This window comes from Cupressus sempervirens, chromosome 9 (assembly GCF_028749045.1).
Source record: "Cupressus sempervirens isolate cs-2001-9-10 chromosome 9, ASM2874904v1, whole genome shotgun sequence".
NCBI classification, from domain to species: domain Eukaryota; kingdom Viridiplantae; phylum Streptophyta; class Pinopsida; order Cupressales; family Cupressaceae; genus Cupressus; species Cupressus sempervirens.
This window is the reverse complement of record NC_143126.1, coordinates 230,699,564-230,771,652: the sequence shown is the minus strand read 5'-3', so window position 1 is coordinate 230,771,652 and position 72,089 is coordinate 230,699,564. Positions and strand designations below refer to the sequence as shown.

The following is a 72,089-nucleotide window of genomic DNA, read 5'->3' as shown; positions in this document are numbered from 1 at the left end:
CCCTATGAGTCCTAGGACCCCTAGAGACATATATCGTCGTTTAATGCGTCAAAGAGGGTCATAGGTTGACCTATGACCCCCTTTGACCCATATTACCCATTCTAATATGTCCCTAGGGGTCCTAGGGCCCTTAGAGACATATATCATCGTTTAATGGGTCAAGAGCGTCATAGGTCACCCTATGACCCCCTTTGACCCATATGTATGATTCGAATATGTCCCTAGGGGTCCTAGGACCCCTAGAGACATATGTCGTCATTTAAAGGGTCAAAGAGGGTCATAGGTTACCCTATGACCCCATTTGACCCATATTACCCATTCGAATATGTCCCTAGGGGTCCTAGGACACCTAGGAACATATGTCATCATTTAATGCATGAAAGGGGGTCATAGGTCACCTTATGACCCCCTTTGACTCATATGAACAATTCAAATATGTCCCTAGGGGTCCTTGGACCCCTAGGAACATATGTTGTCGTTTAATAGGTCAAAGGGGGTCATAGGTCACCCTATGACCCCCTTTGACCCATATGAACGATTGGAATATGTCCCTAGGGTCCTAGGACCCCTAGGGACATATGTCGTTGTTTAATGGGTCATGAGAGGGTCATAGGTCACCCTATGACCCCATTTGACCCATATTACCCATTCGAATATGTCCCTCGGGGTTCGAGGACCCCTAGGGACATATGTCATCGTTTAATGGGTCAAAGAGTGTCATAGGTCACCCTATGACCCCCTTTGACCCCTAGAGACATATGTCGTCGTTTAATGGGTCAAAGGGGGTCATAGGTCACCCTAGGACCCCCTTTGACCCATATTACCCATTCGAATATGTCCCTAGGAGTCCTACGACCCCTAGCGACATATCTTGTCATTTAATGGGTCAGAGAGGGTCATAGGTCACCCTATGACCCCCTTTGACCCATATTACCCATTCGAATATGTCCCTAGGGGTCCTAGGACCCCTAGAGACATATATCATCGTTTAATGGGTCAAAGGGGGTCATAGGTCACCCTATGACCCCCTTTGACCCATATGTATGATTCGAATATGTCCCTAGGGATCCTAAGACCCCTAGAGACATATGTCATCATTTAAAGGGTCAAAGATGATCATAGGTTACCCTATGACTCCATTTGACCCATATTACACATTCGAATATGTCCTTAGGGGTCCAAGGACCCCTAGGGACATATGTCGTTGTTTAATGCATCAAAGGCGGTCATAGGACACCCTATGACCCCCTTTGACTCATATGAACGATTCAAATATGTCCCTAGGGGTCCTAGGACCCCTAGGGACATATGTTGTCATTTAATGGGTCAAAGGGGGTTATAGGTCACCCTATGACCCCCTTTGACCCATATGAACGATTGGAATATATCCCTAAGTTCCTAGGACCCCTAGGGACATATGTCATCATTTAATGGGTCAAAGAGGGTCATAGGTCACCCTATGAACCCATTTGACCCATATTACCCATTCGAATATGTCCCTTAGGGTTTAATGACCACTAGGGACATATGTCATCGTTTAATAGGTCAAAGAGGGTCATAGGTCACCCTATGACCCCCTTTGACCCATATTACCCATTTGAATATGTCCCTAGTGATCCTAGGACCCCTAGAGACATATATTTTCTTTTAATGCGTCAAGAGGGTCATAGGGTTTGACCTATATGAACGATTCCAATATGTCCCTAGGAGTCCTAGGATCCCTAGAGACATATGTCATCGAATAATGGATCAAAGAGGGTCATAGGTTACCCTATGACCCCATTTCACCCATATTACCCATACGAATATGTCCCTAGGGGTCCTAGGACCCTTAGGGACATATGTCGTCGTTTAATGGGTCAAAGAGGGTCATAGGTCACCGTATGACCCCCTTTCACCCATATTACCCATTCGAATATGTCCGTAAGGGTCCGAGGACCCCTAGAGACATATATCATCATTTAATGGGTCAAGAGGGTCATAGGTCACCCTATGACCCCCTTTGACCTATATGAACGATTTGAATATGTCCCTAGGGGTCCTAGGACCCCTAGAGACATATGTCATCGTTTAATGGGTCAAAGAGGTTCATAGGTTACCCTATGACCCCATTTGACCCATATTACACATTCGAATATGTCCCTAGGGGTCTTAGGACCCCTAGGGACATATGTCATCGTTTAATGGGTGAAAGAGGGTCATAGGTCACCCGATGACGCCGTTTGAGTCATATGAATGATTCAAATATGTCCCTAGGGGTCCTAGGACCCCTAGGGACATATGTCATCGTTTAATGGGTCAAAGGGGGTCATAGGTCACCCTATGACCCCCTTTGACCCATATGAACCATTCGAATATGTCCCTAAGGTCCTAGGACCCCTAGGGACATATGTCTTCGTTTAATGGGTCAAAGAGGATCATAGGTCACCCTATGACCCCCTTTGACCCATATTACCCATTCAAATATGTCCCTACGGGTCTTAGGACCCCTTGGGACATATGTCATCGTTTAATGGGTCAAAGATGGTCATAGGTTACCCTATGACCCCCTTTGACCCATATTACCCATTCGAATATGTCCCTAGGGGTCCTAGGATCCCTAGAGACATATATCATCGTTTAATGGGTCAAGAGGGTCATAGGTCACCCTATGACCCCCTTTGACCCATATGAACGATTCGAATATGTCCCTAGGGGTCCTAGGACCCCTAGAGACATATGTCATCATTTAATGGGTCAATGAGGGTCATAGGTTACCCTATGACCCCATTTGACTGATATTACCCATTCGAATATGTCCCTAGGGGTCCTAGGACCCCTAGGGACATATGTCATCGTTTAATGGGTTTAAGGGGGTCCTAGGTCACCCTACGACCCCCTTTGACTCATATGAATGATTCAAATATGTCCCTAGGGGTCTTAGGACCCCTAGGGACATATGTCGTCGTTCACTGAGTCAAAGAGGGTCATAGGTCACCCTATGACCCCCTTTGACCCATATTACCCATTTGAATATGTCCCTTGGGGTTCGAGGACCCCTAGGGACATATGTCATCATTTAATGGGTCAAAGAGGGTCATAGGTCACCTTTGACCCCCTTTGACCCATATTAGCCATTCGAATATGTCCCTAGGGGTCCTAGGACCCCTAGAGACATATATCATCATTTAATGGGTCAAGAGGGTCATAGGTCACCCTATGACCCCCTTTGACCCATATGAACGATTCGAATATGTCCCTAGGGGTCGTAGGACCTCTAGAGACATATGTCATCATTTAATGGGTCAAAGAGGGTCATAGGTTACCCTATGACCCCATTTGACCCATATTACCCATTCGAATATGTCCCTAGGGGTCCTAGGACCCCTAGGGATATATGTCGTCGTTTAATGGGTCAAAGGGGGTCATAGGTCACCCTATGACCCTCTTTGACCCATATGAACAATTCGAATATGTCCCTAGGATCCTACGAACCCTAGGGACATATGTCATCATTTAATGGGTCAAAGAGGTTCATAGGTCACCCTATGACCCTCTTTGACCCATATGAACGATTCGAATATGTCCCTAGGGGTCTGAGGACCCTTAGGGACATATGTCGTCATTTAATGGGTCAAAGAGGGTCCTAGGTTACCCTATGCCCCCATTTGACCCATATTACCCATTCGAATATGTCCCTAGGGGTCCTAGGACCCCTAGGGACATATGTCGTCATTTAATGGGTCAAAGGGGGTCATAGGTCACCCTATGACCCCCTTTGACCCATATGAAAAATTCGAATATGTCCCTAGGGGTCCAAGGACCCATAGAGAAATATGTCGTCGTTTAATGAGTCAGAGAGGGTCATAGGTCACCCCATGACCCCCTTTGACCCATATTACCCATACGAATATGTCGCTAGGGGTCCTAGGACCCCTCGAGACATATATCGTCATTTAATGGGTCAAAGAGGGTCATAGGTCACCCTATGACCCCCTTTGACCCATATGAATGGTTAGAATATGTCCCTAGGGGTACTAGGACCCCTAGGGACATATGTCATCGTTTAATGGGTCAAAGAGGGTCATAGTTCACCCTATGACCCCCTTTGACCCATATTACCCATTCGAATATGTTCCTAGAGGTCCTAGGACCCCTAGGGACATATGTCGTCATTTCATGGGTCAAAGGGGGTCATAGGTCACCCTATGACCCCCTTTGACCCATATGAATGATTTGACTATGTCCCTAGGGGTCGTAGGACCCCTAGGGACATATGTCGTCATTTAATAGGTCAAATGGGGTCATAGGTCACCCTATGACCCCCTTTGACCCATATGAATGATTCGACTATGTCCCTAGGGGTCCTAGGACCCCTAGGGACATATGTCATCATTTAATGGGTCAAAGAGGGTCATAGGTCACCCTATGACCCCCTTTGACCCATAATACCCATTCGAATATGTCCCTAGGGGACCTAGGACCCCTAGAGACATATGTCGTCGTTTAATTGGTCAAAGGGGGTCATAGGTCACCCTATGACCCCCTTTGACCCATTAAAGGACGACATATGTCCCTAGGGGTCCTAGGACCCCTAGAGACATATATCGTCGTTTAATGGGTCAAAGAGGGTTATAGGTCACCCTATGACCCCCTTTGACTCTTATATATTAATAATATACATATTAATAATATACATATCTATTAATAATATACATATCAATATAATAATATATATATATATATATACATATACATATTACATTTTTATATTTAATTAAAATATTACGTTATTATATAAATATATTAATAACATACATATTAATATAATAATATTTATAATATATATTATATTTAATAAAAATATTATGTTGTTATATAAATATTATATTATTATACATATTAATATAATAATATATAATACATATTACATTTAACGAAAATATTACGTTATTGTATATATTAATAACATACATATTAATATAATAAAATATAATACGTATTTTATATATATATAAATTACGTTATTATATTTAGTAAAAATAATAATAATATATATTATATTTATAGATTGTAATAAGATTAACATAAGATATTATTATATATTACTAGATTATATCTTATATGTTTACATTACGTTATTATATATTAAAATATGCCTTTACATATTAATATAAGTGAAATAATTTAAAAATAAAAAACTAGAACGTTTAAATCGAATTTCCCTCCAAAATTTGAAGATTTTTGGAATTTGACTACCGAGCCATATCGGATATCCGATGTCAAATCGGATATCCGATTTGAAATCAGATATCCGATTTTGAATTGGATATCCGATCAGGCTTGGTATTTACCAAGCCTGCCCGGTCAACCCCAAAGACGTGTTTATACAGAGTTTTAGTGATACTCAGACTTCGGGTAGCCGTCTAACAATGTTATTTTGATCGAAATTGAATGAAATTAAATGGGTTTTTTAATATCGCTCTCTAGATTCCATCAATATAATTTCTGTCAAATTTTGAGTTCAATAAGTATTTATTAGTTAATTATCAATGAAGATTATTGTAAAGTGCTGATTGACATACTGAATGAAAAATAGCTATAACTTTCAAACGGTATAACATTTTTTAAATCTAAAAGTTGTGTCACATTCTATACTTCGCCTAGTATAAGAAAAAAAGAAAAAAAGAAAAATTTGATCAAATTTTGTATTAGTTAGGGTGGTCAGACACGGGACTTTGTTTAATCCAAAAAAATTTTGGTAGAAAATTCATATTTAATTATTTATTTGGAATAAAAATATCAAAAAATATGCGTCACATCTGGGCATGAGTCTAGTTTTCATATCTATAATTATATTAAAAAAATATTATGATTTGATTTTGATTAAGGTGGTCAGACATACACCTACTTTTTATTTTTGCCCTGAAATTTTCTTAGTACTGCATTAAAATTCAAACTTTTGACCAATCAATTATTTTTTTCTCCTGATAAGGCCTAGTAGTTTAGAAACTACATTCAATTTTCTACAAATTATTTTCTTAAAAATTTTTGATATAAAGTCCATAACCACTTCAAAATTATGTGTCAAGTTGACATAAACCTGATTTGCTGATTTTTCACTGCCACTTAAGGCCATAGTTTCGTACACCATGATCTTGCACATACCCCTAATTAATATTATACTTATAAACCAAATTGAATTAAACCATGATCATAAACCTTACTATATATCCCAACTTAAGAGTAGAAACCTTGAATTTAACCTTAAAAATCCTTTCCGCAACCATTAAGCAAATTGAACCATTACCCTAGAAGATTGAACCAAGTTAAACATTGGCCTTAAGACTAAACCTAATCACCCTAAATTAGAACTCAATAATATATTGAACACTTTAAAACAAAATTCAAACCTAACTTTTTTGAATTAATGTTGGTTTTTAATCTAAAAGCTCTAACTATAATTCTATATCTAAAACAAAATTTAGCACTTTAAAACTTAATTCAATTTATTAACTCTTGTCCTAATTGAAACCTAAGCATGTAAACCTAATAAAACAATACAAACCAAATTGAACCCTAATCCTAAAACTAATTAAACATTGATATCAAGGTCTCAAAATGATACATCATAAAAAATTAGAAGAGACTTGAATGAATCAAGCATCTAATTAAGTAACCCTCCCTAACCATCAAGAGGTGGAGGTGTCCACATCAGTGCGAGTACGAGCCTAGACTAGACCCTTAGATGGGTATCCTAAATATTTATTACCTTTGCAGAATGGACGGCCACATAAAAAAATATTGCTTTATTCTATAAAAATAAATACCCAACCCCTAGTGATATATATATATATATATATATATATATATATAGTAAGATCTTTTTCCTAATTTTACTATCAATTTTTTTGGTTAGAAGACGATGATAGTTCAAAATGATTTAGAAGATAGGGATAAAATGAGAACCATCATTCCTAGAATGAAGATGCATTATTCCAAGTGATAAACCCATTTCTATCATAAATCAACTCCTCCATCCAAAAAATTAGTAATGAGAAATCCCTACATCAAGTAATCAATGGAGGGCTCATAAAATTGATCAAGTGATCAACAAAGGGCTCATAAAATCCCTAGGTCAAGTAATCAATTGATCCCCAAGGGGAGATAAGAATCTCATTAAAAATTAGAGATAGGACACTCCTAAATGCGTATCATATGAAATAATTATTGCCAAGGTCTTAGCCTGTAGACTAGAAGATATCCTACCCAAGATCGTTAACCCTACACAAAAGTGTTTTGTTAAGGATATTTATGCATATTGGAGAACTTGATAACCTATTGCAAGACTTTGGATTGAGAAACATTTCTAGGATAGAGTGTAGGCATGCTCAAGTAATTGATTACAAAAATGTCTACAAAAGGGTGGAATGGAGTTTCACTATGATGATGTTGCAAGCCCTCCATCCAATATTAAATGTCAAATGGTGTCCTCTCTTATGATTGGTGTCAAGGTTTTGTTACCCCTTGTTTTATCGCCAAGGATTTAGATTCAAGCTCATGGCTTATTCAACAGTTAGTCTTAGAGTTGGTATTTTAATGCTACAACCTGCAAGTTTCTGGCCGTCAGATCTAAGCAGACCAACGGTTGGTGCCATCGCGCTATAAGGGAAATGCACAATATTTATTATAGCGCGATGACACCCTGACGACATGTTGTAGGGGTGGGTCCGGCGTTCTGCGGGTCAGAAAAGGTTCTTAACGCCCTTGGTGCTATGTCACTATCGCAAATCAGTTGAAAAATCTCCATAGCGACATAGCGCCCGGCGGAAATAGTCATGGCGGCAAATTTTAACGACCGGCAGAATTAGGTGTTGCGGCAACAAATCAAGAGGAACCATGTGTGCCAAGTCAGAGTTCCTGTCGGCACGGCTAACACAGTCGAGGCTTACGTTCACCACCGTCGGATCAGCTCGGATCAACGGTAAGCGCCATTGCGCTATGGAGGAGTTGCGCGAGGGTTATGATAGCGACATCACGCCCTGGTGACATGTGTCAGGTGGGGTCGTGTCTCAAAGCAATGCAAGATGTATCAACATGGAGGGAAAAAGCACGAGGTACGATAAGTCCTCACGATCGTCGAATTTGGTCGCATCAACGGATGGCGCCATCTCGCTATAGCGAAGATGTGCGGATTTTATCATAGTGACATGGCGACCATCTGCCACGTGGATCGACAGGACCAGGTCTCACCAAGGATCACCAAGTGTCATCCAAGGTGTGGTGCAGTTACAAATATGGCAATGAGTGGGATGGCTCCGATCGCAGGTTGTAGAGTACAGCAGGTCAGAGGTTTCATGACGGGTAGATAGGTTCATGGCCTGAAGGTTTAAAAAAACACGGCGAGGAACTATGGCACCAATGGAAAAGCCATGCATTTTCTAATGGTGACATAACACCCAAGTAGAAAGTTCACCACGGCAAGAAATGATCAGACAGATGGGTCCCAGCGTGTACTATGCAAGCGTAGTCGGCATGGTGAATTAGATGGGGACACGTGTAAAGGTTAGGGCATGCTGTCAGTGGGCGCTATGGCATTATGGGAATTTGGTCTCAATTTCCACATAGCAACATGGCGCCTAGCTGACACACAGTCGCTCTATGGATCAGGTCTTAGGTTGCCAGCTAGTGTTTCGTCGAACCAATAGGGAAATGACACATGTGTCACGGGCCCAGTGATTCACAAGAGAAAGGGGTTGCAGAATGAAGAGTCTCTATGATCGTTGGATTGAGGCCGATTGATGATAGACGCCATCACACTATGGCAGAGATGTGCGAGGGTTATGTTGGCGACACAACGCCCTGTCGACACAGTCCTGTCGGAGTAGTCTAGGATGTCAGTTGGCGGTTAGTGTAACCGTCACAGTCATGATAGTATTCAAGGTGGCGCAGTTAGTCCAATGAGGGATGGTTAACCATGGGAGGACCTCCAGGTTGCAAAATAAAGAAATGCAATTGGCCCGCGCGGCCTAGTCGATGCATAAGGAGCCCAGTCGACCTTTTGACTTTGACGGATTCATGAACCAGGAAGCGAAGATAATCGATTTTGTTGTGCGATCTGATCTCCACGATCAATCTCGACCTACCAGAGTAAATGTAAAACATAGAATGACACTCCATCCATCCATTGATCCATCTACCAGGTTGGAGCGCAGTTATGGTGTTGTTTTCAGTCTTCTCAGGACATTATTGGCGAAAGAGATAAAATTTTCTGGAGATTTTTTCCATGATTGTCTTCTACGGGACTCAATGGCAGGTAGTTGCAGGGTCATTTCAGCAGTAAAAAGATCTCAGTTATGCCTGAACTAAAAATGCAGATTTTGTACATTTTGTAAGGGTCAACTCTTCTTGATTTCTCTGCTGCTACTTGCAAATTTGCAGTGTAAAAATCCCTTTGTCTCTGAGCTAGATGAACATCCTGTATCATCTCTTTCAGCCATCAACGTGTATGTGTATCGTTTTGCCTCTCGTTGATGCATTGTTGAGATCAGTGGTCTGCATACTATATCTATCTTTGGCCTATTGAATAATATACAAGTGAAATCTTCTGTTCCTGGTGTTATTCAATTGGTCTCCTGATCTATATGTGGCTGTTGGTTGATATAAGTTTGAACGAATGTATGACCTTGAATGTTACCCTAGTTTTGTTGTGCACATTTGGGTAATGAACGAGTCTGAACACTCTATTTTGGTGCATCACCGCCTTAGATTAGACTTGGTAGATTTGCTTTAATGCTCTCTTTCTCCCTTTCCCTTCTGAAAATAGATAGGTGCGCCCTGAGAGTAAGAGGAAGTCAGCCTTCTCTAGAGACTCGACATCGCAGTTCAAGTCCCACAGCTTGGAGGTTGTTTCCATGTTTCACTAGGTTGTCCTCGCGCATAGGCCTTGGACAAGGGTGCAAACCTAAGTGACAACAGTTTTTGGCACGCCCGGTGGGACTCATATCAGAAGATTTTAAGTCTACTGGTGTCAAGAAGAAAGAATTCTAGAGATAAATGTTGAAGAAGTAGTGCTGGCTTCAGTTTTCATGCCTTCAAGAGGCTGATTCTTCAAGTACTTGGTGACTCTGAACATCAAAAAGTCTGGTTCCAGACTAAGTTTGCAGTGATTCATGCCCAGGACTGAAACAACGACGTCTTCTAGAGGTAAATTTCAATATCAAGAGCTTTCTCTTTCAAATCCTAGGAGAAGAAGGACTAGAACTTCATTATCACCAGTTAGGGGTAGAATAATAGTTGATATACCTGTAAGATCTATCTCTACTCCCCCTACTATTCGAACTCAGCCTAGATTGCCATCAACACTCATCAATAGAACACTTCTTTATATGGCACAGCCAAGAGTTCATGCTTTTGCCACCTTTAATGGTGGAAGTCCTATGTTGTTAGCCCAAAGACATGATATACCAGTATCTGCACTAAAAAGTATACCTGATTTTACTGGTGAAACTTCTATTTCCCCTCTAGAACATATCCAAGAGGTAGCGAATGTCTGCAATATTCATGGTATTACAGAAGATGATGTTTTCGTCAGACTTCTAGCCTCATCTTTAAAAGGAAAAGCATTACAGTGGTATAGAGGCTTAGCTCATGGTTCCATAACTGATTGGGATGGACTAGGAGCAAGATTATGCAAACATTTTGAGGATAAGAGTGACCATTTTTCACTACTAGAGTAGCTGACTACAATAAAAAGAGCCCCCCATGAATGTATGACTGATTTTAATTACAGATTCCAAAAGACATGGGATAGGATACCTACTATAGTGAAACCTACCCCTGGTAATGCCTTCTTGCATTACCTTAGAGCTTTCAACAGTGACATTGCCACCACAATCCAAACTATGGGAGGGGATACATTACCGAATGCTTATTAGATAGCTATAAAGGCTGAGAACATCCTAATACAAGGAGGAAAGTTGGCTCCAAGGCCTCCTATGCCTTTCTTTCTCGATGCTCCCAACCACCAACCAGGGATAGCCCCCCTTCCTACAATTTCTACATCACAAGGTCTTACTCCAGTTCCCCAAGCTTCCACATCCTCAAATGGAATAGATGAGCTCAAGGAAATGCTCCAAGGTCTAGTGCTGAATACAGAGAAAAGAGAGAGGACTCTGGATAAAAAATTGCAAGAACAGGAGAAGGGGTTGAAGGACCAAGGGAAGAGATTAGAGGATAGTTTTTCTCTAATACAAAAAATGAGTAACAAGGTGGTGGCCTTAGAAAGGCAGCAAGCCCAAAGTGGCAAGCCTCCCCAATTACAACATCAGGCTCCAAGTGGTGGTAGGCCTCCTAATCTTTGGAATAGTTCTTTTGATCAGAATAGGCAAAATAGTCATGTTGCTGCTTCAAGCTCAAATCAGAGTAGAGCTTTAATTCCTCAAAATAACTTAGCCCAAGATCAAGAATTCTATCCTTCATGTAACTATTCTTATACCTATTTCCTATGTCAGAAGGCAGAATCTTATTTGGCCCTAACTGTCCAAGAGTCCGCAGTAAAGCAATCATACAAGGAAGATCATCCCAATGAGGCCTCATATATTCAGAGGCAGGGTGATTGCTCTTTTATGAATCACCAGATGGAGGAGCATTGTAATGTAAACTAGCATTCCATTGCTCATAACACAAGAAGCAAGAAGAGAGCCATGGAACATACTGCCCCCCTTTCTCCTGAGCAGGCCTCAACTTCGAGTGTTATAACTCATACACAAAAAGCAAATGAGCAGACAAACACTTCACAACAGCAAAGGCAAGGTCCAAGAAAGGAGGATGCAAGTGATCCCTATGTTGCTCCATCTCAACCTCTCGTGGGTATAGCTTCCAAAATTTCTACCAAAATTCCTAATGCACCCTTGAGTGTGGTAGAGCAAATGAAGAAAACCAGTGTAAGCATTTCCATGTGGGATGCAGTTGCCACCATACCAATGCAGAAAAGGATGTTGCAACAAGAATTGGAAAAGATCAAACCCAAAGATCAGTCATCTACCATGGAGAGTGACACTAGTTTAGTACAACCATCAGGCGATGTGGAGACAAATAAAAAGGTTAGACCTCCTCCATTCTATGTTTCTCTGATTATAGGGGGCAAGTTAGTCCATAATTGCATGATAGATTTAGGGGCTAGCAGCTTAGTAATGCCTAGGTGTGTTGCTAATGCTTTAGGAATGAAATATGAACCCATTATTAGGGATGTGTTACAACTAGATGGGAGTACTGTCAAAACCGTAGGCATCCTTAGGAATGTGGAAATGGCCCTACATGCATGCCCTGGTTGTACTGTGATTCAAGACATATCTGTTGCTGAAGTCAAGCCCTATTTTGCCATCTATCTTTCAAGAGACTTCACTGCCCAAATAGGTGGATTCATATCTATTGATTGGTCTTATATGTCATTTAAGACTAGATATGGGGCCAATGCTTCAATTAGAGCAGAACCTCAAGCCCTTCATCACACTGAACCCTATGCTCCCAACTTCATTAATATGAATTGCCCCATTTTGGAGATAGATGAAAATGACATAGTAAATGAGCCTGCCACCTCCATAGTAGAGATTCCTGATTTCTTCTTAGATGAGTGGGCAAATACATGTCAGTTTGAGCCTATGTCAGAAACTCTTGAGATAGGCCTTAGTACATATTGCATAATAGAGAAGGAGGCTCAAGTTCCTGATCTTGTTGGAGCTAGTGATGACATGAGTGGAATATGGAATATGTACTTTGATGGCTCAAGGAATAGAAATGGAGCAAGGGCTGGTGTTATGCTGATCTCTCCTGCACAAATAAGATACTACTTCTCTTTAGGCTCCAATTCAGTTGTACCAATAATGTGGCTGAGTATGAATCCTTGATCCAAGGTCTCCTACTTGCCCAAAAGAGGGGAATTCAAGCCTTGAAAGTATATGGAGACAATGAGTTGGTAGTGAACCAAGTGAGAAATTAGAATATCACCAAAAATGGCTTGCTCAAGTCTTACAAACACAGAGTCTGGGATTTTCTTGAGGGTTTCCAAGCATTTAATATCCAGAGCATTCCTAGGAAAGAAAAAAAATATGCTGATAGACTTGCAGCGGTGGGTGCATCTTATGATGTGCCAGGGAATCTTGAGGAATAGAAGAAGCAACAACTAAGGGTGGTAGTAAGGCCTGTTGTTCCTGATAATAATACTCATTGGCAGGTGTTTGAGTCTAATGAGCAGATTGTGAGTTTCTTGCAGAATGAAGCAGAATTTTCAGAAAGAAATCAGTCAAGACTACAAGATCAGTATGGTGATCATATCATTCACCTCAGTTTCAACAAGTTGCCCAAGGGTCTCATTACCTTGGACAGTGTCTTTAATCCTAATGATCAAACAAGAGGCAAAGGAATAAATCTAGCTGCAGAAAAGGATGATCATGCTCTAGTTACTATTGCTGATGGAAAATGTCTTAACATCTCAAGAATTTAATGATGTGTTTGCTTGGACGTATGATGACTTAAAGGGGTTTGACCCTAGTTTGTTTCAGCATACCATAGATTTAGTTGATAGGGTCAAACTAGTAAGGCAAAAATAGAGGCCAGTGAATCCCAAGATTGAACCCTTAATGAGGAAGGAACTATCCAAGTTGATTGAAGCTAACATAATTTTTCCTATCAAACACTCATCATGGGTGGCTAAACTTGTCCCTATAAGGAAGAAGAATGGGGAAATCGAATTGTGTGTGGACTTTAGGGATCTTAATCAGGCTTCCCTTAAGGATCACCATCCTCTCCCTTCTATGGAGCAAATTCTGTCCAAGGTCAGTGGGTCAAGGAGGTTCTCTTTTCTTGATCGATTTTCTGGTTATAACCAAGTGTTGGTTAAAGAATCTGACAGATATAAGACAACATTTACTACTAAATGGGGCACCTATGCTTATTGCAAGATGCCATTTGGACTGACAAATGCAGGTGCCACATTCCAAAAGGCAATGGAGGTAGCTTTCAAAAGATTAATCGACAAGTTTGTCTTTGTATACCTTGATGATATAACTGTATATTCCAAGAATGTAAAAGATCATCTTGATCATTTCAGACAGGTATTTCTAAGATGTAGAGAGTTTTGGGTTTCCCTCAACCCAGCCAAGTGTGTCTTTGCTACAAGCTAAGGAAAATTACTGGGACACATTGTATCTAAGGATGGGTTGACCATTGATCCAGAAAGAACAAAAGCAATACTTGCCCTTCCTCTCCCTAAACACAAGAAAGGGCTGCAAAGTTTCCTTGGTAGGATAAATTTTGTAAGGAGGTTTATTCCTAATCTTGCCATCACGGTGAAACCCCTCACAGCCATGCTTAAGAAAGATATGGTCTTCTCATGGACCAAGGAGGGGAAGGAGAGTTTTGAAGAAATTAAGGCAGCCAAAGCCTCAGCCCCCACTCTCATGAACCCAAATTTTGAGAGAGATTTCATCCTCTACAATTTAGGTGGTGAGTCAAGTGTTTCTGCTATCTTGACTCAGACAAATGACAAGAATGAGGAGCAGCCCATAGCCTTCTTTAGTGAAGGACTCAAGGAATATGAAGATAAGTATAGCTTTGTTGAGAAGCAAGCTCTTGCAGTCATTAGAGCCTTGAAGAAATTTAGACACCTCTTATCCCACAATAGGATCCATTTGTTGGTGCCCCATGCGAGTGTAAAAGACTTCCTGTTAAGCAAGGACATCAATGAAAAAAGAGCTGGATGGATCACTAGGGTAATGGAATATGATGTTGATATTCAGATTACCAAATTGGTAAGAGGGAGAGGATTATGCAAAGAAATGTTATCAAGTCAGGATTTGGATGAAGGGACTACTATGGTAATTGCAGAGCAGCAGGAGGAAAGGAATGTTAATACCCCAAGGAGCTGGATGGATGACATGAGAAATTTTTTATCAGGGAATGGATACCCTCAAGGATTGGACAAAGCTAAAAGAAGACAATATAGACTGCAATCCATTCCCTATGTTGTGATTGATGATATCCTATTCAGGAGGGATTTTAATGGGACCTTGTTGAGATGTATTGAAGAGGATCAGGTCGAGAGGTTGATTAAAGAACTTCATGATGGCTCTGATGGTGGCCACTTCTCTGCAAGAACAATCACCATGAAGATCATGATGGCTGGATATTATTGGCCATCTCTGTTCCATGATTTTTATAGGTATGTGAGAAAATGTGAGAAATGTGCTTTTTTCTCAGGCAAACAGAGACTTGCAGCTCTTCCTCTTCACCCCATTCAGGTGGATCAGTCCTTCACCTAGTGGGGGTTGGATTTTATAGGCCCCATTAATCCTCCATCTAGTGCAGGTCATAAATGGATCTTGGCTGCTACCGATTATTTCACTAGGTGGACAGAGGCAGTTGCCTTGAAGGATGCTATAGAGCCATCAGTTGTTGAATTCCTTGATGGAATTGTATCTAGGTTTGGAGCTCCTTCTACTATCATCTTAGATAATGCCAAATATTTTGTTGGAACCCAGATTTGTGCATGGGCAATGAGTCACAATATGTATTTGAGCGCATCATCGAATTACTACCCACGGGGCAATGGTTTAGCCGAATCGTCCAACAAAAATCTGATCAGAGTCATAAGGAGAATGATAGAAGACAATCAGAGGGTCTGGCATAAAAAATTAAGGACTGCTCTGTGGGCTGATAGGATAACACCTAAGAGATCTATTGGGAATTCACCTTTTGTGCTGGTATATGGTAGGGAGGCCAGACTTCCAATCTCGTTGGAATTCCCATCCTTGGAGTTGGCTCATCAGCTGGAATTGGTTGATAACAGTTCCATGTTAGTGAGAATGGTAGAGTTGATTGAATTGGAAGAAAAGAGAAACAAAGCTATGCAAACCTTGGAGATACACCAACAATAGATGAAGAAGAGTTTTGATAAGAGGGCAAGGGCCAGAATCTTCAGAGAGGGAGATTTAGTTCTCAAGTGGGACTCAGACAGAGCAAAACTAGGAAGGCACTCCAAATTTGATCCACTATGGAGTGGCCCTTATCTGATCTCTGGTTGCAAATAGGCCAATGCGTTCCAGCTAAGTAGGCCAAATGGTGGAATTCTGCCCATTCCAGTCAATCAGATCCATTTGAAGCCCTGTCTTTGAAAAAGTTGTGAATCCATGTACATAGTTAGTTTAGTTGCTTCCTGTTGTTCCTGTTTTACAATAAGTGCGCGTGCACATGACTCATTTCTTGAAGTCGCCAGTTCCCAAAGTTTTGACAAGTCTCAGGTTGCTGAGGGGGTCCTTTTTTTTTTGTTGTTTTCAAGTCGCAAGACTGAGCCAGAGTTCAAGGGTTCTTTAATGTTTTGATTTCCTCATTAAGGGATAGGGTTTCTTGCAGCTCTCAGTTCCATAACTTTTGGGCCCTCTTTTCTGACTCCATGGCCCAATGGATTATTCTCACGCACTGGTCATGCATTGAGCAGGCTCATGCCCCCTACGAGTCACTAGAAGTGTTACCCCTAGTTTTACTGCCAAGGATTTAGATTCAAACGCACGGCTTATTCAACGGTTAGTCTCAGAGTTGGTATTTTAATGCTACAACCTGCAAGTTTTTGGCTGTCAGATCTAAGCAGACCAACGGTTGGTGCCATCGCGCTATAATGGAAATGCACGATATTTATTATAGCACGATGACGCCCTGATGACATGTTTCAGGGGTGGGTCTGGCATTCCGTGGGTCAGAAAAGGTTCTTAACGCCCTTGGCGCTATGTCGCTATCGCAAATCGGCCGAAAAATCTCCATAGCGACATAGCGCCCGGTAGAAATAGTCACGATGATGAATTTTAACGATCGGAGGAATCAGGTGTTGCGGTAACGAATCAAGAGGAGCCACGTGTGCTAGGTCAGAGTTCCTGTCGGCACGGCTAACACAGTCGGGGCTTACATTCACCATCGTCGGATCAACTCGGATCAACGGTAAGCACCATCGCGCTATGGAGGAGTTGTTTGAGGGTTATGACAGTGACATCGCACCCTAGTGATGCGTGTCAGGTGGGGCCATGTCTCAAAGCAATGCCAAACGTATTGACATGGAGGGCAAAAGCACGAGGTACGATGAGTCCTCATGATCATCAGATTTGGTCGCATCAACGGATGGTGCCATCTCGCTATAGCGAAGATGTGTGGATTTTATCATAGCGACAGGACCAGGTCTCACCAAGGATCGCCAGGTGTTGTCCAAGGTGTGGTGCAGTTACAAATATGGCAATGAGTGGGATGGGTCCGGTCGCAGGTCGCAGAGTATGGCAGGTCAGAGGTTTCGTGGCGGGCAGACAGGTTTACGGCCCAGAGGTTTAAAAAAACACGGTGAGGTGCTATGGTGCCAACGGAAAACTCATGCATTTTCTAATGGTGACATAGCGCCCAAGCGAAAAGTTCACCATGGCAAGAAATGATCAGACGGATGGGTCCCAGCGGGTACTGTGCAAGTGCAGTCGGCGTGGAGAATCAGATGGGGACACATGTAAAGGTCAAGGCATGCTGTTAGTGGGTGCTATAGCATTATGGGAATTTGGTCTTGATTTCCGCATAGCGACATGGCACCTAGCTGACATGCGGTCACTCTATGGATCAGGTCTTAGGTTGCCAGCTAGTGTTTCATCGAACCAATAGGGAAATGCCACATGTGCCGCGGGCCTAGTGATTCACAAGAGAAAGGGGTTACAGAATGACGAGTCTCCATGATCGTTGGATCAAGGCCAATTCACGGTAGATGCCATCGCGCTATGGCGAAGATGTGCGAGGGTTATATTGGCGACACAGTGCCTTGTTGACACGTGCCCTGTCAGCGCAGTCTAGGATGTCGGTTGGTGGTTAGTGTAACCATCACAGTCATGATAGTATTCAAGGTGGCATAGTTAGTCCAATGAGGGATGGTTAACCATGGGAGGACCTCCAGGTGGAAAAATAAAGAAATGCAATTGGCCCGCGTGGCCTAGTCGATGAATAAGGAGCCTAGTCGACCTTTTGACTTCGACGGATTCATGAACTAGGAAGCGAAGATAATCAATTTTGTCATGCGATCTGATCTCCATGATCAATCTCAACCTACTAGAGTAAATGTAAAACACAGAATGACACTCCATCCATCCGTTGATCCATCTACCAGGTCGGAGCGCAGTTATGGCACCGTTTTCAGTCTTCTCAAGACATTATTGGCGAAAGAGATCAAATTTTTTGGAGATTTTTTCCATGATTGTCTTTTATGGGACTCAATGGTAGGTAGTTGCAGGGTCATTTCAGTAGTAAAAAGATCTCAATTATGCCTGAACTATAAAGGTAGATTTTGTACATTTTGTAAGGGTCGACTGTTCTTGATTTCTCTGCTGCTGCTTGCAAATTTGCAGTGTAAAAATCCCTTTGTCTATGAGCTAGATGAACATCCTGTATCATCTCTTTCAGCCATCAATATGTATGTGTATTGTTTTGCCTCTCTTTGATGCATTGTTGAGATCAGTGGTCTGCATACTATATCTATCTTTGGCCTATTGAATAATATACAAGTGAAATCTTCTGTTCCTGGTGTTATTCAGTTGGTCTCCTGATCTGTATGTGGCTGTTGGTTGATATAAGTCTGAACAAATGTATGACCTTGAATGTTACCCTAGTTCCATAGTGCATATTTGGGTAATGAACGAGTCTAAACACTCTGTTTGGGTGCATCACCACCTTAGATTAGACTAGGTAGATTTGATTTAATGCTCTCTTTCTCCCTTTCCCTTCTGAGAATAGATAGGTGTGCCCTGACAGTAAGAGGAAGTCGACCTTCTCCGGAGACTCAACCTCGCAGTTCAAGTCCCACAGCTTGGAGGTTGTTTCCATGTTTCACTAGGTTGTCCTCGTGCATAGGCCTTGGACAAGGGTGCAAACCTAAGAGACAATAGGTTTTAGTAAAGAAATTAATGGGGTTAGATCATAATTTTTAGGACTCTCTAGATCAATTATGAAAGGGTGTCCTCTTGCATCCTCTTTATTTTTTATTGTTGAACATTGATTCATTACATTATCTCCTTAGAGATAACCAGTTGTCTCTAAAAGTTAGAGGATATACTCTCCAAATAATTAATAAGTATCTAATGTACATAGTTTTTTGATAATATATTTGTATTCTTTTTAAGCTAGAAGAGTGCAACACGAGTCATTCAATGATCAAATTGGACCTCTTTTCTTTGTATCTGGTAGTAAGATTTATGTCTCTACATCGATCTTATTGGGGCTAAATATTGAGTCCCCTACCTTGTGTAGTAAATATGGTATTGGATGGAGATTTCATAATTAAGTGGTTAGGTACCTAGGGATTCCATCTGTAGTAAACCCTAACATATAAATGAAATGTGTCTTTATATCAACAAGAAAATCTTTGGAAAACTGCACAACTGGAACTCTAATTATCTCACTTTGGTTGGTAGAATTCAAGTAGTCTTCTTCCTGCTCATTTTATTTAAATCAATTTGGTCTTCCATATAAATCTATTAGGACCATTTCGTGGATAGCCAAGGGATTACTTTGGCAATAAAATGGATAGCCAAAGCTTCATAAGATAATGAATTATGGATTATGATCAAAATTAGGATTATTATACATGGTTAGGGATAGGGTTCACATGTAAATTAGTTCATTACCTGACATGATCTACACTTATAGTTTGCAAGAAGGTTTTCAACTTGGTGCCATACTCTATTTTTGAGATCTTCTGAAATTGCTTTTGTAAGAGATGTTTATCTCAATACTTGTATATGTACATAATATGATAGTGCTTCCCCATACATATATACTCAATATACTTTACACATTATATGAAACTTCTTATATTTTAACCTTTATATCTTTTCCCCCTTTCTAATGTAAATTCCAAAGGTGAATTTTACATGGTTATTCCAAAATGTTACAAGAAGTCAGAACATACCTTTAGAATTAGTGCCATTGTCTTGTCCCATTTTTCTTGTAACATCTTGTTTGTGTGCAATGTAATCTAAACTTCTGCTAATAATTCTATCATCTGATCAATAATGGAGAAATTGTTAGCATGTGCTCTATGACATGAGTGTTTTTGACACCTTTCTAGAGAATATTTTTTATTAGCCAACTACTTTTTGTAGAACTTCATATGACCAGGTTTACAACAATAATGCATGAGTTAAGTTTTAGATTTTGATTCTTTGAAGAATCATGATGTTTTTCGTATCCTTTCTATATAGTAGAATTTTCCCCTCATTCCCAAAAGCCCCAAAATTCCCCTCATCCCTAGGTGACTTAGTTAATGGGGATGCCTATTTTAAGTGTTGAGATTTGTACTTGAGAATTTTTGACACCTTTCCAAGAACAATTTTTTATCAGCCAGTTACTTTTTGTAGAATTTCATATGACCTACTTTACAACAATAATGTCATGTGATAGATTTTAGATTCTTTGAAGAATTGTGAAGTTTGTTCTATCCTTTCTATATATATAGCATAATTGTCTTTGCCTTTGTCCTTGGTATTTAATGTTTTTTCATGTTCGATGTGTCATTGTTGATAGAAAACTACTTATGTTAAAAAGCGGATAATAGTTAGGATTCAAACTACAATCATAAATATTTTTTAATCAATTCATAATTCTATCTCTAAGCTTTCATTAGATAATTGTAACCTTAACTCTCTTCTTAGGACCATAATAAATATCCGATATAGGTAAATATAATTGTAACTAAAACCATAATCCTAAGAAAGTTCCCTAACATTAAAGGATCACAATAATTATAATAATCTTAAGCTTAGCCATCATGAAAACTGTTAACATAACAAAATTGTAAACCATAACCTTGTCATAATCGTAACTTTGTTTCATCCTGAGACATGAACATGTATAAACCATAATGAGTTCATACTTAAAAATTTAGTATTTAATGTTTAATTTGACTTAAGTGATTAACTTTATTTATATATTAATTGATATAATTTTAATAAAGATATGTGCATTTATATAGATCTAGTTGATAAATTTTAGATTTAAATTTTATTAAATAGTAATTTTGTCATACATGTATTATGTTGTGATGTATTTTTGATGTGTTTTATGTTTTATGTTGTTTAAATATATATGCAGATTATATTTGACGGACCCACCGCCACCCCCTCCCCCTCCCATACCCCCACCTCCGACACCTCCATCTCCACCTCCACCTCCACCTCCACCTCCACCCCCACCCACACCTCCACCACCCACCGTAGATGAGCTCTGCGAGACCATGAGGCGTAACCTCCATGACCTCATGAGTGATATAGAGGCTATTCAACGTGAGAGGCACCGCCCTGTCACCTACTACATCTTGTAGATAGCATGCAAGGCATGGTTGACTCTATTCATCATTTTGATGTAGAAATCGATTCATTTAGATCATGGAGGGAAAGCATGCGTGCGTTCTACTCTGATGGCTTATCATATAGAGAGGTTTATAACCTACATATAGGTAAAGGAAATTTTCAACATTATTTTGTAAACCCTAAGACAGGTGAACATTTTAGTGAGAAGAAGCCTCGCATTTCCATTAGGTGGTGTACACATCCGTGCATAGCAGAACATTTTTTGGAGCGGTGGTGGATGGTATTTGACCATCCACCACACGCTAATCATGAGGTGCCCATTTACTTCCTTAGGAATTTATGGGCTGAGTTTGAGTTGGGTTTGAAACCCAACTATCTTGATATGAAAGAATTTCAGGGGGTTGGTATAGGGATGCCTCAGGATAGGCCTGGGGCAAAGCTGAGTGACAAAACAAGAAACCGCAGGTGAGCTAAGCCCCTTGTACCTCTTCCTGCACCTATTGTGCTTGCTCCTCACCATAATCATGCAATTTCATTTGCTTTTACCCATTTCAGTGCCCTTTCATGAAATTTAGTACAGTAGTGGATGCAGGCGGTACATGCTCCTCCACTTGGACATGTTTGTACTAGCTGTGGAGGCATATGCATAGGCCCCCAGAGCGATCCTAGTGCAGCACACGATGGCCATTATGCTGAGGGTGCAGATTTTGATGATGATGTATACGTTGCCCGTGGTGATGGTAGTGATGAGATAGACGTGTCATCATTTGTTGACCTCATGTAGCAGGGAGAGCCTGGAGAGAGTCAAGAGCAGCAGGTAAAATTTTAATTTTAATATAAATATAAAGTGCACATAATTATTTACTTTCTACATATATGTGTAATTGTATTAACTATATTAATTTGTACTTTTCAAATAACAGAGGATGGATGACACTATTACTCCTAGGAGGCAGTATAGTCTTTTTCTGAGACCTACAGATGTTGGCATCCCTTATACGGTATGCACTTTGAATTACACTGTAAAAATGTACATTCAAATTTGAATTTAATAACATGTGATCATATGTTCTTTTTATTTGATTTTGTAGGGATTGTCTGCATCTACACATACTGATGTTAGTACAAGTCCTACTCCAGTTACCATTGAGGCACAGCCTCAAATACATGTGGTATGAACTTTTGACTGAAGACAAATAATTTGTATTATTTTTATGTATGTACATTATTTTTAACTTATAATCTGAAGAATTTTGACTCACATGTATATATATTTTATGTGTTTTGATTTTACGAATAGGAGCATGGATATCATACTCATCCATACAGGCCTCGGTATAGTTTATTTTCAACTCCATCTTATGATTATCGTGCTAACATACATGTAGACACATCTGTTTCATTGGCTACCACTCAGGTATGATATATACATTATATATACATGTTTAATTTATAGTGTATAAAAAATGTAGTGTACAAATTATGTACTTTGTAATTATATTCATGTATATTTAATTTTGACTAAACGTTTATGTATCCATAATTTTAGGATTACGTCAGCACGAGTGTTGCTGAGAGCACAGGACTTAGCCAGATGGAGGTACCTACATCATCATTTGAGGTCAGTATTTCAATTTATGTACATAATGTATAGTTCATTATGCTCTAAAATCAAATTAAAAAAATGTATGTATTTTAAATTACAGGACCTCACCATTGCTGCATTTGGTAGTTTTGATAGTGCGCATCCTCTCGTTACTGAGGGACACCCATCTCATGTGGTATAATTTATTTTATTATGTAGTGAATATTTAATTTATTTGCAAGCTAGATTTTGAGACCCATTTCAATTAAGCAAGTACATGATGAGACGTGTCTCCTATTACACAGGGTGATACATCTACCTCATAGGGTGTCCGAAATGACGAGACGACTCATATTACACATGATGATCCATCTGAGTCCTCTTCACGTGGAGCAAAGAGGAATTTGATCATATAGATTAGGTCTTGTTGGCACCTATAGATTGTGTTTTTATGATGTGTGTGTGTGTGTGTGTGTGTGTGTGTGTGTGTACAAAATTTATGATGTATGTACACTTTGTGTTAGGATAGTTAAAACTGTATGTTAGACCATGTATTTTTTCACTTCATAGATCATGTTATGATGTATGTTAGACCATGTACTATTTTTTTATGATTTCTTATCATGCTTGTGTATGTAGTACATATATTACTATGTTTCACCATGTTTTAAGTATATTCAAACCATTTTCTTTATTCTGACATATTTTATTCATGAACATATGACACATTTTGTAAGTATATATGCAAGATGAACAATAATTTTAACTATCTATAGAGTGTTATTGGATAAATATCACATCAAATTTATGCATTGAGATAATTCATACAAATAAAATTGACCTACTCGATTAAAAAATGTATTGATAACGTACCTAACAATGTATCATAAGTGATCTTAATGTGTTGTTTGGTAATGTAAGACTCATTATCACCTAATAAGACCTATTATGTGGTAGTAAACATATGAATACCTATCATAACGTATAACAGACATAATGACTTATTAGGACTCCCATGTCCCCTTAAGACACACATGTATGGATAACGTACCTAACAATGTATATCATGTAAGTGATCTTAATGTGTTGTTTGGTAATGAAATATATAATCAATACAATGAATACAATGAGTAATGATCTTTAAATTATCATGTGCAAGTCACTTGTTTTTAATATTACAATCAATAGTAATTTGAAACTTCAAACAAACATTAATTTAAACATGCCTGAATGTAAAAGTAATAGAACAAAATAGGAGGTCATTACTTAAATTGACAATTAATTTATAATAATTTATCAAGTGCACATACCTTTAACTTTCAAATAGAAGTAAACTCTCATTTTTGAATTAGTTTGTACAACATATTTCGCAATATATGTAAGACAATGTCAATGATATATTTATAGTTCACTGAACTCATTTGAAACATAAAATTGGTTGAAAGCATCTCTTCAAATGAGGTCCTATAAAATAAAAATGTAAAACAAAAATACACAGGTTAATAAACAAATAAATTAATAGTCAAGGTATCTGAACTATGTAAATATATATGTGTAATTTGTATGTACTTACTATGTGAAATTGCACAAGATGTTGATGTTTGATCCACTTTAACACTTAAATTTGCATAAATTGTAATTGAGACCTGAATAAGACGTATATAAGTTCTCTAAATTGCTATTGACAACACAAACATACATGTAATTAAATTATATAAGTACATATATATAAAAATAATACAATAATGAAAAAACTTACATGTGTTTGATTTAAATGAAGTCATCCCACTGTACCATCTGCATCCTCTCTCTTTTGCAATGCATCTATGATTGTCTCGTGCTCATCCATTGAAATTGTTCATAATACCTTATTGGTGGGTCTCCCTTTGTACCTTTCTAATTTGATATTTGCTATCACAACCAAATGAGAATAGTGTAAAATCTTCTTTTCGGTTTGGTAGTCTTCAAATGCTAGCAAACCATTTCTTCTTGTTAGGTATCTACGTAGCCAGGTGCCAGCTACAACAACAGACCCGATTGGATACTCAAAACCATCATCGTCTACTTGATGACATTTCATTTTTTTCTTAGGTTCCACACATCTAACTAGCCAATACTCAGTCTGTTCATCATTATCACTAGGTGCAATAATAGCATAAACATGTCCTACAAGATAAGATAAAGTATAGAAACACTTTAATCACTCGTGTAAATATGCAAATTATATAAATTGAAGCATGAGATTCCAAAAAAATCTAATTAAATTATGCATACCAGGTTCTATGAGGTTTGAAATACGATCATAGTCTTCTGATGCAAAAGTAACATTCTAGACTTCATTTACTATATCATCTTCAAAATGCATGTCAGTAGGTGCTAATGATCTTTGTTGCCAATCTTCAACCCATTCTTTATTCTCACATTCTTCCCATTCACCTGAAAGACAAAATTGACAATAACAAGCAAGCTCCCTAATCCATATAGTCCAAGTGTTAGAATCTGAACTCCTAAATGAATGCCATTTAGCTGAACCACTAATTGTATCACAATCATATCTTGAAGGGATATTATTTTCTTCAACTAGGTAGAAGAAATTTTTGATTGTAGAGTTTTCACTTGATCCCATGTATAAATATTTGTTACACCATTCGACAATCTCATGTGCATTTTTTAATTTATCTCTTTCCTCAAATTTTAATTGCTCTTTACTAAGGGCTCTCTTCACACATGCACCAGCACCATCATGTTCTCCTTTACCATGTATAGCCTCAAAAAAACTCCACACATGTTGGATGCTAGTTTTCTTATGTGTCCTACTCAACCAATAGAACATTCCAGCATTCTTGAATTGTCCTATACAATTATCTGACCATATCCAATGTTGTGTCATTTGAATTTGTCTCTCTTTTAAATTATCATAAAAGACCTTGAAACAATATTGGACAAACTCAGATGAATGGAGTTTATTATCACTTAAATAAAAATGGTACTCTCTCAATATTTTTTGATCCTCCTCTGTACTATCAATTGCATGCCTATAAACTATATGAACATAAATTGTTACCTACACTGAATTGTAATATTGTGGTTGTACCTCTTCTTGCGGTGCAAGCTTGTAGTTCTCTGCAAAGTCAACAACTGAAAGTATAGTACCAATTGGAAATGTATTCTCATATATGAAAAATTGTCCATCAAGCCATCTAGAATATTGAGAGTATTTAACCTATTTTGGTATGATCACACTCTTAAACTCATCCATAAATGCATGACAACTAACTTTATATGTAACTAGATCACACCTTCTTCCAAACTTCCCATCCTTCAATGGATATTCAATAGTTTTGAATCTTTTTACCTCAACTAATTGTTGTCCAAAAGTATTCAAAGCATTTTCATGCAAACATTCATCTAACAAAGAAAGATTGTCGCACATATCACGTGTACTAGAAAGACATGCATTGAAAAGAAAGTATTGATCATTAGGTGGCTTACAAAAAAAACCTAATATGAAATATTTTATAGTTTGAGGTAGTATTTTTATACCACATTCTTGCAACATTTCTTTACTATGCATGGTACCACGTATAGATTGAAATACATCATAATGGTAACAAAATTGAATATGAGTTTTACAACAACATGTGATTCTTTCCTTGTTAATCCTTACATACCATGGTTTACACTTTTCAAAAGATCTTTGACTAATGGTTATATTTAATACCTTACCATCTACAAATTATTTAAACAATTCAGTTTGAGTCATGTCCAAAAGGTGTTTAGGATGTGGATCACGTATTTTTGACCCAATTCTCAATTTAAGAACATCTCTTGAATTAGGTGATACTCTTGTATTATGATGCCAAAAATTTTCAATCAAACTTTTGATTTCACTAGTAAGTTTCATATCACATCTCGAGAGTCTACCACTAGAAGTCCATAAAATATTTGTTGGATCACATTCAAAGTTAACCCTTCTCTTTATAGCTCTTTCTAAAGTCTTATGATTCACATTAAGATATCCACTTATGTTGGTAATCAATCTTTTGTCAAATGTTGATTTGTTAACTAAAGCTATTGTTATTGCTCGTCGTGCTGCATTCTTATCTTTAGACCGACTTCTCTTTCCGATAACATCAAAGGCACTAGCAACAGTAGATACAACTTGTTTTAAAGACTCATTTTTATTCTTGGGTTTTGCATACATTCCCAACCTTCTCATTACTTTTTGCATTTTAGACATTTTAATTAGTTGCAATGTTAGCTGACATTGAAACCCAAATTTCTTATTATAAAAAAAATGCCTATACAATCTATTAGCATGTGTCCTAATTTGTCTCCATGAAACCAATCCCTCAAGATTATCTAACACATCATTAGGAATATGAAAATTATGTTCAGACACTTTACTATCATCCTGACATGTTTGTTCAATAGTTGGTGTTTCTATGTCTACATTCATGCAATTTTTATTTTTAGACACTTTACTATTTTCACTATTATTTGGGATTTGAATATCATTTTCAAATTTTCTTGGCATTTCTTTTGGGGCAGGCATTTCAATTGGAGTGTTTTGTGCATGATTGTTTGAAAATTGCTTCTCATGAAGAAAATCTAAATCGTTTAAATCGTAATCTACTTCTAAAAAATCACCAATTTCATCATGAGAGAAAATTTGAGGGTTTGGAGACACACCTGTATTGAACGCATAATTAGAATGTGCACCTGAATTTTTTTGTATTGGGTTCTCTTCTTTGACTTCTTCATCCATCGTGGTATCTTCAATGTCTTTCTCCTTTGAAACATTGTTCAAGTCTCTAATTCTCTGTCTTCTCTCTTGTTGACATTGTGCTTCATTCTCTTTATTTGCTGCAATCTCCTCATCTGTCAGAACTCTTGCTTTCTTCTTTCTTCGTTGTTTTGATCCCATGTTTGCACCAGTTTTGAATTTGAATTAGTAGCCTACAAATTGTATAAGAGGACAAGAAAATAGAATAAGCATGACGAAATTCGGTGTTGCAGGTTGAAACTATTGTTCAATCATTTCAATCATTGAAATTGGGTCGGTGGGGCAGCTTTTGGGACCCAATAGGTACATCAGAAATGGGTACCCAATTTCTTAAAAATTGGGCACCCAATTTTTTAAAACTCTGGTACCCATTTACAAATTAGGAACCCAATTTTTAAAAAATCAAGTGCTCAATTTTAAAAAAGTCGGTATAATGGTTTAAAAAAATTGGGCACCCAATTTTTGAATTACAAATCGGGTGCCTGATTCGTGAGACATGAGCGGGAATTTGGCATGGCTCCCAACTTTTGCATGGGGTTTTTCCTTGGGGAAAGGCATGGTATAGGCTTGGTCTCATCAAGCTATGCCTTTGTACTCCTTTTTTTTTCTAAGGCATTTAATCGACAATTTCTGATATTGTCATAATTTTTTTATAGTCATTCCTATTGAATTTTTTGACGAGACAAAAACCCATTATAGCTCTTGCTGTTCTGATTTCAAAAATGTAAATTTTATAGTGTTATTAATTTATTTTCTATTTTTCCATTATTTATTAATCAAAACTATCTCCTAAACCATAAAAAGTGACATTCACTAAAACTTTAATAACTTTTTTATTTTATAATTTTTTAAAAATTAATTTATATGTCATCAATCTACATACAATTCTTTTGATGTTAAAAAAAAATATTGAAAAAAGTGAGATTTTGATCAAATTATGTGCTCCGTACACGAGAGGTTTTAAAATTTACCTTTATAGCCAATTAATAATTAATAATAAAAAAATTATTGAATAAAAAATTAAGAAAAAATATTGCCATCAATATTTGGTGTATTAGGTAACTCCCTTTAAAAGGATTTGCAAAAATTCATTTATTTGTGTCAAATTATGGTGTCTGTACACGAGCATGGTATGGTCCTGAAACAGGCATTTTGAAAAAGTGGTTTTTAAAGATCCATACCAAAAAAATAATCTATCATATGGGTGCACAAATAAATTACATATTCAAAAACTAGATTTTGAATGCTAAAAATTTTATTTCTAGAGTTTTTTAATATTCAATCTCTAAGTACCTCAAATTTTGACATCAATTGACAAAAAATTTCAAAAACAGAAAAAACACTTCCAGTTTTTGCCAAAAGTGAGACCCAACTTCTTGCACTGACCCTAATGTTAGTTGATTTAGATGTAATTCAACGTTAAGGGATCCTTAAAGAATGTAATCTGTTATGTATGTTATATTTACTTTCAGATGGACATTGCTATTGCTTCTGTTATGGTGCATAAGTTATTTGTGGTATTTACTTTCATGTTAAAAAAAAAAATGCTACCAAACTTAGTGAAATTCTAGGTTAATTCTTTGGATCCCTTGGCGGGGCATTACAATCCCCACCAAGGTTTTCCCTCTAATAAAGGGTTTCCCTAGTAAGCATATCTGGTGTTATTGTTTATCCCCCGCCCTCCTAAGTTATATTGGTGGACTTTAATTTCTAACAATTGGTAATAAAATCTTAGGTCCTTGAAGAGAAAGTGTAATAGATTTAGGAGATCAATGGTGAGTCACTTCAAAAAAGAAAGTCCTATGTTTGATGGAGTTAATTTTGACATTTAGAAGATGGAGCTTCTTGGTGATTTATCAAATTTACATATAGAACAAAACATTGAGTTTCTAGATCTAGAATCTTTTTGGTGCATACAAAAGAATAGAAGCACAAGTAAAGACAAATTTGGATCCGAAGAAGAAAAGAAGATCAAAGAAGGTATTGATCTAGTTATGAAAAGAGAAACATAATGTATGATTATTTATTTATTTATTAGACATGTAAAGAATGTGGTCACTTTTCATCCAAATGTCCTAAGATTGTAAGGAAAAATAGAAATAATTTATTGTCTGATGATGATGATGATGAAGAATTTAAAGCAATTATGGATATATTCCTGAATGATAGTGATGATAAAGATAATGAGCTTGAGTTGGTTGAGAGGGAGGAAGCATTAGAAGAAACCACATTAGCAACTATTAGTGATGATTATAATGAAGAGGCTAATCCAAAGATTAATCAAGAAAATATTGAAGTTTTCTTTGAGAATAAAAAAGATTTGAAGAATGATGTACAAATTGTTGAGCAAAGAGGAGAACATATAATTGAACCTAGAGAATAGATAAGAATTGAGATAGAAAATTCTACACCTAACAAGAATTTGGAAAAGAATCAACCTGTAGAGAAAATTATTCAAAGCAAAGACAAAGGAGCGATGACAAGAAATAGAGTAAATGAGGAATTATGTATCATCTCTCAAGTTGAACCTAGGATCACAAATGAGATGTCATTTTCAAATTTTGAGCAAGACACACACACACATACCACTCAATAATAATAATAAAATTAAAATTTTAAACATATTAAGAAACCATATGAAATCATTTACATATTATTGCTAAAAATTGTCAATTACATCTAATCATATTCCAGGAAATATTTAAATTGAAATGCATTCACAACTTTGACATGTCTCTTTTAATATTAAAATCACATCTGGATCTTACAACAAAAAAAGAGTTACATATATGAAGATCTATATGTGATCTTTTACAATATAGAACTTCTACAAATATTCATAACAAATTATCTTGAAATCTCCAATAGAAAATGAAATATTCCAAGCTTTTCTTCAACACAAATCCATATGAAACCTATAGAAAGTAATACTAAAACCATGGAGAGCTCACCTCCCAACCTAGGTCTCTTTGAGACCACCCACCAAGCTTGGAGAAACAAGACCACCCACATGCAACCCATACTACATGTGTATCCCTCCTCCTTCCAGGGAAGAGACTCTACACTCAAGGGAAAGGCCCAACTAACCCCTTCACCCAAAGGCCACTTCTTCCATCCTAAGGGTGAGTGATGTCCTTCCACACCCATAACATCATACTCTCAAAATCAAAGAGAAAGAAAATAAACAATAGAAATTCATTCGCCAACAATACAACATGGACAATGAACAATACACATATGCATTTGTAGCCAAATTTACATAACTTTTATTTAGAAAAAAAAATTCAATACATATTTCCTAAAATATGGCAAAAGCTTCAACCTTTCTCCAAGCTATGGGAAATGAACTAGTAAAATTTATTTTATGACAACTTTTTTGTCACCAATGCTTTAGGAAGAGTGTTCATTGTTTTTTATTTGGAAAATAGGTTTTACAAGGATCCTGAAACCTAAAGTTTTACAGCATTAAACAACATAAAGCATAAAAAGTCAGAAAAAACATAAACAACCTCAAAAGGCCAAAATCAAAAAGGCCCGAAGCCAGGGAAACAAAGGCCAGGAAATGAGCCTAGCAGATAGACTAGTGTCCCTTCTTCTCCATTTCCTACAAGATTTTGGCAGCGTCGCTTTCCTTTTGGATGGCCTCCTCCTCCTAGGTCACGGGGGGGAAATGATGCTGATCCCCCTGGCTTTCCTGGATTCCAATCTCTTTTTGAGGATCCTTCGGCTGGTTTCATTCTCTGTGCTCTGCTTCACATTCCTCACAAGAGCAACATTGGTCAGATAGTCCCCCAGATTAACAATGCTTTCATTCAATGTATGGAGGGTGTCCACAATCTGTTTAGTCACAACTTGGTGGACAGAGTCCAGCCTTTGGACCTTTTGCTCTAGCTGGGTGATTCTGTCCTCCTAATTGTCACTAGGGTCCTTGCTTCTATCTTTTTCCTGGCTGCCCACCTGGTCTTTGCTGCCTCTGGCCTCATGATCCTTTACTTCCCTCTTGTTGTTGGTCTGGTTGGACCTATCCTTCAGAGTCTCAATTTCCTGAAAAAGCCACTTGATGGAGCGAAAGTTGTCAATCAGGCTATTCTTTGCATTGTTGAGGAAGTTGAAACCTATTTCATGGGCATTGTCAGAGAGAACCAAAAGAGTCAGGTCAAGGAGCTCGTCATAGTGGGTGCTACTGTCGAGATCCCCCAACACCTGGATTTTAGCAAGTTCTCTAACAATGCCCATACTAACATTATCCATATTGAAATTTTTCCAAACCCTTACCTTATTTTTCTTGATGGCCTCCCCTCCCTTTTCAACCATAATTTCTATCATCTCTTCTAGGGACAAAATGGGGATCTCTAGGGGGGAGGTGGGCGCAGTGGGGCTGGGGGGCAAATCAGCGTTGTCGCTGAGGTGATCATGGGTAGAGGTTTGGTCCAATTTTCTTTTCTTGGGGTTATCCTAGGTAACCAAGGGGGTCACCTCCTTCTTGACATTGTCTTTTTCCTTATCATCTTCCAACTCACTTTCCTTCTCTGCCACCGAATCCGCTTCCTCCGACTCCTCACTAGACTCCTTAGGATGAGGGGTAGGGGGGTTAGGGGGAGGGCACCTGGGGCTCTTCCTACTAGGGAAGCGGGGAGAGGGTTTGGCTTTTGGGGTTTCAAACTTGACAAATTTCACAACGCGCACTTCCCTTGATTTTGAGCTAGCAATGTCCTCCGAGGAGCCACCCAAAGCCCCAATGGGCCTGACTCTTGTTTGGGTTTTTAGAAACTCAAAGATGAGGAGCAGAAGACCTTCATGAAGGGCGAGATTCTTGATCGAACATTTTTTGTAACTGTCTATATTCTTAGTCATAGAAGTAAAAATGTAGAAAGGAATGGAGATTTTCACTTTATGTCTAAAATGATTAAGCAAAACAAAATGATGGGTTCTGACTCTATCAAACCTGGGCTCCAAAGTGACATACTCTATGATGATCCTCAGAACAAGCCCTCAGAACTTTTTGATGGACTCTATGTCGTAAAAAGTGTCAATCTTCACCAGTTTTCTTTTCTCCTTGTTGTTCTTGATGAACGCGTTGACAACATTGGTGGACATCTTCTTATCCCTAAAGAAGCTAATGCCTTCCTGGGAGAAGCTGGTGACTTTCGCAATGAGACCCTCTATGATTTGGTGGGAGATGCCATCAATTATGACCTTTCCGTTGTGCTAGGTTTCAACCATTACCTTGGTAACCCCCGCGTCGAAATCATGGAGCCTCTCCATGAAGCTGGTAATGCCACCCTTCTGGAGTTTTTTCCAAACCTTCCCTTTTTCTTTCCAGCTCTCTGTTTCTCCCCATGGCTCTCTTCTTATCCTTTCTCCCACCATTGCAAAATTATGCCGCTCTAACCCTAAACCCTGAACAAAATTGTAGAGCTCAAAGATGGAAAAATTGCTAAGGACAAGAGCATTAATGCGCATGTTTTTGGGTTTAACTCTGGCTTTCTTCTACTCATGTAATTTGTACATGATATTATGAAATGGTGGGGGTTCCGCATAACTCCTATTGATTCCCTTTTTAAAACATGATTTAGGATGTGTCATCATCATAAAAATATTTTGAGTTAGTACCTTGGATTTTCTCCTTTCAGATGAGCTCAATAGCCACCGTCAAAAAATGAGTTTTGTTTCACCATGTCATCACCGAGTTTAATGTGATCGCTACGTTTGCGAACCAATCTGCAACCATGTTAGCTTCACGGTAGATATGGCTGACGTGGTAATTTTTAAATTTTCTCAAGTCCATTTTAAGGTGCTCTATTATGCTTTCTATGGTCCATGATGGTTTGGTAACTCCTAAAATACAATTAATTATATTTAGGGAGTCACCTTCAAGCCACAATTGTTCAATCCCTGAGTCTAGGGCCAGCTTAACAATGAGTCTGGTCGCACTGGCTTCAGCCAAATGTTTGGTTTGGTGACCAATAGGGGAGGAGATAGCAGCAATGCCCCCTCCCAAGCTATTTCTTATGATTCCACCGCATCCAGTGAGACCAGGGTTCCCCTTACCCACTCCATCAAAATTGGCCTTATGCCAATTTTCAGGGGGGGAGGACCAAGAAGCCTGTTGTCTTCTTCTAATCCTGTCTTCTTTCCTGGTCTTAATTTTCCCTCCGTCCTTTATGGTTCCATCTCTAGTTGTGGAATAGTTCTCTTTCATGAGGCTGTCAATTTTCTCTGCTATAATACCCTTAGGAGCTTCTTTGTCTCTGAATATCCTGTTGTTGTGCTCCTTCCAGATTCCCCAGCAAAAGTGTGGGATAATCCAGGAACTCAAAATTTGGGATTCTAGGCCTTTGTGGTTGCTTCTCCACTGAATGAAGAAATTTTGGATGCTGGTTAGCAGGCACCAATAGGAGTTCATATTGGAAGTCAGAAGACTCCACACTCTAGATGAAAAGGAGTAGTGAATGAAAATGTGATTAACTGTTTCCAAGACAATTTTACAGAGGCAGCATCTGTTGGGAATAATTTGGCCTCTTTTGGCTAAATTATCTAGGGTAAGGATCTTGTCTTGCAAGAGGAGCCAAAAGAAAATGTTGATTTTGGGCATTAATCCAAGGGTCCAGGCCTTGGTCCAAAAAGGTTTCTCCCCTGTTCCCACTAGGGAAAGATAGTCTGAGGCTATAGTATAATGGCTTCCAGAAGAGTCTCCCCAGAATAAGGCATCGCCTTTCTGGTTTGTTAGTAAATAGTTTTACCTTTCAATAAGAATTATAGAACATACCTCAATACACCCAAAAAGAAAGACAAAATATACTAATAGATGGATAGATTATCATTTTATTGATAATGCTCCTCTGAATTGAGAGGTACAGCTCCCTCACAAATGATATTCAATGAATGTGATACTTGGTTATGTCTTCAACCTGAAGACACGAAGGGTTTTTCAAACATTCATCCATCAATATGGAATAAATGCAATCAATAAATTGCTAAACTAGAAATGAATAAAAAACTAGTAAACAGCCATAGGACTATCTACTATGTTTCCATATTACAGAGAAAATTGAGAAAGCTGTAAACATCTTTATGCAAAATTGTGAATACATAACCAGAAGACTACATATATCACATTAGACATAGTAATAAAGAACTGCATCTAAAACAGAAATAAAAGGACTCCAAAATCCTTTCAGATCAGAAACACAAATGTATATGATTGTAAGATCTAACACACTTATGTCCCTCTTTATTTAAGAGACATGATAAAACAATAATAGTATTGTTCCATCCCTTTATCACAGTCAATTTGCATAAAATGAAACTGCTTCCTCTGTTACAAAATAGAAATCTCTTCTCCCTATAGCAACAGCTATAGAACTCCTCCTCCAAAAAAAGAAGAACCCCTCTCTTATTATTCTCTATACTATTTATCTTCTCTTTGTGTCCATTCTTTTTTAGTTTGAATAACTATTTCTTGAAATTGCTCCCAACCTTTCATATTCCACTGTCCATTATTGAGTAAGAGTGATGTATCAAAAAATAAATAAACATAATGTTTAATAAACATTATGATATTTCTTACATTCGTCCAAAATCCTCTTATGGAAAACTGCCACTACAAAAATGAATGGCATGTGCATGTTGGACAGATGGCGTATGCTGGTTACAGATTGCAATTATAATCCTGTAACTATCATTAATATACTGCCTCACTCAAATAGTCATAAATTTTTATCCGTCAGTAATATTGCAAAACATCTTGGAGGGAATTTAGAGATCTAGGTTTCCTCAAACATAACCAAAATTTAGCTCAATCCAACTATTGGATTAAAATCTGTTGGCCCCGAAACTTGACTATTTTTCTGATTGTAGAACATTTTGCATTTGCTGGTATGTTGACAGACCCGCATATAGTCCATCATAACTTTTGACTTTGACAAAATTTTGAAAATCGCTTCAGTGAAGATTTAGAAAACTTGATTTTATACAACATATCAAAAATTGAGCAAAATCCAATTGTTGGATAAAAAGTTATACTCCCCAGATTGTGACCATTATTTTAATACAGACAAAAATCTGTAGTTACAGGCTGTATTAAAACTGACAACAATATATACACCAATACCTGCACTTGAATCTCATGTTGGAATTTACTTGTAAGTTGCATAAGAGCCTGCCTATTATGTCTCCACCGTAAATATCCATATTCATTTACAAATTTATCAAGCGCCTGGAAAGCCAAAACATATTACTTATAATGAAATAAGGCCTGATTTTGAATTCATATCCTCCATTATCATCAATGCATCTTTCATGGCAGATAACAATGATTTCCTTTGACTTCCATCTCATCTCATTATCCACCATCCTATTTTGGCCTCGGGTCTTAGACTTGGAACCTTGAAACGGGGTTTGAGCTTGATTTTGAATTTGAGCCAAACATTCCAACTGTTGAATCTGGGTCATTGATCTGTGAACTGCATACTTGAAACTATCCATGAGCTTTGAACTTAAGAATGGTGGATTCTTTTCAGGCTTCACCATTTCAAAGACAATTTTGAATCTCCCAATCTTGATTGAATCATAATGATTCTTGAACTTCTAATTTCTAGGGTTGAAACTGAAACTTTGAATTGAGCACTGTATTTTGTACCGATTCCAACATAAACTCGAAGTTGAAGTTGAACTGACCTGAAAGTTCAACCTCATCATATGTGAATAGGAATGCTGACAAATAGGAGAATGACTGACATGTTTTTAACATTTTGTGCTAATGACAGAACTTGAAGTTGAACTTGAATTGGCTAGAAGATTCAACTTCAACTTCAACACTCGAAAGTATGTTATGAACTCACTGAACTTGAAGTTGAACTGACCCGAAGGTTTAAATTCAACTTCAACTTGGGCACTCCCACGACTTGAATGTTTGACATTAAGGCTGAAGAAAAATATAAGAGTAACATGGTTGATGTTAATAGCTTTCAAAGAGGCCATCAAAGGCTCAAGATCCTGCGAGAGAGCTGCCAGATTGTGCTAATCATTCCCATTTCTGTAGTTCCTAACCAGCATGCCATATCTGCCTATTGCCTAATCAGCCCATCTGCGAAAAGAAGGATGGTTAATGAGAGGTTCCAAAAAAAGCTAGCTGTCCTGCTAGAAAAGGATTTTGTCTCCCATTCCAGCTTTCCATTTGGCCCTAGATTTGGCAAGAGGAAGGGTCTTCAGAATACCTTTCCAAATGTAAGAACCCATCGGTAGCTTGGCCCCCTGAAAAATGGATGAGAGAGACAGGCCTCCCAGGTACTTCTCAGCTAAAATATCCCTCCAGACCCCTATGCCATGGAAGATGCACCAAGGGAGTTTAGCTAAGAGGGATTGATTGAGGTGAGAAATTTTCCTGATACCAAGACCTCCCTGGCTTTTGGGCAAGCAAACTTGGTCCCAGGCTACCAGGTGGTATCTCTTGTGGTCATCAGTTCCAGTCCATAGAAAGTCCCTTTGAATCCTCTTCATTCTGTCCATGAACTTATCCAAAATTCCAAAGAGACTAAGGGCATAGGTGGGGAGGTTCTGGAGAATCAAGTTAACAGGGTGCATTTACCTGCTTGACTGAGGGTGGCCCCTTTCCAGCCAACAAGTTTCTTGTTGAAGTTGTCTATAATGAAAGTCCAAAAGGAGTCCGGGGGTTTGGAGCCAAGAGGAAGCAAAAGATAAGTCACCGATAGGGACCCAATGCCATAACCCAGAATTTGAGCAATTTTCCTCTGCCTCTCCGAAGGAGTTTTGAGGAAGAAGACAGAGCTTTTTTCTAAGTTAATAGCTTGGCCAGAACCCCAGGTGTAGGAATTAAGGATGCTTTTGAAGATTCTGGCCTCTTGGACTAAAGCTTCATCCCCCAAAATAGTGTCATCCACAAATTGCTGATGAGTGAAAGAGGATGGAACTGAAGAAGGTCTCAAACCCACTAAACACCTGTCCCTGATCTTCTTCTAAATGAGTCTTCCAAGGCACTCCACCATGATTACAAACAGGACTGGAGAGATTGGTTCTCCTTGCCTTAGACCCCTAGAGGGGGAGAAAAAAGGAGAGGGGTGGCCATTGACCAGAACCGATAAAGAGATAGAAGAAACAAGTTGAGAGATGAGTTTGCAAACCTAATCATCAAGGCCAAAGGCACGAAGAACATCAAAGAGAAACTTCCAGTCAACCCTATCATAAGCTTTTGACAGGTCTAGCTTAAGAAGGAATCCTTCCTTTTTACTTGCCTCAAGGAAGTGGATGACCTCATGAACCGAAACAATTGAATCAAGGATCTGCCTACCAAGGACGAAGCCAGTTTGCTGAGGAGAGATAATTAGAGGGAGAACTCTGAGGAGCCTAGAAGTGAGAACCTTGGCAATGATCTTATAGAAGGAATTGCAGAAGCTAATGGGCCTAAATTTATCTAGGGAATCAGAACCCGAGATTTTAGGGATGAGAACCAGAAAGGTAGCATTAAGTTCTTTAAGAAAATTCTTGGCTCCAAAGAACTCCTGAATTGCTTTAACCACATCCAATTTCACAACATTCCAAAAGATCTGACAGAAAAAATTAGGGAAACCATCCGAGCCAGGAGCTTTATCCCCCGGGAGAGAGAAGAGGGCCTGATGGATTTCCTCTAAGGAGGGGATAGCCTTCAGCATGGGAGTGTTTGTTGTTTCTAAAGGACTATTTAATAGTTTACTAATATTAGATTTATACATGTGTACAATCAAGTTATCTTTGTTTTAAAAAAATAAATTAAAAAGAACTTGTGTTCTCTCTTTATTTTAATTTATTCTTATCATCTTGCATATATTTAACTAGTTGATCTTCCCTTATAATAAAACAAGCCCATGAGTTTAATTTAGGAAGGAATTTTTTAATCACTTGGTAAGTCTTTTTTACATAGTAGATTTATTTTTTCAACCCTATAAAAAAGAAATCATTGTTTGGAGAATTTGCAAGTTTCAAAAATGTTCGGTAAAATTTTTTCAATGTTAAAAACTCTAGACCAAAATGGACAAATCCAACAAATCCAACAAATCTAGATAAAACTATATTTGGTGACTATGTTGTACATAATCTTTTACTTGCACAGTAAAGCATCAACTATGTGGAAATGACAATGGAGAATATGCTCTTCCTAAAGAATTTTTTTTAAAGTTTCTAATTAGAATGTGTGGAAGTCAATCTTGAAGATGACATGTATGAGACAAAAATCTATTTTACATACCTTGTCCTCTCAAGGATTGCTCTACGTCTGCATAAATGGTAAAATTCTTGGGCCGACATCGTTGGAGTTGTATATTCCAAAAGTGTTGTGATACTCCTCCTTAATTTTCTAAATTTTATTAATAATGGCTTGAGATACCTATCACTATTTAAGGTTGTTGATGAAGGTTGCTCCCCTTAATACTATAAACTCTTAACTAGAAAACAAAGAAACAACAACAAATGCAAGAACAAAATATAAACTTCTTATTTGCACTACAAAAGTGGTATTATAGAATTCACAAGTACAATATGTTAAACCACATCAACACCTTCATTACAATAATTTGCAAGACAAGTTACGAACTATCACCCTAGAGCTATCATAGGCAATGTTTGAGCTTTTCTTAAATAGGCAATTTTATGCCACCTAGGAAGGTTCTAGATGGTCAAACTTAATACTTAGGTCTGATAGACCCTAACAATAGATATAGATTGATTAACTACATTTTCCAAAAATTATTTTTGAAATTTCGGTAGCCCAGCTTCAGAAAGCCATAATTCTCGAATTGTTGCTCTGATTGGCTATTATAACCAGTTTTCAAAAATACTAGCTCCTAATCTATAGAATTGAAACTATGTAAGCACCCGTCCTTTGTGTTTTTTGACCTCATTCGAGGACTTTAAGGACTCTAATGATGAGCCTAAAGATTTTCCTACAAATATTTCTGTAGACACCTAAATCTGATTTCATCACTAGGTAATCATATTTAATCATCTCCTAGGACATTATTGATTAAATATTTACTATTGAATTAATTAATCATCATCCCCTAATTTATTTATTTATTTAATTAACTATAGTCCAATTGATAAAATCAAATGATAACTGATGGGGGCACAACCCAAGAAAAAAATGGATGCAACAGAAAGGGAAAATTATATTAACTAAGAAAATAAGCTATTACAAATAGTACAGAGAAAATAAACTTCAGAACATGCCCTAAGGGCTTACAATAGCATAAATCTGGAGATAATTTCTCCTTTTAGCACCTCCTCTCAAACTCCACTCCGAACTGCCTTTTACAATGCCAGAAATCTCCTTAAATAGACCTCGGAGGGTTAAGGACTAGGAGTACATTCTAGAAAGTGCTAGTAGGCATCCACCGACAAAATAGAAGGTTCCAGAAGCTGCGTTAGAAGTCAGTGCAAATCTAGAAGAATCTAGAAACGGTAACCGAACTTCTGGGAGGCATAACTTTTGAACCGTAGCTCCGATTGACGAACCGTTTACATTTTTGAAAATCTCTCGAAGCACTCTATAGCTCTATGGACCAGCTTCGCTCATCCCCCATTTTTTTACCCTTTTAAAGGTCATTTAATGCCCCAAACTTGAATTTGAAGCATTCTTAGGAGGTCTCCAAAACTCGAAAAACTGCAATAACTTTCAAACCGTGGGGCCTGTTGACCTGATTCTTTTTTTGGAATGCTCTAAATTATGATTAAATTCATCTGGCCAATTCACACCTTCTAGTTTACCAAAATGATGGCCCAAATACATACTCCTATTTTTTTGAGATTTTCAAACGCACTGATAGTGGAACTGTGAGAGTTGGAACCTTTATTTGATCCAAATGGGTATCCAAAAATGAAAACACATCAAACAAAAACTAAGTCTAAGTACATTTTTTTTGAGTGACACAAGATTGCCCTTATTCCACTGGATGCTCCTGCATCAGACACCCAAGGTAGATTGAAAAGTGACCCTGTCACTTTATGGATGGTAGAGGAAATTCCAAATGGGAAACCTCAGCTACTAAAATCCAAGTTGAGTCCTCGATCGGCCATCCTTTCCATTTGACCAAATACTCTTCATACTACCTATTTCTGGTACTCCTACCCACACGATGATCTAGAATGTCTTCTATCTCCTCCTTCTTAGAAGTAGGAATTGGACATGGCTCTAACACTAGCTCCTCATCTGCACCATCATCATGATACTCTGTTAAATCTGCAATGTTGAAAATGGGAGAAATATGAATACCATCTGGCAGCTCCACCTCATATGCATTTCCTGAGTCATGTTTCTTCAAAATTTTGCAAGGGCCAAATTTCTTCATTTTCAACTTGTTGTACGTACCAGCTGGAAATCTTTCTTTTCCTAAGTGCACCATGACTAGATCACCTACTTGGAATTGCTTATGTCTTCTCCTTTGATCAACCCTAGCTTTATATTCTTGATTCATCTTGGTAATGTGTGCTTGAACTTCCTCATGTAGACGCTTGATATGTTCAGCAAATTCTTACGCTTCAGCAGTTGTCCTCTCCCCTTGCTCTATCTTCCTCAATTCTTATGTAGTCCTTGGGCTATTCCCATATACAATTTGGAATGGTGATTTTCCAATACTCCTATTTACAAAGTTCTTGTAAGTAAACTCTACTTGTGGTAGAATCAAATCCCATCCCTTGGGCTTATCCCCAACTAAACATCTCAGCAAATTGCCCAGACTTCTGTTTACCACTTCTGTTTGGCCGTCAGTTTGTGGGTGATGCGTGGAACTGAATTTCAAGTCTATTCTCAACTTCTTCCACAATGTCCTCTAGAAATACCCCACAAATTTAGTATCTCTATCAGAAACTATACTCCTTGGAAGACCATGTAGTCTTACCACCTCTTTGAAAAACAAGTCTGCAATATGGACAGCATCATGAGTTTTGTGGCATGGAATGAAATGTGCCATTTTGGAGAACCTATTAACCACCACAAATACTGATTCATTACCCCTTTGTGTCCTTGGCAATCCAAGAACAAAATCCATACTTAAGTCCTCCCATGGCCTTGATGGAATAGGCAATGGCTGATATAGGCCAGTATTGTGACTAAACCCCCTGGCAACTTGACAAACCTATTAACTTTGTACAAAATTCTTCACATCTTGTGTAATTTGAGGCCAAAAATAATGTTCTCTAAGAATGGCAATGATCTTATCCCGACCAAAATGTCCTGCCATCCCTCCACTGTGTTTCTCCTTAATCAAATTTTCCCTCATGGAACTCCTTGGAATGCACAATTGACTACCTTTGAACAACATGCCATCTTGAATCAAATAGTCTAACACTTGGTTCTATCTACAGCAATAGGTTCTTTACAAGCTTTCCATGCTTCAACAAAATCAGGATCCTTGTGGTACAAATTCTTGAGTTCATCAAACCCAACTACTTCAACCTACATTGTTGTAAGCAACAACTGTCTCCTACTTAGTGCATCTGCAACCCTATTAGATTTTCCACTTCTATGCTTCAACACAAATGTATAACTCTGCAAGAATTCTACCCACTTCATATGCCTCTTATTCAATTTACCTTGGCTATTTAGGTACTGTAATGCCTGATGATCAGTATACAAAACAAATTCCTTTGGCAATAAATAATGCCCCTATTTCTTTAAGGCCTGAACTATTGCATAGAACTCTTGTTCATAAATAGAATACTTCTCTTTGCATCATTCAATTTTTCACTAAAATATGCAATAGGCTTACCTTCTTGGCTTAATACAACCCCAATAGTGCTACCACTGGCATCACAATCCACCTGGAACACTTTTCTAAAATCTGAAAGTGCCAACACAGGTTGTTCTGTTACCTTCTTCTTCAGCATTTCAAAACTTCTCATAGCTATTGTAGTCCATTTGAACTCTTTTCTATCCCCTCTTATTGTATCAGTTAGGGGTGCACATATGCCACTGAAATTCTTAATAAACTTCCTATAAAAACTAAGCAGACCATGAAATGATCTTACGTCAGTAGCAGACCTTGGAGTAGGCCATTCCAAGATGGCTTTTACCTTCTTTGGATCCATTTTGAGACCTTCAGGTGATATAACAAACCCCAAATAGACTAACTCCCTTTTTGCAAAGTTACACTTCTTCAGATTAATTAACAGTTTCTCTTCCCTTAGCCTTTCAAGGACACTACAAATATGCAATAAATGTTCTTCCAAAGTCTTGCTGAAAATTAAAATATCATCCAAATAGACAATAACAAATTTTCCCAAGAACTTCTTAAGTACCTCATTCATGAGCCGCATGAAGGTGCTTGGGGCGTTCATCAATCCAAAGGGCATGACTAACCACTAATAAAGACCCTCCTTGGTCTTGAAGGTTGTTTTCCACTCATCTCCTTCTCGAATCCATATCTGGTGATAACCACTCTTTAGATCTATCTCTGTGAAGTACTGAGCTCAACTCAAGCAGTCCATAATATCATCCATCCTTGGCAAAGGAAATCAATACTTGATGGTGATCCTATTTATAGCTCAAGAATCTGTACACATCCTCCACTCTCCATCCTTCTTTGGTGCGAGTACTGCAGGTACTGCACATGGACTCAGGCTCTCTCGAATCAAGCCCTTCCTCAACAACCCCTGATCCTATCTATTTAGCTCCTCTATTTTAGTAGGATTCATCATGTGAGCAGCCTTGTTAGGCAAACTAGCTCCTAGAATTAGATCTATCTGATGACTGATTTACCTTACTGGTGGCAATCCATCTGGAACATTATCAGAGATAATATCTCCAAACTCCCTTAGTAAATCTGAAACTTCAAATGGTATTTCACTACTACCTTCTTGATCTTTCGTTGGAATCAAAGCATAGCACATATGCTGATGTTTCATGCCATCTAAAAACTTCCTTCCATCAACAAGAAAAATCCTAGCACTACTACATACCTTTTCATCTTCCTTTTTCATGGGCTTCAATTTATGGTGAACTCCATCCTTTGTGAGAGAGTATGTGTTTGCATGTCCATCATGCATTGAATTCTTATCAAACTACCATTGTCTACCCAACAATAGATGAAAAACATCCATCGAAATAACATCACAGAGAACTTCATCATGGTAACTCCCAATTTTGAATTTTACTAAACATTGTTCACTTACTAGGACCTTATGATCATCTTTTACCCAAGCAATCCGATAGGGCTGTGGATGTTTCTCCCTCTTGAGCTTCAGCTTAGAGACCATCTCTTCTGATACCAAGTTATCAGTGCTACCACCATCAATGATCACGTCAAAACATTTATCCTCACACTTGCATCTAGTACGAAACAAACTCCTTCGTTGTCCTAGTTCAATCTCACCACTTAGTAGGACTCTTTCATTTACCAAGGTCTCTCCTCTTTCTACATCCTCTAAATGTGATGATTGTGCTTCCTCATCCACATGAGCAACCCTAGCTTGGCCCTCAGCTCTCCTATCTGTCCTTCCTTGTCATTTAGGGCATTCAAAGGCACGATGACCTTCTTCATTGCAATGGAAACAAGTACCATGGAAGCCTCCTCTTCCTTTTCCACATCCTCTACCTCTTCCTCTTTGATTTCCAAAGTCTTGATCATGGGAGCGGTTGAAACCCTCATTCCTCTGGTTCCTACTAGTACCCACATCTTCATTTTTCTTTTGGGTTTCATTGCGGCCTCGAGATGATCTACCGCTTCCCCTTCCTCCTTGACCACGCCCTCTTTTTCTTCCTTCAAACCTTTTATTTAGCTTCTGTTCAACTCGTAAGGCAAACTGGTATGCCTCTTCAATGCTAGTCATTCTTACCAAACTTAATTCCTCCTCGATGCAAGGTCGCAACCCACTAATATAACGAGAAACCTTCTCCTTATTTGCTTCTGCATGTCCTACTCTAATCACGAGTCAGTAAAATTCTTCTGTATATTCTTGGACTGATCTTCCTGCTTGCTTTAACCCATTCATCTTCTTAAATAGATCAAGCTCATAGTCCACAGGAATGAACTGCTTCTTCAATTTGTCCACCATGTGATCCCATCTTGTGATCTTCTCCTTTCCTCTTCTATTTCTTTCCAATTGAACCTCTTGCCACCAGATTTTTGCATGGCCTTTCAGTTTGGCCTTTGCAAACTTAAGCCTATCTAGGTCCCTGATATCCTCATATTCAAAGTATTCTTCCAAGATTCAGAACTTCCCCATCAAGTTCCCCTTCTGGTCCCATTTCTTCTTCTTCATTGTCATCCTCACTGTCGTCACCTACAGCAACATTTGCTCCTCTATGGAGCTCCTCTTGCAATGCTTGTACCTGCCTTTGGAGGGCTCTAACCTCCTCAAGATTAACAGCTCTGGCCCTTCCGCCACGCTCTCTTCATGGAGGCATCTTCTTAACTCAAACCCACAACCACACAGTCCTGGTGCAAACTGCCTCACAGTCGGCGCTCTGTCTACAAACTCAGGAAAACCTGCTCTAATACCACTTGATGGAGGCACAACCCAAGAACAAAATGGACGCAACAGAAAGGGAAAATTATATTAACTAAGAGAATAAGCTATTACAAATAGTACAAAGAAAATAAACTTTAGAACATGCGCTAAGGGCTTACAATAGCATAAATCTGGAGATAATTTCTCCTTTCAGTACCTCCTCTCAAACTCCGCTCCGAACTGCCTTTTACAATGCCAAAAATGTCCTTAAATAGACCTCAGAGGGTTAAGGACTAGGACTACATTCTAGAAAGTTCTGGTAGGCATCCACCGACAAAATAGAAGGTTCCAGAAGCTGCGTTAAAAGTCGATGCAAATCTAGAAGAATCTAGAAACGGTAACCGAACTTTCGGGAGACATAACTTTTGAACCGTAGCTCTGATTGACGAATAGATTACATTTTTGGAAAGCTCTTGAAGCGTTCTATAGCCCTATGGACCATCTTTGCTCGTCCCTCAGTTTTCAACCCTTTTTGAGGTCATTTAGTGCCCCAAACTTGACTTTGAAGCATTCTTAGGAGGTCTCCAAAACTCAAAAAACTACAATAACTTTCAAACCGTGGGGCCTATTGACCTGATTCTTTTTCTAGAATGCTCTAAATCATGATTACATTCATCTGGCCAATTCACACCTTCTAGTTTACCAAAATGATGGCCCAAATACATGCTCCTATTTTTTTGGGATTTTCAAATGCACTGATAGTGGAACTGTGAGAGTTGGAACCTTTATTTGACCCAAATGGGTATCCAAAAATGAAAACACATCAAATAGAAACTAAGTCTAAGTACATTTTTTTTGGGTGACACAGGATTGCCCTTATACCTCTGGATGCTCCTGCATCAATAACTCAAAATAAATTTATCAATTAAATCCCTATTCCTCTATTAAACTAAATAAATCCTCAAATCTATTCAATTTAATTACATACTCCCATTTTATTGAATAAATCATTTAATAAAATACCTAAAATCCTTAAAGCCTTCCTAAACCCTATCTTAACCACTAATCCAACCCATTCATCCATACTAACCTCACTTAGCCACCTAACTAATCCATCCCATCAAAGCTAAGCTACTTGCCCTCCTAACCCCCTTTCTTGGCTAATCCTAATCCCCCTCCTAAGCATGTGCACAACTTTAAGCAAGGGTTAAGACTTGCTAACCCAAGCCAAAGTACACAAACTCAACCACACCTCTCACATCCATGAAATATCTCTTACACCTCTCTTAATGACTCTTACATCCCTCTTAAATACTTAACCTCCCTCATTACTCCTTTGACCAACCCTTATCCTATCCTCTCACAGTCATCCTCCCTGTGACAAGTGTCACCTCACTATTGGTGCTAAATAAGCACAATCCATGTGTTCCCTTTTGAGTTCATCTTGACCCTCCCTCAACATGTCATCATCTTTGCATCCTAGCCATCCATCTCTCTACCCCTTGGCCTATAAATGGAACCCTCTCCCTTCACAAAATCATCCACCTTTTATGCAATGTTATAATGCTATTTTGAGAGCTTGAAAACTACCAAAATACCATTATAATGTTGAAATACCTCCATGACTCCATTTTTGAAACCACTCTTCATGCACACCATCCATCCACTTAAAACTTGAGTGTAATTGTGAGCACACATATCTACCTATCAGGGACAAAGCCATTTCATCATGTGTTATACCATTAGGAGCCTACCATTCTTGGTTTTCTTCCTTCTGTGGTGATAACAATTGGTCCTATCATAAGTTTTTTTCATTTTTAGTATTGAGAATGCTTTTAATAGATTATGTTTCAATTTGCAATACTAGATATTAGGTGATACAATTTCCACCAAAAATCTACAATAACTTCTCCAATAGTTAACCTGGAGCAATGAGAATTTTATGGTAGACTTATAATTCCAAAATGAACTTTCCTATAGAAAATGAGAACATTCTAAGCTTGTATGGAAAACTTGTTAAAAATAGGAAGCTCCTAGAAATAGCAACCCCCTTGTCTACTAGTCCTTATATATATATATATATAATTGGGTGATGCAAGATTAATCTTACACCTAGGATGCTCCTACATCAATTGTTCATGTTCAAGGCCAAGAGATAAGTATCATATTTGTTGTCTGCTAACTATTCACTTTCTATTGGACATTTTCACTAGCAATGACATTAGTTTAGAAATAATTCAATCAAACATGCACACTACTTTTGCATGGAATGCTAAACTAATGCTTGCTTGTATCACCTTTGAATTTGGTGTTCATCCTTTCTAATCAGATAAGGCCAGTGGTTCAAAGATTTTAAAGCAAGATTTACAAAAGATTTATTATGGATTTCCACCTAGCTTGTAAAATGGTTTTATTTGGTGGTATAACTATTGTACTTTTCATTTGTCTTGTAGGTGACCTTTTGAGAGTTATCACATATATATTTCTTTTTTATTTTTCTTGTTTAAACCTAAAAAAATTTGTACTATATGCACTGTAGTCTAATAGGACAATGGGTAGTACCCATGTGTATTCTCATACAACCCATAGTTAAGGGTTACATAAAAAATAACATTAAAAAGATTTTTTTGTGCTTGAAAAGTCTTATGCTTTTAATAACTAATTTGCCAATTTTAAATTAGTGTTTTTTTAATTTAATTTAATTTAATTTAATTTAATTTAAATTTTTTTTATAGATACTCTTTTTAGATTTTTGGAGCACGAGATTTATTTCTTTTTTCACCTCTAGACTATTTCATTAACTTTTAGACTCTCACTTTAACTAGATGCATTTTTCAGTCCATTGGACTAGGCTTTTAAATAGGCATATTATAGGATATTATTTAGGAAGTTCATTTTATTTCTTTGTAATTTTCTTTTGATGAGCTTAATTGAATTTTCTCATACCAAAACCAACATCTTGTAGGTGTCTTTTTCTCTTGTGAATTATATGCATATTGCTATTCTATTTGATTTTGAATTATATGGGTTTTGATGTTAGTGTATGACATATTTCTATGCTCTAATTATATTATATCCATTTTTTCTCCATATAAAATTAATATTTGAAATTGAAAATGATTTAAACATTATCTTTTCTACACTTTATTCATGAACCCTTATAGCCCAAAGTTCCAAACTTGGCTCTAATACCAAAATATCATACCCAAATTTTGAACTACACACACACACACACACACACAATCTACTCAATAATATTCATAAAATTAAATTTTGAAAGACTTTAAGAAACCATATCAAATCATTTACAAATTATTGCTACAATTTTTCAAATACATCTAATCATAATCTAGGAAATATTTAAAGTAAAATGTATTCATAACTTTGACATGTCTCTTCCAAAATTACAATCACATCTAGATCTTACACCAAAACAAGATTTACATATCCGAAGATCTACATGTGATCTTTTATAATATAGAACTTCTACAAATATTCATAACAAATCATCTTAAAATCTCTAATAGAAAATGAAATCTTCCAAGCTTTTCTTCAACACAAATCCATATGATACCTCAGTAAAAGCACAAATTTGTGTCCGAGTTTATGATACCAAAAACTATTTTGGCCAAATCTCATTTCTCTATCAAAACTCATTTTTTTTCAAAAGCTAAAATACCCTTTTGTAGATCTTAGATTTAATATCATCATTATATACATTTCTGAGTGTTTTGATTAGTTATAATATGTTATAATCTCAAAATATTATAAGTCAATATTTCAACATTTTTGAAGATGCTCACTCGAAAAAGGAAAAAAATAGTAAATCATATCAAAAAAATTTAAAAAATATATTTATCTCTAGAGGAGACAATCCTCTTCACGAAGATCTAATTTTTTTCAAGAAGGTATAAATTTGATAGGGAAGTTTTGACGGGAGGAAAAAATTGTTGGATTCTAATAAGATCAAACTTGAGTACTTATAACAAATAAAATATACATAAAAAATAACTATTTCTTTTTTTGTTCACTAGCTATATATGTCATCTATAAGATATTTTCAAATTAGAACAAAAAAATATGATTCTCATATACTTGCTTGACGGGAACTACACCCTATATTTTTTATAGTTAAAAAAGGGACTTCAAAATAAAATAAAACGAATAAATTCTTACTTAAACAAATTATAAAATTTATAGGCATAAAATTCATCCAATTCTACACATTTCGTTAGTTTACATCATCTTCATATTTTAAACACAAATACCATTTTTTTTGTGATTAATGTTGAACTGTCACATTCTAATATGATGTTTCTTTATAAAAGGTGACATAGGTTTGTGCTTTTACCCACCTATAGAAAATAATACTAAAAACCATGGAGATCTCACCTCCCAAGCTAGGTCTCCATGAGACCTCCCATCGAGCTTGGAGAACCAAGACTAACTGAGTAACAATCAAGAACAACCATATAAAAAAATAATTACATGATACAACATTTAATGCCCTTCTTGAGCTTACACAACAAGTTACCATAGAAACCAATATAATGGGTGAAGGTGTTCCTAAAACCTTGAGGAGAAGCCAAATACATAAAACCATATCTACCTTCACAAGGCATACAAAATAATTACCAACTCTCAAAAAATTTCTTGCCTTATCACCCCAAAGTGCATAACAATGCATTGACACATGCAACCCATACTACATGCATATCCCTCTTCCTTCCAGGGAAGAGACATTGCACTCAAGGAAAAGGCCCAACTAACCCCTTCACTTGAAGGTCACTTCTTCTCTCCCAAGGGTGAGTGACATCCTTCCACACCCATAACATCATACTCTCAAAATAAAAGAAAAAGAAAATAAATAAAAGAAATTCACTCACACCCAACAATACAACACAGAAAATGAACAATACACATATGCATCTACAAAAAAACTTACTTAAATTTTATTTAGAAAAATGATATAATACATATTCCTAAAATATGGCAAAAGCTCCAACCTTTCTTCAAGCTATGGGAAATGAACCGATTTGAGAAGAGTCTTATATCCTTCCTTGATCAAATCTCCAAAAATATAAAATCTCTAAAGCTAGAGAGTGGGTGAATGAAACTCCTATTTTCAAAATCCCCTTTAATATAGGAAAAAACTCAACTCCTTTTTCTCCATTTTGAAATGGAAAAATCCCCTTAACTCATCTAAGTTTCCCTATTTGGTTGGAACTCCAACTCACTCAAGATAAGGTGAAAAGTTGGGTAAGATTTCTTCCATTTTTGCATTACTTAAAAAATAGGAATTGAAAAGGGTTAGAAAAGTGATTTAAACTAAAGTCAAAATTAAAGCCCTAATATATAGTACTAAAATGTAGGTAACTTAATTTTACCAAAAGAGCATCCTAGGACTCTAATCAAGCCTTCTAAAGTCGCCTTAAATTTAAAATCTGCATTTAATCTAATAAAAGCCTTCATACGATAATTTTATGCAAGGGGATATAACTTAAACATTTCTAATTGGTAAGAAATAATATTGGATTTTTTTTCCAATATCTAAAACTAACTTGCCACTTATACACATAATAATACAAGTGCTAGGTGACACTATAAAATATAGACTTAACATTAAGAGTGGAAAATCTAATCTAACATAGTTATTCACATTATCTTCACAAAGTAAAATACTAAACAACAAGGCTAAGATCTCTTCATTAGATGCAACCTTGGCATTCTTAGTAGATACAAAGGTATAGGCTTAGTTCTCCATTTTACCATGGTTATATTTCCTGCAAACTCAAACTGCATATTAGTAGTCCAAGATATATAAATCCTAAATAAATTTTTATATTTATCATTGAATAAAAACATATAATATATCTCAGTTGAATTTCAAATAACATTTTTCCATTTCTATAATATTAGCAAAATCGACTGAGCATGATAGGACCATTTACAACATTTCATTATTTTAAAACATATGATCCATCTAATCTTTGCACTCAAACTTGATTTCATACTCAATAAAATAACCAACCATGTACATGAATGTAAAAAATCATCAAGCATCATCAATAAGTTCTAACATCATAAATAATCATCATAAAAATAAAACGTCCCATAATATCAAATAGTCATGAAAACAATCTAAAATAGGTCCAACATATAACAAGGTCTCAAAATATAATGTATCTAAAATATAAATAAACTACTATGATGGGCTCGGTTGAGGCGTCACATGAGGCATGTAGGGATGATCATTAGATTCAAGAAATGAAGGAAGAAATAGATTAGATTGTGAAGAATGAGACATGGGAACTAGTTCATAGGCCTAAAGATAAGAATGTTATAGGAACCAAATGGGTATTCAGAAACAAGATCAATGAACAAGGTGAAGTTGTGAGGAACAAAGCTAGATTAGTATGAAATGGATATTCATAGAAAGAAGGAATAGATTATTGAAGAATTTTATTCCCTTGTAACTAGAATGAAAGTAGTAAGAATATTCTTGGCTTATGCAACAATTAGAAAATTTAAATTGTATCAAATGGATGTCAAGTTAACCTTTCTAAATGAAGATCTTGAAGAAGAGGTATACATTGAGTAGCCAACAAGATTTACTTTGACAAAATAAAAAGACATGGCATGCAGATGGAAGAAAGCATTGTATTTTCTAAAGCAGACACCTAGAACTTGGTACCCAAGCTTGGATAAGTATTTTGCAAAATTGGAATTTTCTAAAGGTATGCCAAATAGTGACTTGTACTTGAAATAAATTGAATATGATTTTATGATCATTGTGATATTTTTTGACGATATAATATTTGGAGTTAATGATGAAGAAATTGATAAGTTTGCTGAAAAGATGAAGAATGCATTTGAGATGCGTTTGATTTTTGAAATAAGTTTTTTCTTAGGTTTATAGATTGTGCAAAATAGTGGTGGTATTTTCATATCTCAAGCTAAGTATTTGAAAGACTTCTCAAAATTATTTGTCATGGAAAGTTGTAAGCCTTTTGGTACACCTATGTTAATTGGTCACAAATTATTTAGCAAAGATGAGACACCTATAGTTGAGAAGAAGTATAAATCAATGATTGAAGGTTTACAATATTCAACTCACACCAGACTAGATATAAAAAATGCAACTAGGATATTAGCTAGATTTCAAGATGATCCTAAGGAATCTCATTATGCAATAGTAAAGAGGATATTTAGATATTTGAAGGGTACACTTGATTATGGGTTATTGTATGATAGATTAAGTGATTTCACTTTGTGTGCTTATACTAATATAGACTGGGTAGGTAGTATGAATGATAGAAAAAAAACTCGTGATGGATCATTTAAAATTCTTGGAGGAAGATTAGTTTTTTTGGTTGAGACAAGATTGTATTTCATAGAGTACAACTAAAGTAGAGAATGTAGTAGCAACAAATAATTGTAATCAAATCATGTAGAGGAATCAAATGCTAAAGGACATTGGGATAGAATTTTGAGAACTTGTTATCATACCTTGTGATAAAAAAACTACAGTGAGTATGTCTAAGAACCTTATATTGCATTCTAAGACTAAGCATATATAAATATTGAGTATCATGTTTTCAGAGAGAAAGTTGTAGAGAAAGAAATTAGATTGGAGTATGTTAGTGTAAAAGATTAGATAGCATATATCTTTATGAAGGCTTTGCCTAAAGATAGATTTGAGTACCTGAGAGGTATGATCCTACCTACTTCTAAGTAGATGATGTAGAGATTACATCAATCTAGTAGTACAGAGAACTATTGTTTAACTAGAGGGTAAGTGCAAGAACTTGGGTCTCACTTTTGGGAAAAAAGTGGAAGTGTTTTTCCTATTTTTGAAATTTCTTGTCAATTGATGTCAAAATTTGACACATTTAGAGATTGACTACTAAAAAATTTTGAAAATAAAAATTGTAGTGTTCAGAATCTAATTTTTGAATATGTAATTTATTTGAGCACCCATATGATATTTTTTTTTTGGGTATGGATCTTTAAAAATCACTTTTTCAAAATGCCTACTTCAGGACCATACCACACTCATTTACAGACACCATAATTTGACAGAAATAAATATTTTTTTGTAAATTCTTTTAAATATAGTTACCTAACACACCAAAGATTGATGATAATATTTTCCCTTAATTTTTTATTATTAATTATTAATTTCCTATAAATATAAATTTTAAAACATTTTGTGTATAGACACCATAATTTGATCAAAATTTCACTTTTTTTCAAAAAAAAAAAAATTAACTTCAAAATAATTGAATGTAGATTGATGACATAAATTAGTTTAGGAAAAATCATAAAATATAAAGCTTATTAAAGTTTTAGTGAACATTGCTATTTTACATTTAAGTACCACCTTTGATTAAAAAATATACAAAAAGAGTAAATAAAATCATAACACTCTAGAATTTATATTTCTAAAATCAGGACAGTGAGAGCTCTGATGGATTTTTATTTTTTTTTTAAAATTGATCAAGAAGACCCTCTAAAAATTATGGGAAGGCATGAATTTGTCAATTCAATGCCTTACCCAAATCTTGAGAGGCCAAGGCATAGGCTTGGTCTCACAAAGCCTATCCCGAACCCAAATCTGAGGCAAGAAAAAAAAATCCCACCTCATGTTGTAAGAAACGGGCACCCATTATTTGAAATTCAAAAAATGGGTACCTATTTTGAAAAACTAAAAGCGCCATTTAAAATCACCCCAAAAATTTAAAAAATTGAATTTTTTAGAAATAGTTAGCCATTTTTTTACTTTTAAAAAATAGTTACCCATTTGTAAAAAAATCAATTTTTTTATTTTTCCAAAAATGGGTACTCAATTTTAAAAAAAATGGGTGCCCATTTTTTAAATTTAGGATCAAGTACCTGAACAGAAAACAAGTGTCCATTTTTAAAAATCATGTACCCATTTCTAAGAGGTCTCATTCTATGGATTTTACTTTTGTGAAATTGTGACCCAACTTTGTGCATTTACCCTAGACTAAACGCTAATGCTTCCTATATGGGGGAGTATCTAAGATGAGAAGATTCATTTAGGACTCTTGGTAATTGGTCTAGAACGATGTCTTTGGATACAACAGATGATTGAAGACTTTAATTAGATCATGATTGACATAATGAAACCTTTTTCAATGATATCAATGAAGGAGAGATTGCATGAAAAAAATCTCCTTAGATGGAAGAGTATGCATTTGAGGAGAGCATGTATAGAAAAAAATTACATCTCCTTAGTACTATAGGAGAGAGGTTGCATAGAGAAGAACCATGTATGGAGAAGATATATTGAGATCTATTGTGTTAAGGTTTCTAAGGGGAGATGCATTGAATGGGGGAGAAGTTGAGAGTTGTTTAGTGTGTGAACAAATGATGTCAATCCTAAAGAAAGAGATGTTGAATAGAGGAGTGTTCTAGTAAGTTTCAAATTTAGTTGATGAAAAGGATTTGAAAATATGAGAATACCAATAGCAACAGAGTGTTGTTTTGGTATTCTTGGAGCTTAGATGTTTTCATCTATGTTGCCATCAATGCCAAAGGGGGCAATTGTTACCATCAATGTTGATGCTATTTTTTTTTTTTTTTTCGGGGGGGGGGGCGAGGGGTGGGGGGGGGTATCCTGAAAATTTCTAGAGCATGTGGATAATGTTAGCATGATTGACATGTTGCATTCATGACTATGTTTGTCATTGATGACAACATAGTATAGTTTTTTTGAAGACTAGAATAGTAACAAATAGAGAATGAGGTCATATGGATAGTTTATAAAACATAAGATCAACTATGGTTAAGGACATTCTATACACAATGTCTAAATGATGTGGTTAAGTGAATCTATAGTAAGTTTAAGATCCCTAGAAGATATTTGCGATTTAGAGAGAGCAATATACATACATAGTAAATTATAAGTAGTTTTTGATGAATAGATTGTATCTCCTAGCATAGTTAAAATAATGATATGAAAAGCTATACAGTGATAGAAGATAGTTTGATGGTGACATCAGTCAATGCACAAGCTCTAGAGTCACACATGTGAGAAGTTGTAAGAATGTGAGCTGACATTGCTTTGTAATTGTGAAATAATAAATTATCTTAGTGTGGTCCTATTATAATTAATTGGGAAAGCCTCAAGGCTAACTCAAGGAATTATTTTGAGAACATGCCATAAAGGATGGCTATTTTCCTTTGGTAAAATGTGAATGGGATGTTGTCAAAGTGAGAAGTGTGTGAACAAGATAAAACTATTTGGTAAATGTGAGTAAGTGATCTAATGGATTATTGGATGAGAAGTTGGTGATCTGGTATCAAGATTAGAAGGAGTAGATGTCTGGTTGATAGGATAGAGGAAGAGGAAGTACAAGTATAGATTATTTCTATTATTCTACAACAAATAATATGAAGACCAGTTGGATAGTGAGTTCAGTGGTCTTGCCCCTAAATTTTTTCAAATAGTTGGTCCATCTACTTTCTACAACTCCTAATAGGGTTGGGAATTTCTAATAGGGATTCAAAGTTTCCTAATCGGAACTGACATGTATTGAATGTTTTGATTGACTCGTAATAGGTTTCATCCTCACACAAGGAATATATATATATATTAGTACATCACTTTATTGGTACCATCCCCACTATGGTTTTTTCTCTAATCAAGGGTTTCCCTAGTTAGCATATCCCATGTTATTGTATATAACTATCTTGTTATGGTTTCTTATTATATTGCTCATATGGTTAAGGATTAATAAGTTTGATAATTGTTATAATAGTTGGATAACTGATTCACCCCCCTCCTAGTTATCTTGGTGGAATTGACCTTCTGACAAAAATGACTTAATATCATGGATCAATTGTACATTTGGATGGATGACAAAGTGAGCTCCCATTTGGTCTTTCTCCTCAGCAATTACATGAAAAAGCTTGAATCATGGTGCTTCATAGACCACATTCTTTAGCAACATCTTAGAACCCTTCTTCTCCTTCACACTATAGCTAGATGCCATTTTTCTTGGTGAATGAGGAATTTTACTGACAAGTATCCTTCCTAAACTGTACTTTTACAAATTCAGTCAACAACACAAGAAATCACTCTTGATCACATAGGGGTTCCAAAATCATTCTACTCAAAGTGATCTCTAAATTCATTATTAGAATATAAACCCTTGATTTCATCTTGTATAAACATTTCAAATTTTAGGGCCTAATAAATGCTTTGTACTTCACAGGTGAGATGTCTTAGAAAGGTCTTTGAACTTGAACTCAACATGAATTGTCTATTGTGAAGCTTAGTTAGTACTAGTTCCTAGCCTAACTTGACTCAGTTAAAACTCATTAAGCTTCGTAGCTCGGCCATAACTAAGATTTAAATTAGTTAAACTTAGTTTCTTCTAGTTGTCCTAGTGCATCTTAGTGTGTAGATTTGGAATTTTCTTTCTTATTTCTCTGGAACTACTATAGGATATTCCTTGAATTCACAGTTCCATCCATCTCCTTGAATTTTTAGTTGGATGTGGATGCAACACCCCACTCATTGGATTGGTTAACAATAGCTTCATTGTCTTGCCTTGCATTCTCCTCTGATTTTGTTACCCATTTTTTATTCATCTGTGTTTTGATCCGTTCATCCTTTGTTTTCATTTTATTTTCTTCACTAGAATTTGTTGTAGCTTGATTCATATAGTTTCTTGCCAAATGACCTATCCCTTTGCATACATAAAATCTCACATTCGTATGTCTTTTCCTTAACTGAGTTCTTATACAATTTACTACAATGTGGCCATATTCTCCAGATAGATGACATATTCCCCATGTGTTGTAGTCCCAACCAATAAATTATCTTTTTCTAGTTCAATTGTGTTGATTATTTGGACTCCATTGATTTGATCTTCACTTAGAAAGTGTGTGACTATGCTTGTGATATTTGAAACATTTTCCTTCAAATTTAAATCTAGTTATGCATTCATTTTCCTTGTGTCCATATTTGCTACAATTAAATAGCAATAACCTTTGAACTTGAGTTTCATAGTCATACTCCAAGGAACATTTGATGTGTGACCTATTTTTCCATAATTGTTACATGTAGGTCTTTTTTTCATCTAAGCCCCTTGCTACTATGATTTTCCTTGATTGGATTAGTATACCCTAAACCATTAGTTCCTTTAGGTCTATTCAAAGTTTATTCATAAAATTGATTCAAACTTTCTTATGATCTCAACCTTCTTTTACTGAGTTCCTTTTTAGCTCTTAGATCATTTTAAAGTCTATCATTGTCTTTTCTTAGATTGGTGAGTTCATGGATTCCAATATCTAGTTGATTTGTCATGTCTACCTAATGTTGAAATAATTGTTGGATTCCTTTGGTCTTTTGTTCCAATCTTGTTGCAAGAAATATTTTATCCTCATCTTCCATTTCTTTATCATTTTTTGCTTTGTTCTTTTGTCCCATGTCTTCACATAGCCTGACTGGGTAACTTTCTTGCTTTCTTCTCAATTTTCTTACCTCTTCTTGTAGAATGGTATTCCTTCCTAGTAGATCTTCTATGGGTGCATCTTCTTCAACTAATCTTCTTTCTCTACAGACATCTTCCATTTTTTATTTTATGTATAAATTTTCATTCATCTACATAGATAACTCATTTATGATTTTTAGAGAGTGAGTGAGTTTTTCTTTGTGTTTCTTAACTTGTTTCATAGCCATATGTAGATCTAGTTTGTCATTCCCAATAGTTTTTTTCTAACTTATATACTTCCAATTACTCAAATATTTACTCTCAAATTCTTAAGCTTTTGATATGAGAACCTTTCTCTGATACAAAATATTGGAAATTTAATGATATATAAGTGATTGAGAGGTGGGAGATGGGGTATATTAGGAACTACTTGAAATTTTTCACTTATAATAATTTTCCTTTACCTAATTAGATTGTCTAATCTACTTGCCATGCATATTCACATAAAGTAATACATAAACCAACACCATAAATCTTTGACATAATATTTAGTAATCCAAAAAACCTACAAGGAGAAGGTAAAACAAGGGTGGTGATGACACTCACAATGCTTCACTACTATACTAAAATAGTGCAATTTTTACGGCTTACAATTGCTCACTTCTAGTGATCTACTCTATTAGGAGTATAAAAGACTGTTAGGTCCACTTTGTGAGAGCATTTTAAAATATAATGAAATATGTACCCTACTAGGAAGTTTTACAAGGGACTACTAAGTTGACCTTGTTAGGAGATTTACCTGAAGCACCTATTATGATGCAAATAGTAGGATGATCCTTGATTGAGAATTGATTTTTATGATATATATCCTTTAGAGATTGTAATCACCTAACTATTATAATCTAAGTCTCTACTCTACCCTCTATATTGCTTGGTAGCCTTCTAATCAAACTATTATATATTCTTCTTTTGTTCCATAGTTTATTGGTGTTATTCTTCTAATGTGTTTCACATATTAGACAAAAAAAATTTACATTTCTTATATATATCTGTAAATCAACATTTTCATTCCAAGTCTACTTCAAAATATTTGATACCTTTAAAATAATCAAATTACATCTTTGGGTCAATTGAATACTAATGCTTGGGTCACATTGTGCATTTAGGTGTTATGTTGATGCTTGAGAAAATCAATAAACTTGATTACTTGGGTAACACTAGATGCTTAGGTTATACTATGGCACTCAGTTAACACATGATGCTCAAGTTATACTCTGACGCTCAAGTGACATTGCATGTCTTGCTTGAACTGAGAACTCAGTGAACACTGGCAGCTTGGTTCATATTGTTAACTCAATTTACATTGAGAACATGTTCCATATCATAGATCTCACTTAACACTAAATATGTTCACTCTATTTTGGCTACATTGAAGCATTCAAACTAGAGGAGAGCTTGGCTATAGTATTAACCGACCTTACTCGATGACTTAAGTGTTTTATTAGTCGTTGACAATATGTCTTGCCATAGGGTCAATAGATAGATGTAAATTTACTGTAATTTTTTACAAAGATCTTCACTAAGCATTTGAGTTTTGTAGGATATAGGAAATAGACCAGTATAAAGAAGCACATCAATTCAAAAGCACAAAATTCTAAGCAAAGATGCAAGATGAAAATCAATAAACTAGGAAGGCTCTGGTGATGAAACAATTCTTGTAACCTTCTAAAAAGGAAATAAATCCTAGAAAAGTGAAGATGTAATGTTATCAAGGACATTCTAAAAATGTTGTTGTAATTTTATTAAATTATCAGGACTTAGACCTTGTATTGATTTTAAAAAATTAAAAAATTATCAAAACTATAATTAGTAATATGTATATTTTAGATTTAACTTTTTCATTTTTTCATTATCTCAATAAAAATTCTAATTATTTATCTTAAAATAATATATTAAAAAATAAAAAATAATTTTTTTTAGATTAAACAGTTGAACCTACACTTTCTCATTAAATTAATAGGAGTCAAACAATATATTTATTATAAAGTAAATAATGAAGAATGTATTGATTAAAAAAATATATAAATAATTTATTCTAATAATAAGATAATTTGTATTATTTAAAAATTATTTTGATAATTATTATTATTTATATTTTGTAATATATTTTCAAGCATAAATTACTATATTCAATATAAACATCAATTTTTATTTTTAAATAATGACAACTATAAGCTGGTTTTCCTAATTATGGTATATATATTAAATTATTGATATTAACAAGTGTTAGCCATTAATTTTGGTAAAATAAAATAATTTAAAAAATCTTATATATATATATATATAATCATAATGCAATTATATTATTAATTTATTCTAATATTTTTATATTATATTATAATGTAAGTATATTATTAATTTATTATTTGTTGGTAAATAGATTGTTCTTTTATTCTACTCTTGAATGCCCAATTTTCTTGAACAATATCTGATTACAATAGTTGGGAAATCCTAAGTGATTGACTTTCCTCTGAATTCTTAGGTATAGCTCCCTCAGATCTTGTGATTTGCACTAAATCTTATTTGTTCCTAAATCTAAATAGGGTTTGTTCTTGACCAGAGAATAGGAGAGGTAAACCAAGTTAGGCCTGGATAGGAACTACCTTAGGTGAAGATATGGGTATTAAAACTAATCAAGTCTCTGAACTCACACATCTTATGAAGTCGTAGAAAATGATGAAATGCTGATGAATTCTATTTATGAATTAACTACTTAGCTAAAAGCTTCTAACTATAATAAGGAAGAGAGTAATTCAAAGAAGAACACAAAACATAACCTCTTTAAACATTCAATAATACTACTATTATCTACAACTTACTACATTGAATAGGGGAAGAAAGCTTTGTTCATTCATCAAGTCATTTCAACATAAAGAGATATCCTAATCTATCACAAAATAATGGAATAGTAAATAATTGACACAAAATAGATTCAACTTATCTCTGCAATATGATGTATCTCATGCCAAAAAATAGCCAATCTTCTATTAATCTTTCAATTAGATACATATAGGATTCTGAGATGAGCATTACAAAATGAGACTCAAATTAGTTTACCTCCTCAAAATTAACAAATGGCAAGGAGAAAATTTTCTATTACAATCATTACATCAAAATATGAAAAGGCAGGATAAGAATCACTTCGCCTTCTTTCCTTTTTCTGACTTCACCCTATAGGCTTTGGTGGCAAAATTTATTGGGATCAGCTCCTCAAGTCTATGAGCATAAACATTAGTCTATCTTAAGAGCCACTTGGAATTCTCTCTGGCTAGATCTTTGATGGCACTCAACCACTCCTATATTTCTTCCTTAGCCAACTGTATACACCCACCAAGTTTTTGAAGCTCCAACACTCTATTCTCATGATTAAAATATTTCTCTATTAAACTATCCAAATAATTAGAGAAATTTTTTTGCATGACAACAATTCTAGCTATCCCTGTCCCTTGTCCACTAGCTTGGGAATCTGCATATAGCCCTCTTAGTAACTCATAGTCTCTATTTTGATCTTTCTTAAGTTTGACCTCCATTTCCTTTAACCCTTCCTGTACTACTAAGATCATTTTAGATTTGAATTTCATGCTCTATAGCCATTCAAATAAGGGCCCATCTCCCTCTGGTAGAATCTTTACCTCCACAGATTCCTTAGCCTTCATGTGGATGATCATTTTCAATAAGGCAATGTGATCCTTTCTCTTAGCTTTCTCTACTACTAGGGTAGTTCAATTAGATGAGATATTATCTTTTCTATTTAAAGCTTAATATTGCATTGCTAATTTTCTCTATGATTGCAAGTCCCTCAGACTTGAGATTTCTACTCCACACCCTACCAATGTTCTAGAAGTGCTTGTCTTCTTGTAACTAGGAGATGATAGCTTGAATGTCAGTAGCTATAGGATTATTGGTGGTTGACATTCATGAGATGCTTGCTAGCATGATGACTAATTGACTAATGAAGCAATTGAGTTCATGAATCTTTGCCTACATTCTAACTTTAGCTAGCTTAAGGCTTCTAAGTTGTCCTTCTATCACATCATTTGTTGAATTCCTTAGGCACACCTTAGTGTCATTTCTAACTTGTCCAAGTTCCATAGAATGTAAGGAGAAATACTCTATATACATGTCTTCAATCCTCCTTTCCTTAGTGGGCTTCACAATTTCCATAGTTAGATGCCCTAGATCAGGATCTTGTCTAAGAATTGATAGGTTCTTCTTCTTCTTTTAGATTACTCAATGCTGATCCAAAATGGATAGCTAGAGATAAAGTTTCATTTTTGGGGACTCCCTCTTCTTTACCCTTCTTATTTCTATCCAAGGTTTCTTCCAACCATGATTATGTTCTAATCATCTTAGATGTAGTCCCAAGCATGTCTACACTAAACATATTTATTTTGATAGGGGTTAATGTCTTCCTAGCTGAAGAGAAAGGGTTCTTTGGGACTTGGGAAATGAGTTTTTATGCTTTGAGACCTTTCTCTATTTTTGTAGTCTTCTTTATGGCTTCATCATACTCAGTAGACTCACTTTCGCTACTTCCACCATCTCCAAGACCCACCAATTATACTTGGGGACTACTTGGTAGGAGTAGTGTAGCATTCACATATGGGATCAAATTGCTATGGGGTGAGAGAGCTACTATGAATATGTTTTCTTTAAATTCCTTTCTCTTCCTCTTCTCAACCTTTGTTTTAGTTTTTCTTACTAGTACTGAACCATCCAGACAAGTTTTATTAAGGGGGATATTCTTGCTAGGAGGTTGGTTGCCTCCACTAGTTGGTTGAGTAGGCCCTTGAGTGATAGACAAGATTATGCTTGAGGCACCACTATGTGAAGAGGAGGTGGCAACTACACTCAAAGATTCTTGGATGACTGTGCCTTTGTCCCTACTTCACCATGCCATGGTCCAGTCAACCCACTTTCAAGTTCTCTTGTAGATTCTAGCCATAATCATATCTAGGTCTTCCACTGCTTCTTCGTAAGGTTCCAAACTTATTGGAGTACTCCTAAGGTTAGTCAAGTAAGTCTTTCTATACATGTTCTAACTGTCATCTTCAACTCCTTCAACATTAATGTTAACCTTATACATTTTCATCTAGTCAATTATCAGTCTGGCAAAGGATTGATCACGGCTCTCGAACTCATCTTTGCAGTAAGCCCAATAGTCTTCAATGGTAGTGATGTGCTTTATCATGCTCCCTATCTACATGACATCTTTGGCATACCCATTTGGGTCAAACATGGGCCTTGAGACTTCATACATGTCTAGTTTATATTTCTTCTTGAACACCTTCATCATGTTTTTAGCATCAGACTGGGTGTCATAGCTGAAGGCTTCAACTTTCATGGGAAATTCATATCCTTTCTTCTTTAGCCTCCCACTTAGTATATTCACGTATAGGACTTTCCTTATGATCTTCATTAGTGTGATCATGTTGCTTAGATACCTAGGTAGCTTTAAGGGGAATCCATCAAATGCTACAATACACAAATATGAAAATGACGAGAACTAAATTAGTAAACATCAAAATTGACTAATGGTGGCATGGTTTTTGGGCTAAATCTCCTTTTTTGGGCATCCCTATAGCTCCCTACAAATCCTCATTGTAAATGAATCATTCAACTTAACATAATCTAAATAACTATTCTATAACTGTAGACATGGATAGAATTCATAAGATTTAACATCATCAGGGAAGGTTTCTAGTCTTGGGTGACCAAGCCATAATTACAATGAGGCTAGCATGTAAATCAAGAAGGAAGACATCTATGTATTGGGTACCAGAGAAAATTAAATGAACTAAAAAGAAATACTGCTCAACAAAATTCAAAGCCTCTTCCTAACCTTTCTACTGATGCAAGAGGACCAAAATATTAATGATTTCTAGCTTGAGGTTTGTCCTAAACAAGGTTTTTGGAACTTTATTCTTATCACTCTATAGTTTCTGCAACCATTTCCTCATGATTTTTTCCCTCCAGATAATCTTTTTAGTTGAGAATTCTTAGATGGCTCCACTAAAGCCTAAATCAGAGAACTCCTCCCATTCTGTCACCTGAAGGCAGTTTACCACTATTTGCCTATCTTTTGAGATTAGCATAGTATCATCAGTTAGCATAATTTAATGTGCCCTTTTTGGACAACTATTTATTTTGCTTTTAATTTTTATGATTCTTATAATATTTCTAACTCTTCCCCTTTTCATTATTTGATATCCTATATATGTGTATCTCCAAGAGTCGTGCACTTTCATTGTTAATATTAATTATATTAATAAGATAATTATATTATAAATTATTATAATAAATATGATTATATTATATAAATCATATTCCTTCTAATTAATTATACTATTTTAATAAGTAACTAAGATGTAATTTTCAATAGTTGATTTATGTGTATATATATTAATTATTTATATTTAATAATATAATATTTTAATGTCTAATATATATGAGTATATATATAGTATACATTTATAGTTATATGATTATATATATTTAATGTATATACATTATTATTCATTTTAATAATATATAATACTTATTTATTATTACATTATATATCAAAATGGGGATATCACAGTCCTCCCTTCTCAAATTTTCTTGTCCTCAAGCAATTGATTTGAACCTCATTAATTCGTGGTCTGGATTCCTTCTCTTTCTTATATATGTGTTAGACACTTTCAAAGTAAACATGTTAGTATATAATAACATGTACTAGAACATATGAATGAAGACACAAAGTAGACACATTAATGCATGAAGATGCAATGCAAACATGAGATAGACAGACGAATGCATGAAGACACGAAGGAGATATATTAATGCATGAAGACATGATGTAGACACATAGTATAAATGTTATAATGCTGCTTAAAATTTGAAATAAGAAAAAGGTAAGGAAATATTTTACCACTTTGATCGTGAATGTCATGCTTCTTTCCCCTATCTCAAAATCAAAAGTTCTTGAAGATGCATATTTTAAACAACTTTTCTATAGCTAGTACTATAATAGGGTGTATAATTTCATAGTGGATGGTATATTTACTACTAATTGAGTTTTGACATGGTCAATTTGGGACTCCCTTATATTTTTAATCCATATATTGAGATTCTCTCACCCCAACATGACCGATTTACTCCTCCCCCTATGCACATTCCCTACCCACTAGGAACATGTTTGATTTTGATGTGGATGGTAGATTTACTACTTCTCAAGGTTTGACACATTCATCTTGGGGCTCCCTCAAATATTTAATCCATATTGGGATTCTCTTGCCCCAACATGACCAATTTACTCCTCCCCCTATGCACACTCCCTATCAACTACGTAATAAAATACTGGTATTTATAAGCATGTCCACAATCTAATAATTATGGTTATACTAGATTGAAGAAGACAACATTCATCTCCTTCCTTGTTAACATCATATATTTCTTATTCTAAATTAGATAATTGAACATTGAACTTATTTTCAATAATTATTTAGAATAACAATAATGTTATAGATCTATCTACCATTAATAATAATAGGTTGAATTTCCATATTTCTCCTATATATATTTAGATATATGATTCAATATTCATATTTATAATAAAACATAACCATAGAAAAATATTTTAATAATGATAACAATATTTTAAATTAATAACTTAAATAGGATCCATACCTTTGTCAATTCTGGTTTAAGTTTATCCTAAACCTTGCTCCCTTCAATGCCCATTCAATAATTGTGGGCCCCTCCTATAAATCTAGCCCACTTCACCAATTTTTAAAACTTGAATCTCCTTTCTATGTGCAAGGTCAACATGGTCTTCCTGTTAGAGCCTTTTTTGATGTAGGAATATAAGAATAGGAATAGGAATACCTATAGTGGAATACTTATTCTTGAATAGAAAATAGGGTTATGTATTCCTATTCTTGTTTGGTTCACCCAAAATTTGACGCAGAATACACAGACTCTAAAATTTATGTTTTCTAAAATAAATAAAAAATGGAATAGGAATACGTATTCCTATTCCACCTATTTAGGTGGAATAGAAAATCCTCATTTTCGAGCTAAAATTGGAATGTCTTCCAATTTTATTCCTATTCTAATTCTGATTTGGTTCATGCAAATAGAGAATTCAAAATTTTAAGAATATACATATGCCTATTCCACTTGTATTCCCATTGCCAAATGGGTCCTTATTGTTTAAAGATTGATATTTCTGGAATACGGTTATGGATTGCCACATAATACAACATTGTATCCTTTCGATGATAATTTGTGCCTTATTTTATACTATCATATACAAATAAGATTTGCGATGATAATTATTGGTAGAATTTTTCATATATGTTTTATCCATTTATTGTGTGAGATGTACTTTTATTTTTATTTTTATTTTCAATGCCCTTTCCCAATGTTATGTCTTCATATTATTTTCCTCTGATATATATCTTGCATTTTGCTTGATGTATCATGTATATTTTTAAGCAAAGGAGAATCTAAAGGAGAGCCAAAGCCTTGAGAGTTTCTAGCAAGGGTGGTGGACCATAAGGCTATTACATTGAGAACATGAAAGTTTATGACAAACAATCTTTTCATAAGGAAGGAACTTGTGATTGATGTTCTGCATCCTGGCAGGCCAAATGTCTCTAAGATTGAGATCAAGGATAGGCTAGAAAAGCTTTATGAAGTTAGAGATCCACAAGCTATTTTTGTATTTGGGTTTAGAACCCAATTCAAATGGGGGAAATCTACCAAATTTGGGTTGAGCTATGATCACTTGGAGAGTGCAAAAAATTATGAGCTGAAGTACATGCTTATCAGGAATGGCCTTGCTACCAATGTGGAGGAGTCTAGGAAGCAATTGAAAGAGAGAAAGAATAGATCTAAGAAAATACGTGGAGTTAAGAAGACTAAGGCATGATATGCAACAAAGAAGAAGAAGTAATTTAGCAACTAGCACTTGAAGCAGTTTTGATATTTGTATTCAAATTTTGAGATGTAAAAGCCCATGCTGAAATTTAATGATTGATCATGTCAATTGGAAGAGTATTGCAATTAAGGAGTGAATTTTGTTTGCAAACTGAAAAAAAATCTATATTTTTTCTTTGGTCTCACTCATCAATATATATATTCATCTATCTTTTCACAGACATGTCCAGTTATAGAATGTCTAATTTTGTGATTAGTAACATTGTACTTAAACAAATCTATTCATAGCATCTGCTAGATCTTTTACTATTATTATGGATTCAATGCCAATGGTATGTGATATTGTATTTTATGAGTATACATCGACTATGCATAACAATTGCAAGTTGTGCCTCACAAATCAATCACTTTCTTATATTAATAACCTTATTAGAAATAAGGAAGGTCCATTTCTCTTTTGCACCAATTTTTAGTAATATTGATTAGGTTATTTGTTGTAGAAATGTCATATCACAGGCTAGCAAGATCTTATGCTCTAATAACAATTGTAATGTCCTCTTTCTAGATAACTATTTATTTTGCTTTTAATTTGTATGATTCTTATAATATTTCTAACTCTTCCCCTTTTCATTATTTGATATCCTGTGTGTGTGTGTGTGTGTGTGTGTGTGTGTGTGTGTGTGTGTGTGTGTGTGTGTTTATCTCCAAGAGTCATGCCCTTTCATTATTAATATTAATTATAGTCATAAGATAATTATATTATATATTTGTTAGAGTTTGATTAGATTTATAAATTTAGATTTTTGTATGAACTAAAACTTTGTAATAACACTTTGATATTATGTGTGTTTCAAAGCCAAGTTCTTACTTCTATAAATATATTTGAAGGGGGATATGAACATAACCTTTACCAAGGGTCACATCTCATTAAATACAAACTATCAGCATGAAATCAATAGTTAATATATGTATCCATGCAACCTATATATGAATATATATTTCATAGTTCTATATTGTTATCTCTATGATAACATTTAATCAACGAGATGTCCTTTTGGTTAACACTATATCTTTCATCTGACTAATGCTATAAAAAATTAGCACTCCCTCTTAGCTAGGGAGGATGAACAAGATTCATACAGAATATGAAGAACATATGACGTTAATGTTAAAATGGTTTCTGGAATGTCAACTCATTTGACTTCCCAATTTATTGAATGCCAACTCATTTGGAAAATGTCAACTCATTTGACATGTTAAATTCAACACATTTGACTTTGAATATCAACTCATTTGATATTTGAATGTCAACTCATTCAACATTTGAATGTCAATTCATTTTACATTCACTAGGTGCATTTGAGTAATGGCCTCCTGAACATCAAATTTGCAAGATATTCACCAAGTAATTAAAAATATTTATTTAATGCATGTGTACACACATTCTCATAATGTGTACCATATAAACATTCACCATAATCTATTATGATCTATATAGACATTGTAACACATCCATCATAATAGAAAATTAAGTTATTGTAAGATTTTCACCTTTCAATAACTCCTACAAATACAAGTGATAATCATTTGGAAGTCATCACTTCCTCATGATGTACACAAGGCCCATATTAAGTAACTTTTATTAATAAGTAATTCAATAGTACAATAAATATCGTTAGACTCTTCTCATTAATTTCAGCATACCAAGTTTACTTTAGAAGTGATCCAATTTTATTTTGCTAGAGGCTTGGTGTAGACAATAAAGGACTCCCTCTTAATCTAGAATTTTACAAAATCTTTGAGGTACTTTTAGAATGCAAGATTCTTTGAATCCAAGTTTGAATTTATGATTTCAATGAAAGAAGCTTGATGTTTGATTCTATCAAGACATCTTCTTGTAGTGTGACCATATTTGGCAACTATTCCTTGTCTAAAGTTTTGCCATGAAAAAGGCAGCCCATTTAATGATACCATAATTAAATCTTTGCTATCATAGTTGTGACCAACTATTTATAGTTGATTTCTTAACTCTATTATCCTCATAAAGTATGATGTGATGGGCTCTCCTTTCTTCATTTTTATATTATTGAGTTGATTTTTCAAAGTGAGAATCCTACTAGTGTTGTTGATCTCAAACATGTCTTCTAGAGCTTTGAAAATATCATATGTAGAGTCTAATTTTGTAATAATAGGTACTAGATGATTTTTTACTCCATCTACTAATAATTCCATTGCTTTGGTGTTGTCAATTTCCCATTCATTAGTCTTCTTATTTTTTGGAGGATTTTCCACAATCATTGTTAACTTTTGTTTTCTTAGTATCATTATTATATGTAATTTTCATGCTTCAAAATTTGATTCACCTTCGAGTCTATCTTCAATCCTCATTCTACTTATCATTTTGATAAATAGGGTTTAATAATGTTTGAGTTCATTGATTAAATAAATCTAATATGAATCATCTCTTAGACCAGCTCTGATACCATGTTAAATTTTGATTAGATTTATAAATTTAGATTTTTTTATGAACTAAAGCCTTACACTTAGAACCCCACTTTGTAATAGCACTTTGATATTATGTGTGTTTAAAAGTTGGGTTCTTACTCCTATAAATATATTTGAAGGGGGATATGAACATAACCTTTACCAAGGGGCACATCTCATTAAATACAACCTATCGACATGAAACCAATAGTTAATATTTGTATCTGTGCAACCTATATATATTTCAAAGATCTATATTGTTATCTCTGTGATAACATTTATTCAAGGAGATGTCCTCTAGGTTAACACTATATCTTTTATCTAACTAATGCTATAAAACATTAACAATATTATTATATTAAATATGATTATATATTATATTATATAAATCATATTTCTTGTACTTAATAATACTATTTTAAGAGGTAATTAAGATGTAATTGTCAATAGTTGATTTATGTGTATATATATTAGTTATTTATATTCAATAATAGAGTATTTTAATATCTAATATATGTAAGTATATATATTGTATACACATATATTTATATGATATTTATGATATATATGTATATATATATATATTTATATTTATATTTTCAATTTAGATACATTAGTAATCATTTTAATAATATATAATACTTACTTATTATTAAATTATATATCAAAATGGGGATATCACAAAGAAAGTATTCTGATTTCTCAAAGAAATCAAGTTAACAATTAAACCTAACCTCCATTGGATGTGGAGAATTTCAAGATGATATTGGTATGGATCAAATTAGTAAAGATGAAGAAACATAGCAAGGATCTCATTTGATAAATTTTCCTTAATAGGGTACGCTAATGGTAACTTTCCAAAACTTGAAGGAAAATGGTAAAGTGAGCAGGGAAAATACAGAAAGTTATTTTTGAGTTCAGTGGAATAGTAAAGATACCTGAAGATGTTCGTTGAACTCTCACATTTACTACCCAATGTGTATCTCTTTAAATTCATTTGTGTCACATGAATTATGAAGATCAACAAATGAATTGAGGCTCTCGTATAAATATAGATGAGTAGTCAAATAAGTTACCACTTTTCTTTGATGTGTCTTTCTATCCATACATATAACTTTTGAAAAAATTGTGACTATTGCATTCGTTGTTCCATTCACATTCTCAATTCAAAATCTTGTTTACAAACTCATGCCAACCAAGTTCGTGGGTTTTGACAGGTTAACTGGGATCAAGTTTGCATTGTAGAACTTCATAGATACTTCCCTTCACTTCTTTGAAATGATAGACTTCCAAACAAGGTTGAGAGCTGAATGAATTCATCCAATCACTGAGAAGCTCTGAGGATGCAGTTTAGTTGAGGTAGTTGATTTTTTGGTCATAGTCCAAGCCCCTAAGTTGATTTATGAATGCATTCATCACTATAATCTAGAAACCAAACAAATTGTGTGTGATATCCCCATTTTGATATATAATTTAATAATAAATAAGTATTATATATTATTAAAATGATTAATAATGTATATAAATTTTATATATATATATATATCATAAATATTATGATATAACTATTCGTGTATACAATGTACATACATACATACATACATACATATACATTCCTATATATATATATATATATATATATATATATATATATATATATAAGATACTAAAATACTATCTTATTGAATATAAATAATTAATATATACACATAAATCAACTATTGATAGTTACATCTTAATTACTTATAAAAATATTATTATTAATTATAAGGAATATGATTTATATAATATAATATATAATAATATTTAATATCATTATCTTATTAATATAATTAATAGTAATAATGAGAGGGCATGACTCTTGGAGACACACACACACACACACACATGATATCAACTAATGAAAAGGGGAAGAGTTAGAATTATTATAAGATTCATACAAATTAAAAGCAAAACAAATAGTTTTCTAGAAAGGTGGCATTACATTATTCATGGGTTGAAAACCTGCCAAGGAGAAGACATTTTCAATTTTTCTGTCGTTGCTTCCTTCCAATTCAAATCTTCAATAATGACCCTTCTAGAAGCTTGGAATAATTGTTTAAGGTGAAGATTTATTTGAGAATCATTAAACATCTTGCTTTTTCACCTCATTTTGCAAAAAACTGTCTTCATTGTTTGAAAACCCGCTGAGGAGAAGACATTTTGCATTTTTTTGCCAAGGTTTAAATATTTGAGTAATAGTGAATCTAGACAATATTTGGAGATCTTAACTCGGATTCAAGCACTAATTTATCTCAAAAACCTTCAACCTTTACATGTTTTTCCTTTCATGGGTCTGAAACCCGCCAACACTTGCATATTAAAGAGTTGTATGTCATGAGTGATAATAGAGCATGATTGATCATCAAATGAGAAAACTAAATATCTATTGAACTAGGTACTAACCTACCTAACAAGTACATGGTAAATAAATACCTACCCAAAAAGAGGGAAAGGGAAGGTAAAATGAAAATTTTGATAGAGATCACCTAACCTTAGGGACTTAGACTTAGACTTAAATATGATCAAGGATTACAATCACTTTCCTACTAAAAAATACTCATTCTTACCAATTGGTTTAGAATAAAAAAGTGGGGCAATAGCTAGCTCTATCTGGGGACTTCGACAATCCATTCCCAAGAAACGAATCCAAGATCCCTAGTTTGACAATAATGAAAGGGTAGCTACACAAAAAAATTAAAGTGGGGAAAATAAATAGAAACTAAACTAAGAAAAATAAAAAAAAGAACTAAATGTAACTATGATATAATATGGGGGTTACATTTTTTCAATTTGGGACTTGATAGAGATTTAAATCCTAATCATTGTAGGTGAGGGGAAGTGCTTCACCATCTAGATATGGCAATTTAAATGATTTTTTTTTGAAAGCCTGATGAATGGTGAATGGTCCTTTCCAGAGAGTATCAAACTTTCCATGCATGTCCTTTGGT

At 35.5% G+C, this 72,089-nt stretch overlaps 1 pseudogene; it reads left to right on the top strand.

Moving 5' to 3' along the window:
- Positions 1 to 17,764: 17,764 nt before the first annotated feature.
- LOC149538343 (small ribosomal subunit protein eS24z pseudogene) lies at positions 17,765 to 66,607 on the top strand (annotated as a pseudogene).
- Positions 66,608 to 72,089: the final 5,482 nt, after the last annotated feature.